The 70,108-nt window shown below is 40.6% G+C and overlaps 7 protein-coding genes across 17 annotated transcripts in view; 5 read left to right on the forward strand and 2 right to left on the reverse strand.

The window, feature by feature from the left end:
* plvapa (plasmalemma vesicle associated protein a) overlaps positions 1-1,847 on the forward strand; it is a 5,265-nt gene extending 3,418 nt beyond the window's left edge. Inside the window, 3 exon segments of the mRNA XM_031854406.1 lie at positions 1-88; positions 395-452; positions 1,150-1,847. The exon segment at positions 1-88 is cut by the window's left edge and continues 301 nt beyond it. Of these exon segments, the coding sequence (XP_031710266.1) occupies positions 1-88; positions 395-452; positions 1,150-1,183 (180 nt within the window). The 3' untranslated portion in view covers positions 1,184-1,847.
* Positions 1,848-9,196: 7,349 nt separating this feature from the next.
* ano8a (anoctamin 8a) lies at positions 9,197-24,429 on the forward strand. 2 transcript variants are annotated; one of them, XM_031854868.1, is made up of 18 exons: positions 9,198-9,558; positions 12,710-12,820; positions 15,039-15,171; positions 16,195-16,333; positions 16,515-16,611; positions 16,791-16,907; positions 17,074-17,201; positions 17,559-17,720; positions 18,496-18,648; positions 19,018-19,144; positions 19,415-19,470; positions 19,574-19,648; positions 20,587-21,084; positions 21,390-21,530; positions 21,675-21,866; positions 21,974-22,105; positions 22,460-22,570; positions 23,106-24,429. In XM_031854868.1, exons 1-18 carry the CDS (start codon positions 9,369-9,371, stop codon positions 23,754-23,756), a joined length of 3,213 nt encoding a protein of 1,070 aa, XP_031710728.1. In that variant the 5' UTR covers positions 9,198-9,368; the 3' UTR covers positions 23,757-24,429. The 2 variants fall into 2 exon arrangements, with proteins under 2 accessions (XP_031710729.1, XP_031710728.1); XM_031854869.1 differs by lacking the exon at positions 22,460-22,570 and having other exon boundaries at positions 9,197-9,558.
* LOC116387610 (DET1- and DDB1-associated protein 1-like) lies at positions 23,966-27,814 on the reverse strand. Its single transcript, XM_031854870.1, has 5 exons — positions 27,483-27,814; positions 27,115-27,195; positions 26,924-26,975; positions 26,620-26,681; positions 23,966-26,491 (listed from the first exon to the last, which is right to left on the reverse strand). The coding sequence occupies exons 1-5, from the start codon at positions 27,489-27,491 to the stop codon at positions 26,387-26,389; spliced, it is 309 nt and encodes a 102-aa protein (XP_031710730.1). The 5' UTR covers positions 27,492-27,814; the 3' UTR covers positions 23,966-26,386.
* An 856-nt stretch (positions 27,815-28,670) lies between these two features.
* On the reverse strand, positions 28,671-29,834 carry mrpl34 (mitochondrial ribosomal protein L34). The gene is made up of 2 exons (XM_031854706.1): positions 29,688-29,834; positions 28,671-29,249 (listed from the first exon to the last, which is right to left on the reverse strand). The coding sequence occupies exons 1-2, from the start codon at positions 29,741-29,743 to the stop codon at positions 28,931-28,933; spliced, it is 375 nt and encodes a 124-aa protein (XP_031710566.1). The 5' UTR covers positions 29,744-29,834; the 3' UTR covers positions 28,671-28,930.
* On the forward strand, positions 29,139-37,642 carry LOC116387517 (protein ABHD8-like). Of its 4 annotated transcripts, none has more exons than XM_031854705.1 (5): positions 29,139-29,209; positions 33,819-34,645; positions 34,759-34,929; positions 35,069-35,285; positions 35,383-37,642. In XM_031854705.1, exons 2-5 carry the CDS (start codon positions 33,828-33,830, stop codon positions 35,581-35,583), a joined length of 1,407 nt encoding a protein of 468 aa, XP_031710565.1. In that variant the 5' UTR covers positions 29,139-29,209; positions 33,819-33,827; the 3' UTR covers positions 35,584-37,642. The 4 variants fall into 4 exon arrangements, with proteins under 4 accessions (XP_031710565.1, XP_031710564.1, XP_031710563.1 ...); XM_031854704.1 differs by lacking the exon at positions 29,139-29,209 and adding an exon at positions 29,910-30,047; XM_031854703.1 differs by lacking the exon at positions 29,139-29,209 and adding an exon at positions 30,081-31,411 and having other exon boundaries at positions 33,810-34,645.
* Positions 37,643-38,337: 695 nt separating this feature from the next.
* LOC116387516 (lysine-specific demethylase 4A-like) lies at positions 38,338-59,169 on the forward strand. Of its 2 annotated transcripts, none has more exons than XM_031854700.1 (23): positions 38,338-38,526; positions 40,095-40,256; positions 40,338-40,513; positions 40,631-40,745; positions 40,911-41,104; positions 41,938-41,987; positions 42,082-42,185; positions 42,293-42,430; positions 42,624-42,841; positions 43,561-43,727; positions 43,875-44,524; positions 45,014-45,121; positions 45,289-45,406; positions 45,628-45,803; positions 45,979-46,192; positions 46,682-46,761; positions 47,909-47,964; positions 48,859-48,967; positions 49,749-49,940; positions 50,664-50,834; positions 51,006-51,125; positions 51,590-51,682; positions 51,835-59,169. In XM_031854700.1, exons 2-23 carry the CDS (start codon positions 40,116-40,118, stop codon positions 51,970-51,972), a joined length of 3,528 nt encoding a protein of 1,175 aa, XP_031710560.1. In that variant the 5' UTR covers positions 38,338-38,526; positions 40,095-40,115; the 3' UTR covers positions 51,973-59,169. The 2 variants fall into 2 exon arrangements, with proteins under 2 accessions (XP_031710560.1, XP_031710561.1); XM_031854701.1 differs by having other exon boundaries at positions 45,292-45,406; positions 51,835-59,168.
* A 3,876-nt stretch (positions 59,170-63,045) lies between these two features.
* The window catches only part of st3gal3b (ST3 beta-galactoside alpha-2,3-sialyltransferase 3b), a 43,690-nt gene continuing 36,627 nt past the window's right edge, over positions 63,046-70,108 (forward strand). For 2 of the 6 annotated variants that reach the window (XM_031854563.1, XM_031854564.1), the window contains exon 1: positions 68,214-68,567. The gene's annotated coding sequence lies outside the window, so the exon portion shown is untranslated. The other 4 variants (XM_031854561.1, XM_031854562.1, XM_031854559.1 and 1 more) reach the window with 4 other exon arrangements.

Raw genomic sequence — 70,108 nt, forward strand, 5'->3', positions numbered from 1 at the left:
ACAGGGAGAGGGCCATCTACTGGGAATAGTGGTGGAATTGGATCGCCATTCGATGCAGGAAGAACGAGTGGACTGGGAGGCGGCTCAAGTAAGAATACATGTCTGCAATTTATCATTTCCATTCAGGGATACATTTTAAGTAAAGGTAGGGTTCATGCAGATTATAAAAAAGTATATTTTCTCACATACCTCATACCCCTGGTGGTATCCAGCAATGCAGATAATAATAATTTTCAGACTTTGATTGAATGGCTCTGATGTTTGTATTCTTTGTAGATCTTAGGAGAGCTCAAACTATTAGATTTTATGTAGTATTGTAAATAAATGAATTACTGCAGCTTGATTGATTACATAATGGCTATGTAATGACACATTTCTTATGTTTAACCAACAGTCAGTGTTGCTCAACACATTAGAGATCTGCAACGAATCATCAACCCCTCTGGCCCAGAGTGAGTATAAAGCATCTTTTAGCTGTAGGTTGAGAGTGAACGGGAAAGTTTTGCTGGTGTTTTAGTTGCCGACTGAACAGTGAATATATTTTTTTATTTTTGTTACTGTCAACAAATCCCATAAAAAAACAAAACCAACAACCTATTAGTCTGTCTCTCCATAGTTGATTTCCCTACTCTGTCTGTGGCACTCAGCCCCAAACCCACTGAAGTTGTAAATATTTAAAAACAGATGTATACACAGTATATATCTTTTAAATGATTTTCTAAAACAGCGGGGCACTGTAGTTTTTAGCAAACGTTACATAACCAGAAGTAAATAGTGCCTTTGTCAGGGACTATTTTCAGCCACGGATTAATACACATTTGGTTCTCTAGTGAGTTTTTACAGCTCGCTGGATGCAGGATTGACTTGATCTATACAACAGTGCCCATGTTCATTGTAATGAAGGAACATAACAGTGTGGCTCATTCATGTGTTGTTAATCGTTTTTGACAAAAGTGGAACGACACAGTACACCGGAATGAACTAAAACAGGCTTTGATTACACCATAATTGTTAGTCATGGGGTTTGTTGACAATAAGAAAAAAAGAAAACATCACCAAACTTATTCATTAAAAAAAGCCGTGATTATTTAAGTTTGATAAACCCACTTAGCATCCTTTCTGTCTTTCTTTCTTTATCTCTTTCTTCAGGGACAAACAAGATCTCTCCAGAATGTTGGGTTAGCCCATCTTGAAGAGAAGAAACGCAACATAAAAGAGATTTATCTTCCACTGCATTATTAAGCACAGCTAAATGCAAGCTTCTGATATTGAGTTCACGTTTTTTATAGAAATAAATGTAACATATATTTTACATTATTTGTGACAGTTTATACGTCAATATGCATTTAATACAGTACTTTGAATATTTTTTGCACTTTTGAATGTAACATGTGAAGTTTGTGTGTTAATGATTTGTATCTACACAGTATGAATAACCACACATTTTATTATTTTTAGACTGTAAATACAGAAATATAAAAGCTATATTTGAATGCACATTAATTGTGCCTGCCTCGTCTTTATAAACAAAACTATTTAAGATATCATCCAATGCAGAGACGGAAGCAACTGTTTGTCCCCATGTGCGTCACCTATTGTGTAGCTAATTATCTACAGAAGGCTCCTGAGCCCCTCCTGTAAGGATTTACTGGCAACGGGTCCTAATCCCTCCAGCATGTTTATGTTTACCTGCCAACCTGTCAGCAGTCCAGCTGAGGCAGACGGGGGAACTTTTTGAAACGCTCTTGTATACATGCTGTTGTTAAAAACAATGTGCCATCACTTAACTGTAGAGAACACGGATATCCATTTTCTAAATAAACTCCTAATATATCTCTTATAAAGAACACACGACGGGGAAAAGATGGAGCTTTTCTTGGTATCGGATGAGGGCTCTAACCTTTCCCAAAACAAGTCTTGAACGGCAAAAGCAGACAGATTGTATGTTTAATCTTTGACTAAGTTTATTAAACAAAGAGACAGAAATGAATATAGAAAAATATAAACAGGGTTGTTAGTGTGTAGAATAAAATACCCCATGTTTGAGCATTTGGGACATATGGATGGCAGTTTAATTTGTACCAGTTCAACCCTACCATGGAGAAGGGAAACGAAGCATCATGAGAACAGACAAACATCCTGTTGGTTGCACTGTGGAAGGATGGGAACGTACTTTTAATTCAAGAACCGAGAATGTGTTGTGGTTGGCGCCAATTAATAGAAACAGCACTTAGACTTGAGCGAAGGGAGAGCTCTTTCCTGTCTAAAGGATATCCTTTGTTTAACATCAAGTGTTTTTCCACATTTGGGATGTGCAGCTTACTGCAGAGGAGCTGCGAGGATATTAAAGGTTAACTGGTTGGATGCTTCTGGGAGTCACTTTATTCGACTGACTGAGACACAGGACGTGTTCCAACTACTTCACTGGAAAATCATCATGATGATGCTGTCAACGTGTTTCCTGACATTTCAATGCATTTTCCTGTCGACTCTAGTCATTTCTTTATTCCCTGTCCACAAATGACACAATTGGCCATTGTTTTTACTGACACTGTGGACAATGATTACCATAACATCATTTGTTTGTATCATTTATTCACCCTATATACAGGAGAACAAACTACTAAATTATAGACAGAACACAGTTCATTCATATGCCTAACTTTAACAGGGTTTAAACAGCAACAATTAATGCACGAAGGGGGAGATTTAACGAGCTGTTTTCAACAACATGGCTCTGATGTTCAACAATGATGTTCCCCTGGTGTTTATTTTATTATTATCTTTAACATTATAATAACGTCAATATTACAACGTCACGGTAACTCAGCCACAAACTAATTTGCTGCAGGCCTCTGTCCCAAATGACAGAATAAGTTCATTAAAACCCTTGTGTTGTCCTCCCGACTGCCATACACCTGTTGTCCTCTGGGGTCAAAAATGACCCCACCTGGTTTGACTGTTTTTATAGCATACAGTATAAATTGTCAATCAATTCTGTTTTACACCTTTAGTCTTACTTCAGTCCAACACATTACCACAAATCGTTCCCTTCATTTTGGAATTTAGGCCCAATAGACCTTGTTTACATAAAAGTATACCCTGTTTATGAGTGAAAATACAATGAAACAATGAATTATTTTGACTTTATATTATTTTTTTACTATTTGACTGATCACAGAGAGGTACATATCAAAGTTTAGTTAGGATGCTGTTCTTGAATCATTTGAATTTTTTCTAATGGCGGCACATAATCACGCCTGTTGTCCTCTGGGGTCAAAAATGACCCCGTCAGGTTTGACTGTTTATAAAGCATACAGTATAAATTATCACCCACCTCTGTGTTTCAACTCCTTAGTCAACTTTATTCCAAGTCATTACCTGACATATAAAACATGTCAACATTCATTTCTGCAACATTTAACCCTCCTGTTACCTTCAAATTTACTAACACCTGTTATCCTGGGGTCATTTTTGACCCCAGCAATTTAAACCTGCAGAGCATTATTGTAATTAAAATTGCTACCCAAGTTTATGTGTCATAAACCCCCCGACACCCAAACCCGTATACATCCAGAATCCCTGTTACGGGACTATGGAGAAATATGCAGATCACCATTAAAATCTCACTGATTGACCTAAAATTGGAAAGAGATATTTTTTGGGTGTTTTAATGGCTTTACATAAAACTTTACATATCAACATGTTGAGTTTGTGTTTACCCAGTTGTCCCCATTAAATTAGGAAAAGTCATTCAATATTAAACCAAAAATATGATGTCTCATTTATTTAGAACATTTTGTGCTATCCTGGGGTCAAAAATGACCCCAGGACAACACAATTAAAAGAAAACAAAAGACAACATAATACCCACGTAAAATAAGGGGAAAATAAGTCTAAATAGGCATCCATTTGTAAATAAGACATTTTTAATAAGTGCTTATGGTTTAACTGTAATCAAACTTAAAATGTGAAGGTTATGATCCTAACACAAAGTGCGATTCAACTCCAAAGTTTAATGTAACTCTAGAAAAGTAAAACTCGTACTGGGTTAAGTACTCTATGAGATGACTCTGGTAAAACATTACACAATGAACACAATACAGATAAGGGAGACATTTCACTTGCCCTGAAGCTGGCAGTTACATTACATTACAGTCATTTAGCAGACACTTTTATCCGAAGCGACTTATAATTCAGATTCTATCACATTCATACACATGCCTACGGGAGCAATTTTGGGGTTAAGTGTCTTGCTGAAGGACACATCGACATGCGACTAGCGAGGCCGGAGCCAGGGATCAAACCGCCGATCCTCTGATTGAAAGACGGCCCTGCTCTCCACTTAGCTACCAGTTGAAATAAATGATGTGTGTGATTGTTGAAAAGAGCCAGGTGTACTATATCAACTTGTGATTGTGTTACACAAAGGTCCAAAGAGGAGGTTTGACATGCATCTCTAACACAATTGGCTTGTAATATTGTTGACACAATCATTAAGATCTGTTATTGACAATAACTTTACAACACTGCCAAAAAATGCTGATGTGTGATTTTAATATATAAGCAAAACAAGTTGAACCAAAACTGGGCACTATCTCTATTAGGCTCTCATCAATCACTTGTTAGTCTGTCTATGCCTGTCCTTATTTTTCAGGTAGGTAAGTATTTAGGCCACATGTACCACTGGGACCAGGATTGTCCAGTACATGATCAGTTTGAGGCTCAATGACAGATTTTTAAAATCATTGCAGGCTGGTTCTTTAGGGATCTTGACACTGAGACAACACTGAGATCGAAGACTTGGGGCCATTGTGTCGCAGACTGCCCAGCCACCTCCCTCCATCTGCTGATGCAGGAAAGGGAACGGGTGCTTATGATAACGTCCTCCTTCCTTACCTGGGGTTACAGAACTGCAAACTCTTTTGTCCATCGCTGCTAATGTTCCCTCTTTACTGTGACTTCTAATTGCATTTCCTATCTGCGTGGCCTCTCTCATGGCTGCCCAGGCTGGAAAAGACATCAGGGGGGCAAAAACCCTTTCTCTTGCAGATACTGTATTGTTCAGGGGGAGGGTTGTAAGCGGAACATGTTCCCGTGCACTGATGTCCTTTTGTGTGGAAGTCCTTCAGCGCAACCCTGACTTTCACCGTGACCTCTTTCTGCAGAGCAGCTATGGAAAGGAAAACACGGGTCTGTTTAATTGCTTAAAGAGAATGTGTGTTGACTTCATGTAACCTGTGATTAATGGAGCCTCGGTTTTAAAGGGGAAACCATGCAGTCCTAGTCGCACACGCAAAGTCAACATGCCATCAATATTACGTGTATTAGTAAGAGCTCTTCTACAGCAGGGATCGACATGAGACTCTCTTGGTTTAATTAAAAGTCCAAAATATTAATAGCTGTGTTACAAAGTATCTGGTTCAGTGGTAAAAGTAGAGGGTACAAGTATACCTGAAAATTCTGGGGGAGAAGTTAACTGCTGAGGTGCATTTTTGCTAGAAACATCCAATCACTGAGCTTAAAATTCTATCGCGTGTGCCGCTAACGTTGGGTGAAAGCTAAGTTACACTGTTGAGAATACAGATTTTTAAATTCACATCTTAAATCTGTTCACCTTTCATTTTGGGCTCAACTTTGGCTGGATTATTCTCCATGGCAAAGGCAGCTTCGGGTCATGGTTATTGTAGTATTTAGAGCCATCAGCCATGAGAGATAAAACGTAATTTCACAGAGATAAAGTTAAATAAATGAAACTAGTGGTCCTAATTCAAACCTATGTGATCATTGTATTACCCAGAGTTTTCTATGTTAAGCAACATTGAGGATATTGTTGACAAAAGAAAAAAAGGGAATACAGAATAGAGAAAAACCCTGCACAAGTAGCCGCTCACACTTCGCAACTCTATTTTGGCATTTTTCTTTCCTGTTTCACAGCTGTCGGGGATTACAAGCATTTTGTTACAAGTGTAGAATAATTTCAAACAAAGTGAACAATTAGGCCTGCAATTAATGGAATGAATGTAATCGCTTTGCTAACATGCTGATGTTTATTGGGTATAGCTATAGTGTTCACTGTCTTAGTTTTGCATTTTAGCGTGCTTATATTTGCATAATTAGCAAATTAGAGCTGACAGGAATATCACTAGTTTTGTTAAATGAAAAATCTGCAAATAAAATCGAAAGTATTGTATAGTATATATATATACTATCACAATAAACTGAAAAAAAAAACTATTTTGCATCCAACTTTAATGTAAGACACAAAACAATACACCGAAGAAGAACTCCAGTAGAAACTCCAGTTCACCAGCACTTTTGCACCAACATGTATTGTGCTGTTATTCCTTGGTCTGGATGTTTAACTGTTCGTGTACCAAAATAAAACTAAACGAAGTCGAAACAAGAGGCTTTACTTAGGACCAAATGCGTTTTCCCTAAAGCGTCAGTTGTTGTAAATATTGTGGAAATCATGAGCTGAGCTCCTGGAAGCCAGGACCAGCGACAACAGTGAACTATTTGTCTATATCATTGATTATCCATCACATAGTGAGCCTTACTGGTGCTACACTGCAGGCAGGGATATCGGGAGGATCACAGATCATCCAGTCTGCTAAGAACGAGCAATGGAGCTAAAGCCACTGCAGTTATTTGGGTTTAATCCCTCACACCTGCTGAGAGACATCAGTCACTGCACAAAGTATATTAAACACGTGTTGACAGCCGTGAGGGGATGGGAGAAACCCTACTCACTGCTCTGACCCTGTGATAATGAATATTTGCTCATAATGAATAACACAATTTTGCATAACACCAAACAATAGTCTGTTTCCTGTTAACAAATCATGGTTATCAGTCCTCTTTTTAGGAGGAACATCCCAAATGCATTTCAAAAGTCAGTGATGATTTCTTAATTGTTAGGGGTCCAACTATAAAAACAAGGTTTAACAGAGGAAGAGGGCTACGCAAAGGCCGACAGTTTTCTCAGAGCGGTCCAGTGATTTGACAAAATGCAACTAGTGGCATGCTTTTGATTTATCCATTCCTCCATTTTTATCAAAACTCGACACTACTAGACATTTATAGGGCCTTTTCTGTCTTTTTGGTGTCTGCATTCTGATGAGCTCTGATCATATTTTTCTATCATTTTATAGACACAATTTCTTTTCTGTTTTCTGCCGTTAAAAGCAATGCTGCAATATGTAAAATACCCATCAATATGACTTTTAACCTTTAAACCTTTCTGTCCCTTACCATTTACCAATAACTCATTTTTTCCCCTGTTAAAAGATTGTTTTGGGGAATTTTTTATGATTTGAATCAAGGCTGTCATAAGTTGTAAATATTGTAAAGCCATCCGAGAGTGAGATTTGTGATCTTGTATCATCTTGGGCAAGAGAGGAGGCATTAGGTTGCACCTTAAGGTCCACTTCTCATGTCAGAACAGACATAACAATGTTTAAGTGTCAGTGTTTGGGTTGTAATAACGTAGTTTAACATTTGAATAATGTGACAGTAGCCTGACGGCTTTAAGCTGTCTGTTACCTCCATCTACTGTCCATAACAGAGTATTGCCATTCTGGAATATGAGGGAAACGAATGTGTCATGATTGTGTAATTGAGTTCCCTTCTTGTTCTACTTCTTTTTACAGATCTAAAGGGTTGGTCATTTGCAACGCATGAAGTTAGTGTCACCCTCAACATTATATAGATAAACTGAATTCATTGGATAACCATAAGCTCTGCTGCTGCAAACAATATCTGAACTGATATTGTGTTTCCATCAAATGTAATCAAATGTATTTGCTTGCAACATGTCACGTAAAGGAAGTCCATCAGCAGTCATCATTTTGAAGGATGTGATTAGTTTATTCTTCTCTAAGACTTCAGGAGTTATAAGAAACTGAAGTAGTATTGTTACAAGGGCCACACCACTTGGACTATTCCACCTCCCCCCTTAAAGTGGCATGCTCCGTCTCCTCTGCGCAGTTCACGAAGACCACAACAAAGTTCCAGTAGTTTAGGCCAATTAAGCCCCAAACGGGTGTTACTGCCTTTGTTTGACTGTTGCGTGCGCCCATTGAACTGTAAAAATATTACATTAGAAGAAGAAGAAACCATTTTTATTGTCATATACATATACACGAAATTTGCCTTCTGCATTTGACCCATCCCTGTATATAGGGAGCAGTGGGCTGCCAATGATAGGTGCCCGGGGAGCCGGGGGTTCAGTGTCTTGCTCTGGGACATCTTGCTTGTGTTTGTTACAACAGTCAATGCGCCTCTGTTTGGTCTTTACTCGTTTGTGTACTCATTGCATTGCTGAATTCATATTTAGTCCAAGTTTAGTACTATGTCCACCGGAGTGTCGTCCTGATAGTTAATTACTGCTAACAGTTATCTATTGGGATGATTTAGTGTAGGTAGATGTCACCATTGTGGCCTCATGGCTCCAACTTGTGGCCGTGTTAAGCATAGCGGTGTCATGTCGTTCTTCACAATGATTAGGTTTAATGGTTTCCTTTTGTTTATTCTTCCTATTTCAGAAACTACACCTATAAACCACAAAGGTATTTCTGTGCACCCTGTCAAGCCAAACTAAGCAATACAGTTTTCTATCTGGAACTGATGGACTATTTGTGATTTGACCAGTCACTTCAGTGGTGATTTATTGGTGGTGAAGCTGCCGTCGGCCAACCTCTTTCTTTTAAGTATGTTTGAAAGACATTCAAGGATGGGTTACCAACCAGATAAAAGCAGACAACTGCCCCCAGGGTCCCCCCAAAATCACATGTTAGCTGCATGCCAGTTGGCTTTGGTATTTTGATTAGTTGCACATTTGTTGAAGAATTGGCACCACTGGGGTGTATTATCAACTGTTTTACTTCAATTCAAAGATTGAGACAGATACTTAGACGAGGAGATTGATACCCGTATCGCATGTATTACGCAAGACTTTCTTCCACACATACAGGCCCTGCAATGTCTGTGTGTTCATACAAGACATTTCCAACACTGTAGGTTGGGCCTACATATTGTTCGACAAACACAAAGGATGGTGCATATAAATAATAGCAAACAGTATAGTGAACCACATGCAGCTCTGCATAGCTAGGACACGTATGTCATTTTTTATAGACCTGTAGCCTGCGAGGTGTTTACCTCGACTCTGTCGTCACGACTAGCGCGCGTGTAGATGCCATGATCATGTTCCTCCTCCACCGCCTCCTCCTCCTCCTCCTCCTCTTCCTCTACCAGATACACTAGAGTTTCGCTTTGCATTTAACGGCCATGCAATAAAAACAAGAGTGCTCCGTGCAGTGCGGTTTTCCAGCCCCCTTCCCCACCCGGAGAATTTATGCATAACCATGCAAGCGGGGGCCACCGAAGCACCTGATACAGACGCTGCTGAAAACAGTAGCAACAGCGGAGCAGACGTCGACGACAGCGACGGGACAGGGGAAAGGATGGAGAGGACGGGACCACAGCCAAGCGAGCAGCAGGACAGGACCAGCAACCAGCAGCAGCACACGTCCTTATCACCATCCGGGGTGCTCGGTGAGTGTCAAAGAAAAACGGTGTTAAGATTGTAGGCTAAGTGTCCTGCGCGCGTGCAGTGGAGATCTGAGGAAGATTTGTGTTCATTTGCGAAAAAAAAAAAAAGATAGGTCTGAAAGACATTAGGCTGTGCATGGGCAATATGGTGCAGTCACTGATGCTTGATAGACTTCACCGAATGACCATTGGTGACTTAAGGGGTCAATTGTCTGTGATTGGGTTTTGATGTCGGTGCGTCTTTCCTTTTCCCGCTACATAGTGCGCATTACGTTTGAGACATCAGGCCCGGGAGGAGTCGGGCTTTCGTGGTCCACAGGTGCATGCAGGAGTCACATGCCGTGGAGGTGCACGTCCCGACGGGCTGTGCCACACTATACTTTGAAGAGAGTAACGATTGTGTTGCAGGCTCACGTATATCAGTGTCCGTTTTGTCTCTGGTGTTGCAGACACCTTGAGGATTTTTACAGGAGAAAATTGTTAGTGGTGAGTAAGCAAATGACTGGTGGTATGATTCATTCTGGAATTGCATTATGAGGATTATTAAGCAGCACTGAAGTTGTGTTATTTTGATAACCTTTATTAGGTTCATCTGGGATTTATGTTCGGAGCTTTGAGATTGGGCCATTTCCAGGGCCCCCTTAAATCTTGAGTTTTATGTCCATCCAGCATTTCTGGAAAGAGGAGAAACTCAGTCAGATGTCTGGCCATCTGGATGTGACCATATAACCTTTACATCCGAGCAATGTCACTGCAGTTATTGCCTTCATTTTAATTTTGATTTGAACTAATGTTAGCTTTTTGGAGAAAATCTCACATGTATATGGATCAGGACAGGTGATGGAGACTTACAAAATATGATATAAAGAACAATTACACTTTCATGCCCTCTTTTACATCTGTATCAACAAAATGAGTGGGATTATAGGCATTGTGATAGCTGAGCTCTTGAGTATGAATGATGATTTTGCTGATGATCACATCAGTGTTGCCTATAAGGCTACCACCGATCACACCTTCCCTCATCTGTAAAAAGCTGTTGATGGAGTTGTTGAAAACTCTTAGAGTTTGCACTCTCTCTGTGTTTATGCCATACACTCCAGTTTATTCCTACAATGCCATTGAGGTGAACTGGACAGTGTATCCACCTGCAGGTCTGAATGTCACGGTCTGCCTGACATGGCTGCACCCAATCCAGGCTGCCTGCCTGCTTTTCATCCATTGCATGCTAAGGCACCAGACCAGCCACCCCGAGCCAAAATCTGTGACTCTGAAACGGATCATGTAGTAAAAAAAAGATTATTCTAAAAAAGATGTTTAAATTTTTAATGGTAAACTTATTTTGAGGAGCCTCCTAACTTCTCACATGGTGTCGTGTGATGAACCCAGTGTGGTTCTGCCAACTGTGAGACATGAAGTGGGATGCACTATGTTAGGTGATATGACCTGTATCAAGATATACCATTTTTACCTTTATCTTGATAAAAGTAAGCCTGATTTTTGTATACAGTACATCCATGCATCACTTCCTTTTTCATGTTGGCTCACTGCTGATATTTTCCCCCTTTATTGCAGTATGACTAGTTAAAGACGGTGGGTTTTTGTTCAGTATAGACATCTATTGAAAATTGTGATATGAGCTAAATTAGGATGTTATAATGTTGATAATTTGATAAATGTAATTAAGTATCAATTTCAATTGAGTGATATTGAAAAAACAATGGGACATGCCTGTAAATATGCTGGGAGAGGTCTGACTTAAAAATAGCTTTGTATCATTAAATACGGAATGTCAATTAATAATACAAATTAAAACAAATTCCATGATGCAATTTAAATGGTAGATGATAAGCAATATACATTTAATGCCTAGCAATGTTAAAAAGCTTCAAAGATGGTGGCCTAGTCTATCGAGCTTACCACAACTGTTTACATCAAAGGGAGAGTGTAAAGAATAGACAGTATACTCTAGTTCTTCAGTCGACACTTACTCTGCTGCAGCTAGATGTTGAATCAATTCATCAAACATGGTCATTTTGCTCCGAATGGATACATTGCTGCTGCCTGGAGGAGATATTTGCTGTCACATATATCTACATGTTGTGTGACAGAGAGACAATCACTTTAAGGTATTCAGAAACATACAGCAAATGCAAGACAAAGAAAAATACAAACAATCAGTGTCGGTGACTTTACATGGATTGCATCATTACACACACACACACACGCACACACAATCAAATACAGTTGAATCAGCTGAATTGCTTAGTGATTTATACATCTCATTTAGATCTGTAAAAAAAATCTCCACATAAAATCGACTGCACACAGACACTTGATTGAATTGTTGTCTGACATGTATTATAGGTACAGTACATCAAGTGTTTGTTACCGTCACTGAGTTGGCATGCTGGTCTAAAAACATAATACTATAACAGAGAGATGACAGCAGCACCAATGGCTCTCGATAATGGGGAGGAGACATGCTGAAAGTAGGTGATGTGATAATGCAGTTAGACTGCATTATGTGAAATCCTGATCACGTACTGAGAGAGCGTCACTGGGCGACTCAGTGAACAATAAAGAGATCGGTCAGTCACTGAGTCTATTGTGCCTGCGTGAGACGGAGCGTGTGACTTTAGAGCAAAAACTTAACGTGTGAAAGACCAAGAAGCAGCAAAAACGATGACTTCAGAGCTCACACTGTATTGTGGGACAGGACTGCCTGGAAGGCCTGCCACTTTGCCGACATTTCATGGTTTTACAGACAGACTTGATAAGCCAGTTTGTTCATGGCTATTTGCACACCAGTTCACAGATCATCTATTTGTTTACAGTATTTGCTAAAGGTCACATGACTAGTGCAGCAAAATCAACCTTCACGCTGGCTGGACAGTTGTTTTGGACATTTCTGTCCTTTTTTGTTATACCTTGAAGTCTCCATGACAGAGCGAAATATTGGAAAATATGGCGAAGAAATAACGTCAGTGATGAGTGGCAGAGCGATTCCAATGACCTGTCATCTGTGTCCTTGATCACCCTGATGAAAAATATCACCATCTGTCTGTCCCACACACTGTAACCCTCTTTATCCTTTATTCTCTGTAATCATTTTTAACTTTATTAGCTCCTGTTGCCCCTCTTTTCCTTTTAGATAAACTGTTTGGGAAGCACCTTCTGCAGGCCAGACACTACATCATGTCTCGTAAGTCCTGGCTGAAGATGGTGCCCACCGAAAACTGTGATATCCTGATGACTTTCCCAGGTACGGTAAGCTTAGCCTGTCCTCCCTGTTTGTCCTGTGATGAATCTCTCACTGTAGAGAGAACAGTGCATCCTCATTAAATGTCTTTGGTGGTCAGCCAGCCACTCGGATGCATGGCTAGGACTTAAAATGATCCCTGAGGACAATTAGATCTCATCCATTTACTGTACCCATTTCTATAGAGCAGCTCTCTCTGCAGCATCTTATGAGGAAGCTGCTGTTGGTCTTCTTTGACTATCTTTGCAATTTGACTCAGAAAAACTTGACAATGCACAAAACACATCTTGTATATTATGTTGCATGCAAACACAAGACTTCAATGGGCTTTATCTGTCTAACTAAACAGAGGGGTCATTGTTTGTATAATTAATATCAGTAGAAATGTAAGTATTGCAAGTGTCAACATATATTCCAGCCTTCAAAATCAGATTTTCACCAGCATTCAAATTTAAAACCAAACCAAAATACCCAGCACAATGTGAGCGCAAACAACAACTCTTGTTTAGACGGTTGTTAAATGAACATGAAAAGGCATGTAAACAACCACATTTCTCGTCCTAGTGGCTATCATGTTTGTTTAGTGCTATTATAATTTCCTATTGAAACAGTTAAATTGCAGCCAAAATGGCATAGTATGTCATATCTGACATTTCGTTTACAGACACTCGCTCCAACTTTGGCACTTCAGCTTCAACTGAAATTTCAGTTGCTTTCATCTCTTACAATACGACTACAAACAGTTAGTGGTGGAAATTAGTCTGAAATTAAGATTGAGAACCAAGTTCTCTTTCAAGAATTATTTACAGAATTTGCAAATTGGCTCAGATCATACAGAGATCAACGGTCTCCACAGAATGAAAGCGCAGTCACATCTGGCTTTTATATCTTTGCTTAGGTGTCATCTGCTCAGAGACAGTTAGGAAAGGAAGTGAAAGGTTAAAGAAAATTGAGAGTTGAAGGGATGGTGAGAGTTAAGAAAAACAAGTCTATTTATGTATTTATCCTGTAGTTAGCAGACTCACAGACGAGCAAAAGGCCACTGTGAAAATGCTTTTAGGGTGCAGAGGGTGTACATAGAGACAGTTATCAAAAACAATTAAGATTTATTTCACAAGTTCAACTGCTTTCATACAAACTGACAATTCAAATGCCTACGTGCCTTAATTTACAATTCTTTCAGCTGAACAGAGACCACTAACTCTTTCAGTACTTCAGGTGAATCATTTTGGTGTGCTTCAACTTATACTTTAACTCTCTCACATTGAAACGTTTACCATTGAAGACTTGCTGTGTAAGCGGTTTACTGTCTGCGCAACGGCAATGTTCAATTTAAGTAAGCACACTTAAATGTAGTCTTTTCTGGTTGTCTATCACTGTAAAACAGTATACATGTGGCTTTAATGATACAGTATGTGTTTGTGATTATTATTAACCAGTTACAAAACTGAAACCGAACAACATACAAAGTACTGATAGCTCTTACAGTGAATAGCTCACTTATGCTACCATTCAGCCATTATAGGACCTATGTATGTAAATTACTCCACAACTAAAGTCTCTTATTTGCTGGATGGATGAAGACACTCAGTAATTTCCAATTTGATTTTCGTTGTTATCAATTAAAAAAATTGTCTCAGTGTAAAGATACAAAAAGGTAAACAAAATAGCAATATGCTGCATGCTGAAATCAGATTGCCATCAGTCTGGGTTGCAGTCCGTCCTCTCAACCTCTAGAAATATATGTGCGATATATGTAGACAGGGATTTGATTGGCGTGACCTTTTACTACCACCACTTTTACTGCTTCCACGGCCTTCTGTCAGGACGGTGAAGGACGGGTTTGTTTCAGCCTCTTTATGCTGCAGCAAACTCGTCATTTCCTCCCTTCTGCAAACATGCCTGCAAACCACCAAACCACCAAAGTGAAACAAGGAAAATGATGTTTCAGAATATTGTCACGACCCGGCTCAAAAGGCCTTAACATGAGGGAGACAAGACGAGTATAAAGTAATAAATAGACATTTATTTAAAGTACCACTAACTAAACCTAAACAATCAAAACAAAGCAGCAGCCAGGTCCTCCAAACAGGAGGTGGGGAGGAGAGAAGAACTGACAGGAAACAGACACAGACCCCTGGTGGAAGGGAGGGGTCGTCACAATATGTATTTTGATGCTCCCGTGTCAAACTTAAGACAAAACAACATTTTCTCCCTCCAGATTCAATGGATGACCACACGCTGCTGTGGCTCCTGAATCAGATTCGTGTTGGAATCCCACAAGTCAGCATTCAGGTTCGACAGCACAAACACACCCAGGCACACGCCTTCTTCATCACGACAACATTTGAGAAGTAAGACTCCGAAACTCACAAATCTGACTTTTTGTTTGAAATGTTTATGGCTAGTCCTTACTTATCCAAGCGGCTGATGAATTGGCAACATTTTACGTCATCATTTAACTGCATATACACGGGGATGCAGCAAAATTGCTGGAATGAGCGAAGTCAGACAGGTTGTAAACAAACCCCCTAGTTTTGCCATTTTATCCGTTCTACATATTGATGATTCAATTTATTACCCAAACTTAGTCTATGTTCTATGTCAGTAACGGTCAATAAATAAAAGCATGTATGTGCTTGTGTGCATGTACTGTATATCTGCATGTCTATGAACAAAGGCAATATAGAATCATTTTTATTGAATTTAGCAGTTAAGATAATCACTGTCAAATGTATATTTGCATCAGTGTCACAAGAGAAACAGACCTTTAACAACAGTTACAGACTTTTAAAGCCAATTTCTCACTCATGCGTGGCCGTTAATGCAAATAGAAACTATATAAAACGACAGAATAACAATGTCAGATGACACATGGTGTAACGTTATGTCACCATAACAGCAGCGGTGCAGAAATTACTCTTAACAGGGGGGCGATGAAGAAGCATTTAGAAGATTCATTTTATGTTACTACTACTAACAAGAGACAGGTTGTGTGTGTTTATAATCCTAATGTACCATGCTTTAGTGGGGACAAGAAGTAAACCGGACACAATTGTGCCGGGCGTAGCCATTCTTTAAATCAATGTATTTCTACGTAGAGAAGCCGCTCCAGCCCTACAAGAGTGCATCTCCCAAAATGTCCAAACTATTCCTTTAAGGACACCTTTGAAAAATTCTGAAATTAAGAGACCACGCTGAGAGATATAACCCGGTTACAGTTCTTTGTGTGTGTGTGTGTGTTAGAGTTTGTTGTGTGCATAGCCTCAATGCACTTAATCTATCAAACATCTGCAGTCCAGCCGCTACACAGTGTTAGTGCTCCATCAGGTCTAATCTGCTGCTCATTTACCACCCCCCCCCCCCCTCACCCTCAGTTTACTGCGAGGAGCAGAGCAGATGGGCATGCACAAGGCTGTCAAACCACAGTTTGGTGGCGGGATGCGACGCTTTTCCTGTGAGGAAGACAACATCTACGAGAACATAGAGAGCGAGCTCTGCTTTTTTACCTCACAGGTTAGAAGTCAAAACTGTGAGCTGTATTTTCAAGTTCGTTGTTAAAGATGTAAAATTGTTACTTTGGGTGTGTTATTCAAGATTATTTTTGTTTGTCTTTTGCTGTTTTATTTCAGGAATTGAATTGCTCTAAATATTATGACTTATCCTTTCTATCTCCCCATAACGGTTTTGTTTTCAGGAGCGTCAGGGCATTATAAAGTATTGGCTGGACAATCTGCGCGCCAAACAGGGGGAGGTGCTCCACAACATTCACTTCCTGGAGGGAAAGCCAATCAGTATGCTGTCATTTGTTATGATTCAACTTTTTTTTGATGCTGTCCTTTTTCTCTCTTCCTTACCTGGATAGCATCAGTACCTTGTGCTGCGGATTTTATATGGAAAGTTACATATGAGTTTTGTCAAACAAATGTCACCTTAGATACCGTGTGAAGGTTTCACGATGTGTCCTCTTTAGTTCCAGAGCTGGAGGCTCGTGGGGTGATCCATCAAATGTTTCCTCTCCATGAACAGAGGATCCTCAACCAGCTGATGACATCTTGGGTTCAGGCTGTGTGTGAAAGGCAGCCACTGGGTGGGAAATATACACTTTTTATTTTGAAGAAAATTTGTCAGGACAGTAACAACAGCCCTGCCTGTTAATATTAAGTCACATTCATTAATACTGTAAAAGCTTGTTATCAATTATTTAAGACAAAATGATTCCTCTTCTCAAAGTGTCAATCTCATGTGCTTTGCAGATGATATCTGTGACTACTTTGGAGTGAAGATCGGCATGTATTTTGCCTGGCTGGGCTTCTACACTAACTCAATGCTTTACCCTGCTGTCATCGGCTTTCTGCTCTGGATACTCGCAGAGGCTGATCAGGTACTTGAAGCCTCTTCTATGTTAAGATCTGTCTTTTCAAGCACTCCGAATATTTCTGAAAATCACCCTTTAACTATCACGATATATGTGTACTGATGCTGTTTTGTAATCCTGTTATTTTAATTTTAATCCAGGCATGTCAGGATCTTACTGAGCTTTTCTATGCTGCTGTCCATCGTCATACATTTTGTTTTATTTCCTTTGCATGCTTTGTAAAGATAAGAGAGGTTTAAAACACAAAAGCCTACACACAGAACAATGTAATGGCACTAGCTTTGGCAGCTGAAAACTGAACGGCATAATCATACTCTCAAAGGTTACATAAGTGTCTTTTGATTCTCTCATGCTCGCTCACAGACGAGTCAGGATATCTGCTGTGTGGTTTTTGCCCTCTTCAATGTTGTGTGGGCGACGTTGTTTCTGGAGCGCTGGAAGAGGCGGGAGGCGGAGCTGGCCTACAGGTGGGGCACCCTGGACACCCCCACCGAGTCCTTGGAGGAGCCCAGGCCCCAGTTCAGGGTGAGGATTGTTACTGAGGTTTGAGCAGGTTGCTGCTGCTGTTTTGTTGTGTTGTATGTGTGAGTCATTTATCAGCGAGCACTTACGCAACACTGCAGTGATGGAATAGCACACAATACCACGAAAATGTGACCGCTATGGTTACAAGAAGAGTGTGTTCTCATACGTGCTCTCGGAGAAGAGGAGGGCAGGCGGCCTCTCTACAACTCCCACCTCTTGTTGTGTGGAATGAGTGGAGAATTTGGGGGAGGGGTTGCAGGTGACCTGTTCGAAAAGGATTGTGGAGATTAGGTAAAATAGGCCCGGTAGAGCATGAGACTCTTAAACTCAGGGTCGTAGGTTCGAGCCCCACGTTGGGTGAATATGCTTTTAGGGATGCACTTCTGGCAATAGCGACATCCTTATTCAGATTAATATGATATAAAATCAAGAATAAAGGATGTAGAATGTGTTACACCACAATCGGATGTATCGAAACATTATCTTCATATATTCTGAATTAATGGCAGCTCTTACTAAAAGTTATAAAAACAGAACAACTTTGATCGAGGTAACACGCACCGGAAAATCTCAACATATAAAGTGGTGTTTCATTTGCAATGTCTGATGTTTTCCACAATAATCTGGCATGCAAACGCAAAAACAGAATTAATGCGACCCGGCAGGCAAGCAGTTAGTATGGAGGACATTTTGCACAAACGTTTCCAATTTATTTTCCAGTGAAGATGATTGCAATCATGCTTTCTTGTTTTCTCTTCCTCTGCTGTCTCTGCAGGGCGTGAAGCGCTGCAGTCCCATAACGGGCTGTGAGGAGTTCTACTACCCGCCCTGGAAGAGAGCTCTGTTCAGATGGCTGGTCAGCCTGCCCATCTGCCTCCTCTGTCTCTGCTTCGTCTTCCTCGCTATGCTCCTCTGCCTGGAACTGCAGGTTTAAACCGATAACACAGCAACCGAGTTCAATGACAAGAAATGGAGTTGATACAGTCTGGGTCTGATAAATGGGGATGATATTGTATCAATGTATTTGCTTGTGAGGAGGTCCAACCCACCCTTACTGGAAATGTCAGCCATAACACAACAGTTAAATAACAGAAAGACATAACAAGTAGAATTACAGTGCATTAACTTAAGATCCATATCAGTCTGGAAATGTGTGAATCATATCATTTTTACAAACAGGTTAAACAAAGCAAGCCTCTTGCCAGTTCATATTCATTTAATAGCCTTTTAAAAATAGCTATGGGAATAGATATGAATGAGTGGGACTGATTAAATATTTATAATACTTATAATGCAGGAGGTGGTGATGGAGATTCAGGAGCTGCCTGGTATCACAAGATTCCTTCCTAAGATACTCCTGGCCATCACTGTGACCATATGTGATGAAGTGTATAAGAAGATTGCCTACTGGCTTAATGACATGGGTAAGAGACACAACATGAACTCTCTGGGCACAACACTGAACATAGTATCTCTGTGATGTATTGTAGAATAATTACTTTTAAGAAATTAAATTAAAATGAGACATGTTTATCCATGACTGTATTATAGGGTAGGCATGTATGAGTATATTTTATAAGAACTGATGTAGGAAGCTTTTGGCTATGAGGTTCCTGTCTTTAAGACTCTCTATAAGAGGTCTATGAACAGCCTTTCTATATTGACTAATGCTCCTCTTTTATTTCTCAATCCAGAGAACTACAGACTTCAGAGTGCCTATGAGAATAATCTCATCATCAAGATGGTTTTTGTAAGTAATGCATCCTCCTCTTCTGTTTGTGGCAGAATAGAGAGGATTCATCTTGGCTGAGTGGGCGTTTGACTTTGTGTAATGTCTTCTGGTTGTGTTACAGTTTGAATTCATCAATTCTTACCTTAGCCTTTTCTACATCGGATTCTACCTCAAGGACATGGAGCGGCTTAAGGAGGTAACAACGACTGTTGGGAGTATCACAAAATGCTGGTCTTACACTGACTATTTTTAAAATAATGTTTAAAGTGGCCATTGGCTGTCTGATAAGCCCCCTTAGTTACAGTTGCTATGTCTGCCTCTCAAGCCTTTCAACAGCACATGGCTCATGTGCTGTTTACAATGATGATGGTGCCAATTTACGACTTGAAATTCTTAGTCACTCTGAAACAATGGGTCCTTGATATCTGAGGCAGACAAAAGCCGACTTCTCAATTTTGGTTTGAATGAAACAAAATTGTTAGCTGTCTCCGGCCGACTTTTGATATTACCATCTGACTCGTTTCAAAACGAGGAATCTTGTAAAAGTGCTCTTAAAAACACACTTGATGGCTACAGACATGATACTGTGCTCAAAGACTGAGGCTGATGCTGCAACTCCAGGACAAAAAGTCAGTATCCTCACCAGTCAATGATCCATGAAGAACGCATGCAAATGAAGAAAATGCATTGATCATCAGGACAGTGTAGAGCTCGTGGGTTCTGGCATATGACAAGGAAAAATGTATAGATCATACTCCTATTTACTCCCTATCGTCATAACCCTGCTTGACTGGTTAGTTTATCTAATTGTTGTGTAGCCTACTCATAATTTCAAACAGTATTTTACTTTAAATGTTCCAAGATTTAAAGGCTTTTTGTAAGGTTGGCTGGAGTCGTCCACAAAAGAGCAGAATAGAGTTGTCGAATGCTGATAGCATCCAGGAACAGCTGCACAGTGGTGAAATGCTGCACTGTACATGCTGCTAATAACATAACCTGTAACATAAAGCTGATGTAGTTACATTGGCTAATGATACCCTTGCTCAGTTACTGCAGTAGGTACAGTAAGCTAGTTAACCAGCTAAGAATTACAGCTTAAAATCATCTTAACAGATGTTTTCCTACTCCACACAGATGCTAGCCACTCTGCTGATCTTCCGCCAGTTCCTACAGAATATCAAAGAGGTCCTCCAGCCTTATCTCTACGAGCAAAACAAGCTGGGCGTCTTCACGCCCAAGGTGCTGTGGGAGCTACTCCAAACCATCACACTCAAGTACGGCCGCCTGGCTCTCGGAAAAGCTCAAGCCTCAATGACAGCCTATTCCTTCCTGGGTCCCAGAGGGATCCCTGTCAGTCACACTGCTAACGGTAACCCAGAGCCAAAGAGAAGAGGAGATCTGAAAGCCGGATTCAGGCTGACGGAAGAAGAGTGGGACATGAATGACAGCAATCTAAAGCAGCGCAAAGTCAGCTTCACCGAGAAGGTCGACTACCAGGATGTCACGACAGAAATGCAGACAGTGGATCGCAGCTTCCTAGAGGACAGTCCCACAATGGTGGAGGAAGGGATGGATCCGTCCAGTATTTTTGACAGTTGTGATGAGGACAGTGATTGTGAATCGCTGGCTCAAGTATGTGGTTTGTTTGTTTTAAATGATTTACTATATTTTGTTCGCTATGTTCCTTTGGCTTTGACTTTTCAGAAATATGTCATTATGTTCAGACAATACCAATTCTTACAGTTCAATTTATCTCATGTAGTTTTACAAATGAAGTTATATCATGTCTGTAGAGACTGATGTCATTCATTCAGGAAGTACACCGAGAGATCAGAATGAAACTATCCAATTTAAAAGCTGCAGAATTTAAGATGTCTTAGGAGTCACTAGAGAAAGTATCGTAGACCAAGGAGTATGTCTCTGTGTCCTCTCCAAAGGAATCGGACTCTCTCTGTCAAAGAAGAAGGAACGTTGGTGAAGGGAAAGAGCATAAGAAGTCATGGATTGATCCACCAGAAGAACCCAAAACCGTCACTCTGACCCAGGCTGAGATTGAGAGCTGTATGCAGACATATGAGGTGGGACTCTTGCTATGAGGCAAAGAAATGCAAATTTTACTTTTTACAAACTATCTTGTATCATATAACATCATCTATATCTGATGTCACCACAGTGTACCCTTTAAAATACCAATATGTTTTCATGATATTTGACCCCAACAGGACACGCTTCAGGACTACCAGGAAATGTTTATCCAGTTTGGGTATGTGGTGCTCTTCTCCTCTGCGTTTCCGCTGGCGGCCATGTGTGCTCTTATCAACAACATCATTGAGATCCGCAGCGACGCCCTGAAGCTCTGTACCGGCCTGCAAAGACCCTTTGGACAGAGGGTGGAGAACATCGGACAATGGCAGGTCAGTGTGTTTTTGTTTTGTCAGAGAAGCCCTCCAGGCTGCATTGTACATAACGGGGGCATCTGATAGCCTGTGAATTTCTCTCTCTCTCTTTCTCTCAACAACAGACTGCAATGGAGGCCATGGGCTTGATAGCAATTATAGTTAACTGTTACCTGATTGGTCAGTGTGGGCAGCTACAGCGCCTGTTCCCCTGGTTGAGTCCTGAGATGACCATCATCTCCATCGTCTTACTGGAGGTATGCACTGCACTGTGTACAGTAAAGGCAGGTTTGTTTTAGAGTTTTGAAAGACTAGTTTTATTCCCCAAAATGACACTTTTTAAAATATTCCAAAAGGAATGCAAATGTGCATGGCCTGCTTTTTTTTTTGTGACTTTGTAAAACTTTCAAAATGTTTTTTTTTGATCCAGGTTTATTAATGAACACAAAACCTCACACGGGTTTTTGGTATGTGTATGACGTGTTGTTTGGTCTGTACAAAAATATATATATATATATATATATTTATACAAGAATAAGAAATATAATGTGTTTGTGCCTTGAGGTAACTGTGTGTTGAGCCTGTCCCTTTGTGGTCTCGGTGGTTTACAGCACTTTGCAATCCTCCTAAAGTACATCATCCATGTTGCCATCCCTGATATCCCTGGCTGGGTAGCAGAAGAGATGGCCAAGCTAGAGTACCGACGAAGGGAAGCTTTCAAGGTATCGTTGTATCATAGCTTGAAAGACCTTCGGGCAACTTAAGGCTTGCTGCTGGCTGCACCCATTTTATAACGTATTTCTGTTTACGTACCCCTTTGTGTCCCTGGGTCTCTTGGTGTGCATTGTCCAAAAATCTACACTAGTGCAGCTTTTTCTGACTGTCCATAAGAAAATGTGTGTGCTTGCCGATGTTTGTCTGTACAGTGTTGTATCACATCAGTGGCACTCGATGGTGTCTTAGATCAGTCTCGTCAGGATAGAAAAGCACATTTAGTGTAAGCAGCTTGTTGTGTTAGCTTACTGCTGGATAAGATGGCAACTTCTTCATCAGTGACTATGCAAAATGAGAGTTAACACAGATCTGAAGAAAGCTGTAATTGCTAGCAATGCTACCTCACATGAATTAATACTAACTTATATTCCTTATGCAGTCTTCTCCTCTCTTTCCTTGTGTAGTTCACTGTCTTTGTTCCTGTGACTCTTTCTCTATCTCCCCTCTTCCGTGTCTCCATTTTTAAAATGCCTCCCTATTTAGAAGCATGAGCAACAGGCCCAGCAGCACTTCCAACAGCAGCTCAGACGCAGGCGTGAAGAGGAGGAGCTTCAGCGTCAGGCTGAGCTGCAGGCCGAGGCCCGCCAGGAGAGCGAGCACAGGGCGGACGCACAGCACCAGCACCACCACGACAAAGCACCGGGGGGCAAGGCAGGGGACAAGCCTAAGAGACCCAGCTCTCTGCTGGGAAACAACAATGTCATGAAGCTGAAGCAGATCATGCCTCTCCAGGGGAAGTTTTCCTCCAGCAGCTTGCGCTCACCTGCCCAGTCCCCAACAGGAGGTGAGGCAAAGCTGCCAGGATTTCTGAAGTTCCTGAAGTCACCTGAGGGGAAAAAAGAGCCGGCAGCAGCAGCTGGAGGGCCCGCCTCAACGGTGACCTCTTCTGTTCCCCCTAGTGGCCAGGAGAGGTCACAGTCCCCCAACAGGACATTCAGTCCTGGGAAGCTGTTCAGTTTCAGCAAATCAGAGGGGACAGTGGTGTGTGTGAACGGGACACAACCAGCGCCACAGCCCGCCAGCACTCAGCCCAACAGGGGAGACGTAAACACAACCCTGGAGGAGTTGCCCTCAAACGAGTCAGATAAAGGAGAATCAAGACAATTGACTGATTTAGAGAACTCAAAGAGTTAATACATGTCCAACCATACCGATGTAATATTATTATGAGGGGAGCAATGTACAAATGTTTAAGAAAACCTTCAGACACACCTGTACCGTAGGAGAACACATTAGTCACAAGGACCAAACGTAAGGTCAGCGTTAGACTTTCATTCTTGATGCAACTTATTTCACACAAAGTATTATACGGTCTCTGTCAACGCTTGATTATCTAGCTTCCATGTAAAATATGTTCAGTGGGTGTAACTCCTTGAATGGGGCTTGAGTGACATTTACTTAAGGTTAAAATACTGCATGAGTGCCTGGTTTTCAATAGCACCAGATTGTTGATGTGAGGGATCTTTTTTTTTTTTTCCAAAAACCAGGACTTGATCACCAATGAGCCCTCTTATCAAAGGACATGAACAGCAGCTCCCCGTTCCAGGTTTGTTTCTCATTCTTATGCCTGTATTGAATGCATGTTGCGTCGTGTGCATGCATGACATGTCCATCATGTCTTTTCAGTTGTGAAGCACTTTTGAAGCCATCATATTCTTCCGCAATAGGTCAAATTATATTCACTGTGACCATAAAAAATACTCTATTTTTCTTAACTTTCATTTTCTATGAATTATTTTACTACATAAATTAGTGAATGTACTTCTATGATGCAAATAAATCCCACTTGAATAAACATCTATCAAGAGATAAGCATTGGCTAATTCTGTTTACAGTAAACATTACTGGATGGGAGATGTTTGCTGGGTTGATATGGTTCCTGGAAAGAGGACATGTAAACTAGATTTTTAAGGAAAATAACACTGTCAACAGAACATTTACACTCTTATCTAGATATGCACCTATTTGCCAGAAGATCATTTTCAATTAAATTTGTACAGCATTTCCTCAAAACCCTCCAATACACGCTAGGTTATTTTCTTCACTTCCACACAAAAAATGTTGCCATTAACTTTGAGTAATAGTCTTTACTGTATATGTCCTACTGTAATCTTTATAAGAACGAGATCTGAAATTGACAATACATTTATACATAAACTCAAAAGCAAAGCATCCAACAATAAACACATTCCAAGCTTAATTAGGTGATAGAATACAAACCGTTTGAGAAGAGTAGAGTTCGCACTCTTCTAGAGAACCAGGACAATAAAACTGCATGTTTCTGGTTTAAACTCATACTTGAGAAACGTATTGTATTCTAACTACGTAAGCAGCCAACCTGCACATATACTCTGTAAATCTTCTAACAGCAAAATGTATCTAAAGTAAAAATGTGCATTAATAGACTCAACTGTCAGTCGTGACAAACATTGCTGAAAATTTGCAGCAGATTTGTCTTTATAGATGCGCAAAAAGTGAGGTTTCTAAAAGTGCAAAGAAAATTAAGCAAAATTGACTGAACTCTGGCTTGTATCCCTCCAATGTCAAGAACAAATTGTCTAAGCAAAGTGAAATAACAGTATGGTTAACCTGGTGAAGACAAAAATCAGAGCGAGTCGTCTTGTTACCTGATAAAAGGGTCGGAACAATCACAATATACATACTGTACAAATATACAAGACTTTACGATGAGCTTCACCGACTGTGTGAACCGCAAACAGACTTTATTTAGTCCTGCTGTCCAAAGCTTGTAAAGCCACACACATTTCCCCATTGACAGCAGTCCTACCCAGCAATACGGCTACATTTTAAATTTACACATACCTGCAGTCCTCAGCTCTTCCATAAAATATTGTGCAAACGTTGTAATTACAAAGATACACACACTGCTTATAAAGTGGTGATCTCAAACTACTGAGCATCAAACTTAGAACATGGCTACACAATCTGTAGGTCTTCCTGTACAAAAACAGTTTGCATCCTCCGGTATGACTCTATTGGCTTGAATGTGTCTCAATAGACACGCTAACATCCATTCAGCTCACTTGTGGTTCACTTCTTCAACTGAAACAACGACATGAACCAAGGGGGTTACTCTAAGACGTAGTTATAATACACTTACTTCCATTCAAGGCAATAAATCAATATTCATCAGGAGAAAACAAGAACATTTCTTTCGGCACCCGTCCATAACAAACCCTGAATGGATGATTAAATCTAACGAACGATGCCAGTAATCATAAAGGATGAGCCAAAATAACATTTTATAGACCACCGTAGTTACGTAGTTCAAAACTAAAAGATTATACTGGAGTAGGAGCAACAACAGAGGGCATGCCACTTAACCAATAGACTTAAATTAATATGTGCATATCTCAGAGAAGCTATGAATAACTACAGCTGTAAACCCTCCCCAAAGGACCTACACGTTTAAAAGAAACAGTGTGAGCTTAAGTGAAGGAAAATCAGAGAGAATGAGGAATCAGGAGGTAGGTGTTATTTTCAAACCACAAAAGACTGAAATTTGAGGCAGAGGTGCCTTGGAACAAAAGAAAATAAATTGTGGAAAAAAGGTTTTGGTTGAAGAGGAATTCTGAAGTAAAACATGAATACCAATGTTTTATGACATTAATATCATGCCGGCTATGGTCTGAAATGGATCAATCCCTGTGTGCGTCAGTGTCAAGGCCTGGGTTTGCAAACATATGTTCAGCATCTGTGTAATAGGTCAGTCTCTGCTGGGTGCGCGTCAACAGCACAGCAATTCACGAATCCTCATTCTGCTCCCGACTGTCTGTTCTGGCAATTTTCCGTGGAGGCGCCGTGTTCTCCACCTCTCCTTCTTCCTGCTCTCGTTTCTTTGCTGTATTCTGATAAAGTAAGAAGAAGAAAAAACTTTTAACAAACCACGACCACTAAACACAGGATATTTTATGGTCATACAAAATGAGCACCAACTTTCTCCTAAATGACATTAACTATCTTTAAAAATGTGTACCTTTTTATCCCACTGTTGATGAAGATATCGCAATAGGATGTTTGTCTTCTCTGTGACAATGACTGAGGAGATAAAACACAAACACCGATTACATCAAGAGAGACAAGAGTGTAGTTGAAATCAGCTGTTCCCTTAGAGAATAATAACCTAAACAAGTTGAGTAATGACTCCACTGTCGACCTGGAACTGAAGGTGATTTCCCCTAATGGAAGACAGAAACTGATGCAACTACTGATATAACTAATATATTATATTTCATCAATGTAGACTGTGGGCTCTGTAAGCATATGTTTAATGCACTTACTCTGCTCTGATGGATATTCCCGTGTTGGAAGATACACAGATGGTCGACGGTTCTAAAACAACAGTTCAATGCTGGTTAGATTGATCTCAGACAAAGTATTACCACGTGACAAGATATTTATGAATTCACAAGACACTGACAACATGATTTTATCTCAGCATTTTTTGGGGGGGGAAAAAAAGTTGACTCACTGACGCTTTACATAGAGAGTCTGCGTGGAACCTGCTGAAGTTATTTTTGTTGTAGACAGGTAGTCCTTTCAGGAAATCTGACTGTGAGCAGAACATCACAAGAAAATGTGAACAGACCACTTCCGGGTAGTGAGACCAACTAACGTTACCGAAGCTATAGCTAGGTAGTAGAGAACCGTTTACTCCTTAACGTTAGCTGGTACATGTAACTAGATAATGTTGACAGCGAGTAAGGTAACATACAGCCTGCTTTCAACAACGCAATGTTAACGCAACATGTCTATCGAAGCCGAAAGGAACCAGCTATTTAACATCTATACATACATAATTAGAACTAAGAAAAGAACAAGCTGTAAACCAAACGTTACCTTCTCCATTTCTGTCGTGTTCACGCTCTTTGCTTGTTAGTTAGCTGGAGTGAAAACGAGCAGACGTTACTTAGCTAACCTAGGTAGCTACTAAGCCTTGTTGTCTTTGTCGTAGCTAAGATACCTGTATGTTTACCCGTCTGACAGCTTCTATAAAACCTCAACTATGTATGACTTCGATATGACCGCATCACGCCACTTCAATCAGCTGGTAACTTCCACTCTTTTAACGGTAATTACACACAAACTGAAATTGAACGTCATCTGGAAGCTAACTTGCTACTAGTTCACAACTCCATCTTTGTTGTTTAGTCTGCTCGTGGGCGGTTACTTTAGATTCAACGCACCTCATTGGTTGAACAGTGGTGGATGCGTGAAGTGACAGAAGAAGCAATGCGCTGATAGGCTAGAAAGAGATTATGTAACAGACCAATCCCCCAGTACAAGCTGGTAATGGCCTGAAGCTCTGAAGAGAACAACACAAGTACTTTCTACAGCATGCCCTCCATGTTCATTATGTATTTATCTCTCTACATGCTGTTGCTTCTCGCAGTTTTGAGTTGAGCAGATGGACGTGCGTCGGTAAAAATACTGATTCAATAGAATCTGAACAATAGCAAAACAACCCATACTCTAGAACTTTTATTGTCGATATTTAAGTGTTCATATACAATGCAGAAATGAGTATCTGGACATCAAGGGTACAGATACAACTTGAAGCAGTTAATTCTTTAAAATCTGCTCATACCAAAAACTGTAAAGTGTATGGGCTAAATCAGCTGTCTGCTAATTAATTACTTGCAAATTTCCAAAAAAGGGAAATGCTGTTAAAGTGGGAATCCGAGAGAATGTCATTTTTTTCCCTTACCGTGTGTTATTCTGGCATGTGACATGATCAATTAATGCCTCCATTTCTATCCTTGTCTGGTTTTTAGCTGTCATAGCTTCTCATTTTCAACAATATTTGGGCTTGAAAATGAAATGCAACTAATGGAGTGCTGGGTCACTCTGCCTGATGTGAGAGAGGACCACAAGGACCTGCTCTCTGGAAGTATACTTCCACCCAGCAAGTAACTCTTCCTGTATACTGCCTTCAGTTGAATAAACATACAACTTAACCACCACAAAAAGTAGATGGCAGCTCACTCATTTTGTCTTTGAATCAAATAACTTCACACAAGCAAAAAAGACTTCTGACAACATTTAATAATGATATGAACAAAACTTTATGGATAAAGAATAACTGGGTGAAACTACAAGGCTTCTTTTTGCTCAAGGCAAATGTTGTTGAAGGCCCGTTTTCCCCCTCCCGCCCACTAATAATGCAGGAAAGCCAACCCAACCCACACCCAGTATCACCAGTTAACCCAATACACAACGTTTGCTGAGCAATGGCAGCATTTCTGAACCAATGTCTGCTTTCTGAAAGTCTTTTCCATCAAGGTCCTTCAGTGCGAGAGTGATTTCCGTCCCTTTAACATGCGGCGCAGAATCACCTCGATGCCACCTTGTGAGCTCATCCTCTTGATCCAGCCGTGGGTCCTCTTGCGCTTGATGTTCTTGGGCTGATACTCTGTGCCTCTCTTCCTTGTCCGCACCTGCTGGTATTGCCACGGAAGCTGCCTGAACACGCCTGAACCCTCAGCTTGTGAAGAAAGTGGCCCACATCTGGAAATCTGAGGTCCTGCAGCTGCTCGGGGCACAATCCAGTTGCTGAACAATCTAAGGTGAGAGTTGCCAGTTACTGCAAGGTTCCCTGCAAGGAAGCTGTTGACAGATCACAGATGTTATAAACAAATGTTATTCTTTAATATCAACATTACGCCACAATTAAAACAAGTTGTAATACATTTATGATGCTGCTGCTTATGTGTGGAGTATCCTCATGCTCGGATCCCATGCCTCGGTTATCGACACAGTGATGAAATGTACAGATTGAAAACACATTTTAACTACCAGATTATTAATGAAACAATTGCAGCAAAATACAGATGTAAATCAATACCGTCGTCCATGATATGTTGATATTAACTTTATTAGCCATCACTAAGCTATAATTGAATTAGCCATGACCTAACTTAATACAATTCTGATTAAGTAGCCATGCTGCTAACGCACTGCTTAGCTAGCTTGCTGGTGTTAGCATCGTAAACAAACATTAGCTTTTACCGTTCGACTAGCATGAAAATACACAAACTCAGTTACCTGGTGGAATTGCGTAGTCCACACAGTCGGGAAACAGACGACCGTATGATGTTCATCTTTAGATATTTATACAGTTGACACAGACATGGGAACGGTGAAAGTCACAGGTCTGTCAGCTCCCTGCGAATATGAAGCAAGATGATTGGCCCAGATTTTTCAGCCAATTGAAAGGCTTGTTGCTGGAACTATTGTGTTTTAATGCCCTGAATAGCGTTTTTCAGGTTAAACTTTCGAGAAGTTTACCGATGGACACACACCATGTTTACCAATAAAACTGTTTATTGGCCAGGATAAAGGCTCTCGCTTTAACAGGCATGGTTTGAGATTATAGTGTCTGCCAGACGGGGGATACTAAACTCGGTAAGCAATGGGATTTGTATACAGCCTGATCGGACTTACTGCCTGAGAAGTTGAACATAAAGTAGGTTACTAACAAATGTTTGAAAGGTTATGTTTGGATACATTATTTCAACACACAATGAGCATGCGTATAAGAGACAATTGGTATGCAGATCACTGGGCAGGTTGAACATATTTATATTTTATTTCTTCATGACAAATATGAGATTGTATGAGAGGATCGGTTTTAGGAATAATGATTGTCTTTCGAGGATCAGGTCAAACCACAAAAGAGAAAACTTTAAGTTCTGGTCTAAGTACAAATACAATTCAACACACATATTGTGTATTGTAAATTGTACGAGTTGCACATTGAGTGTCGTTGGGTCTCAATAAGGAATATGCCCTTTCTTTGCCTAATTTGTTCACTGATGTTGGATGCAATACTTCCCTGTAGTGCTGTCTGGCATGTTAATATGCCTAATTGTTTTTCAGCCTCATTAAGATAAACATAAAGTAGTTATTGTTATTCATATCGAGCACTAAACAATAACAGAAACCGTTGTTTGCTCAGGCTCTCCGCCCCATAAACTGTCACGGCTGGTACTTCCGTGGCAGGCACAGGCCTGTCCCACTTGTACCAGAGTGTTGATGTGAGTTCAAGGGAAACGGAGAGACTCGGCACATCTTCATCTAAAAGGTCATTTCTCCCTTCAGTGACGCAGCATCTGCCGTAACATGGATTTTAAGGTGTCAGTGTATTTTGATGCAGTGAAGACGGTTTGAACGCAGGTGTAGGAAATTGACATGTTGGATCACACATGCGGGTCTGGTCGTGGTCATGTGTCCTTCTATGTAGATAATTAGCTGGACTATCATTTTGACATTTCTGTCACTCTGCCTGACCGAAAGCGCGCGCGCGCGTTCACACGCAATTCGCTGTTCTGTGTCAGCCTTGGCAACAAGGAAACAACCCTCTCCCATTGGCCCCCTCTCAGTGTTGAGCTGTTTGCTATTCGCCCTCCTCACTGCCACTCAGAAGCCCAAAAAAACATGCCCAAAGACTGCTGCAGATACAAGGGCGGCGGGGCTGGTCTGAGTGCGCAGTGGATGCTGAGGGAGAAAAACGTCGTTTGTTATCGTTATGAGGGTCTTATTGCGATGCAAACACCACGCTTTTATGGATTCATGCTTTATCGTCAATTCAAGCACCGCCGTGTTCTGTGATAGTCTCACGAGACCAATAAGAAGTGTTTATTATTTTGCAGCATCTCTAGCGCAGACAAATTGTTGCACTAAATGCAACGTTTTCTCAGTTCAGTTTCGTCGGCCCTCTTCTTTCGTTGCAGAACTCTAATCACCCTAAATCATCAGTAATTCTGCAGGTAAGGAATCGATTTGTATTGCATTGTGTTGTCTAATTGGATAATGTGTATGGCACAAATGCATGCTTAATTAATGATGTTGATAGTCATCAACATCATTAAATAGCTGCACAATGACTGCATGCATCTGTTTTGTGACAGAGTAAATATAATAGACCTATCAATAATATACACGCAGCAATTATGACCCTCTTCACCAGACTGCCACTGGATTTTTAATATGTTTAATTTTGTGATGCGACGTTGTGCATGTATTAATTATTGAGAATAGCCCACAAACAATACACAATTGTGCACGTCAAATTGTTGAAATATAGTACCTACTACTGCTGTTTCTGGCTTGTTATTTATTGGCTTGATATATCTATTTCATAGGCTTGCAGAACAAGCTAAGCTAAAAGACATTGTTGCATTAGGCATTTTAAACAGAAAGTAGGGGATAATGGTCTATCTTTTGCAAATATACGCATTAAATGTGCAGCGATCATGTCTGAGTGCGCCATTGGCTACTGTACTGTGTGTTGTGGAATTAGAGCAGCACACTGTGTACCAAATGTGTGTTACTGTAAGACTTGGCAGACATATCAACCTACATATTCTGCAATGCAGACAAAAAAAATCACATGGATGAGTAACCTTCAGCTTCTTTGACTTTGGAGGGTTTGTGGATCTGAGAAACTGGTCCACTTGCGCCCCTCAGGCATATTCAAATCATGTTGATCGATATCGGTCAGGAGGAGAATCCCTGGGTTAGATGACGGGGCTGTTTTGTCAGTGCTGATGTAGTTTTGTGTTGATGAGGTGTAGTGGCACCTCTAAGGTAGGGTCATCCAAACTGCTAAACATGGTCAGGTGACGTCCTGCTACATTGTCAAAATAGTCGCCCATGTACCACTTGTATGTATGTATGTATGTATGTATGTATGTATGTATGTATATATATATATATATATATATATATATCATAATGAGGACACGATGCAGAATTGATACTTTTGGATGTTTGTGGATAGACAGGCCTCCCAGTCAACATTCACTTGGTCCGGGTGAACCTGGATAGTACTTGATGTTCTGACCTTCAGACCACCCTGCCACCAAAAACAACACCACACATGCGCGCGCAGACCCATGCACACATGAACTCCCCTCAGGTATAGGCTTAGGTAAACCAGCTCCATTTCCCCCTCACTGTAGTGCCAGACATCTAAAGCACCAAGCTTTACAAGACTGTTTCATTATGATGATATATATTCAACCCATTAAGGTAAAAATAATTATGTATTCAAAGTATTTATTATCTGAAGAGACCTAGATGTTATGCATTCTTATTAAGAAGGAAGACTGGAGCCATGATCTAAACTACATGTCTTATAATATGCTAAGAGCAGTAATGTGAAATATGCCCTGAAGGCAGTAATCTGCAGTAACTGGGCTCTGTTTCACTCTGTTTTAACCGGGACACAAGGACACCTTGGGCTTCCATATAGATGTAAATCATCCCACTCTGTTTCCTAGAGATAACCCTCACAGGCTGGTTATGTATGAAAAATGAAGACTAATAATGCTTTACTTGCACAACTGCCAAAATGCAGTTTAAAAAACAAAAATGGTTTTCCACTCATCTCCATTGGAAGCAGTATAGCTTGGAAAACTGCCATCATGCTGTTATGAGACATACAGTTCACTGGCATGTACAGGGTCATGCCATATGACTGGTGTTTTCTATTTATATATCCTGCTTCTGACCATGTGAAAAGGAGGGGTTATTAATAGCAAACGTCTAAGTCCGTATGTAAATACTCCGTCGTTACTGACATTGAAACTGTAGCACAGTACAAGTATTGTTTTTATGTTGTCTGTTCATGAACTTGGAATCCTTGAACACTGCTTTGTCACCCAGGTGAGTGAGTTAGTCCAACTCTGCAACGGCTGTTGGAGCTGCACTTACACTTGCTACGGTAGTTTGAATTTGCAAAGCAGTGTTGAGTCCATTCAACTGAAACTGTCCGTGCTCTTGGTGTGTTTCATTTCGCTCAACGCTGGCTGTGGTCTGATGATAGGATAAAGAAGACCGTTTCATTGTAACTGCGTTGCTAGGAAACAGCTTGGGTCCAATTTTGTGACAACCAAGCTGGGACCCAATGTCTTCCTGTTGAGCTGTTGACATTCTCAAACACTGCGACAGGGAAATAAACCTGAAAACATTCATAATGCATATGTTTGAAACTGTGAAAAAAAAATCTGTTGTGAAAAGCTGAAGAAGGTTAACACGCTTCCGACACATTGTCTATTTTTCCCTTTTGTCGTTTTCATAAACCTACGTAATCTTTTTTTTATTTTTTAATCTCAAATGAAGCATCTGAGTAATGAGCTGCTTTATTGTGTCTGTGTGATGTTGTTTGTGCAGGGAAGCATCATGCTGACCAGTATCACTGAAGGGATACTGTGTTGCCTGACTGGGAAGGTTGCCAGTCTGGTCTTGCCCCTCGAGTCGACAGAACCCTCCGATGGTTTTGAGTTTGTGGAGGTGAAACCTGGTAGAATCCTGCGAGTGCGGCACATCATCCCTGAGCGTCATCCGGTAGTAACCGAAGAGCAAGTTGCAAGCAAGGAAAAGAAGGATGGCGATGATGATGACAGCTCTCCTGAGGATTGTAACGAGAGCAACACTGGCAGCAGTGTCCACTGCAAGAGGAAGATCACAGTCTACCGCAACGGCCAGCTGGTGATTGAGAATCTCGGTGATGCTTTGCATTCTGAGATCCTGCAGTGTCAGAATGGAGATCTGGAGCCTTGCAGCACCGTAGAGGTGGAGCTGGCTGACTACAAAGAAATGCCCTCTTCCCCAGACCCCAATCTTGTTCCTCCTCCAGTTCCTCCATCTCTTGGAGAACAGAAACCTGCTCCACCTCCTCGCCGCCGCCGTCGCAAGCCCAAGCGCACGGTGCAAATCGACTCAAAGAGGGTGATCTCAAGCTGCAAAGGGACGCACTCGGACGTAGCGCTGTTCTTCGTGCACGGTGTGGGAGGTTCTCTGGACATTTGGGGCAGCCAACTGGACTTCTTCTCTCGGCTGGGCTATGAGGTCATCGCGCCCGACCTGGCGGGGCACGGAGCCAGCACTGCCCCACACATTGCAGCAGCTTATACTTTTTATGCTCTTGCAGAGGACCTTCGTGCCATCTTTAAGAGATATGCTCGTAAACGCAACATTCTCATTGGCCACTCATATGGGTGAGGATTTGTGGCATGCCTTTGTTATAAATCATTCACCATATCGATCTATTTAGTAAAGATTAACATGCTGCTGTTAACATACTGTACCAATCTCATTCTATCTCTTCCAGAGTTTCATTTTGCACCTTCCTGGCACACGAATATCCTGATCTGGTCCATAAGGTGGTGATGATCAATGGAGGGGGTCCCACGGCTCTGGAGCCCAGCCTGTGTTCCATTTTCCAGCTGCCATCGTGTGTCCTTCACTGTCTGTCACCTTGTCTGGCCTGGAGCTTCCTCAAGTAAGATCTGCATTTGTGTGGTGCCAAAATTGACAACCGGAGACAATGACACACCACAGTCACTTCTCTCGTTGCTGAAAGAAATGACATAGAACAGCCTAAAATTAACTTCCCTCTCTTCTATTATCCTGAACTTCAGGGCTGGATTTGCCCGTCAGGGTGCCAAAGAAAAGCAGCTGTTGAAGCAGGGCAATGCCTTCAATGTGTCTCCGTTTGTCCTGCGAGCCATGATGAGTGGCCAGTACTGGCCTGAGGGGGATGAGGTCTACCATGCCGAGCTCACTGTGCCTATCCTTCTGGTTCATGGCATGTGTGACAAGTTTGTGCCCATGGATGAGGACCAGCGCATGGCAGAGGTAAAGCACATCTTGATTCGTCACGTAAAGTTTCCGTTGTTTGCTCTGCAGTGTTACCTGTTGTAATGTTCTGCCTTCATTTTGGCTCCCTTTCTAGATCCTTCTGTTTGCATTCCTAAAAGTCATTGAGGAGGGAAGTCACATGGTCATGATGGAGTGCCCTGACACTGTCAACACCCTCCTCCACGAGTTCTTTCTATGGGAGCCAGACATGTCCAGAAAAGACCGCATCAAGACAGACACAGCTCTCAGTGACACTCTCCACACACTGAAAATCAATAAGCCTATGGACAAATAACCCACAAGGAGTCTAGTTTTATTACACAACCAAGCAGAAGGCCTTTTGTGGCTTGTATTCTTAAGACTGCTACCAGGCTGAGTGCTGTTATAAACAGGGCCACATCTTAAGGATGCAGACGGCCACTGGTGCTCCAAGATAAAGCAGGACTTATAGGCATAGCGCCGACCAGAGAACGGTGGAACGAACATAAAGATGAGAGGAATGGATGCAAATACACAGTCAGTTTCCGCTTCGCTTTTTGATACCAGTTTGTGGTCAATTGTGTCACGTTTGCAAAATGACACAATACCTGGAGGACTATGTCAATTTGTGATTTGTGTTTGAAATATATCTGGCGAAGAACTGACTACTGCAAGATGCAGAAAGCATAAAATACATGAAATGGTGAGTGACTTCCCTCACGTTAAAAATATTCTGTAAAGTACAGCAGAGCTTCTGTTCAACCTTTACAAAATGTTTATTAACTTATCGTTGGGCCCGTCTTGCATTTGCTTTCAGTGGGAAACTTGCAAAATGATGTGTTTTAAATTGAGGATTTACAGATCTGACTGCTGGTTTGCCAGTAGAGTGAAGGACCGCTGATCGTAAAACTCGGAACTGTTGATAATAATAGTTTATTATCAAATACTGACTGGATAACAGTGGGACATGGGTCAAAGTCATTAAATATATTCCGATATACATGCTAAATATAATGAATAATTTCACCACATGCATATACAAATTACGTCATGAACAAAAAATATATATATATATATATAATTGTTCACCTGCAATCCAGCCATCTGTTGACCACGTACAATGTGAAGTGTACACCGTTTCAAACATAAAGACTCACAATCACAGCTATTGTCAATAAAATGTTCCAAATTACAATATATTTTCCATATATTGAACTCTAATATAAAATCTAACTCCAGAAAGCTATGTGTGCCTATGTTATCAATTCACAGTTGCATGAAAATTAAGTAATATTTAATGAGGAATTTATGTGAACTGGTTGCCAAAACAGATGTAAACAAACATGGATGCCAAAAGGTTCTTCTCCTTCATTCTAGCAGCCATTTCTGCAATAGTATATAATATCCTAAGGATACAAAGTACCGAGGCCCTGTATGAGTTCAGAATATGAAAAGGTGAGAGGGTTGTGTCAGTTGCAATATATTCTTATATTGAAAAAATTCCCTCTGCACTCATCTCTAGTCAAATGACTGTCCCTTTTAATGTGTAAGTATTATTTTTGCCTTTTATTTAAAAAAAATAGCAACTGCCATAACAAATTGTGGTTGTATTGACCGCTTTAAGCTGCCGAGTGTGTTCCCCTACTCCTCTTCAGTCTATCCTATTTATCTCATAGTATCAGACAGAAAGAATGAGCTAAACATTATGCTCACTAAAAGACATTCATTGATGGGTGCTGCTTTGTCTCATACTGGGACAGTCAGGTGTGAGTAAAAGCACAGTCTGATATCGTATCTATTGACTGGAGAGTTTATACTGTTTTAAGAAGTTGAGACTGGGATGTCCAAAGCTTAAAATCAAAAATGAGTTAGCCAAAGGAGAAAGTCAGTGTACAGACCATGCTGATCTGTTATATATGCATTTTTGACATGATGCTGATGCAACATGACTGGTCTTATGCAACTGGAATAAAATAGAGAGAAATAGAATAGAAATAAACTGACTTGGCACTGACATCTCAAAAACATTATATATTCTCTGTGGACTTTCCAAAAACCAACAAGTGCTGCTGATGCAATGTACTGTAGGTTTCTTTTGATGTAAAAGCTCAGTAAATCTGTATGGACAACAGGGTGCACATGTACTTCCTCTTATGCTAAAAGTGTGCATATACAAATTGTCAGTGCTCATATGTGCTATATCTTTTTGTGGTAAGCAAAATGTGTTAATGTTATTGTTGCATTTATTCATGGAAATCATAATAAATGCACTGCCTGAATGTGGATGCATATAACATTATATCTATCAATAAAGTTGGATTCAGTGTATGAATGTGCATTTCCTGGCATTAAATAAAACCGATGTTCACAGTCTACAGGTGATTTTGCTTGTTTATTTGCAGTAGTATAGTCTCTTTTTCTTTAGAGGGTGTTGGATGTAACAAAATTACAGTAATTTCATTAATGCAAAGTACACAAAAAATTTACCACATCAGTATTTTCAGATTTTCTTTCCTAATTACTTTTAATAAATACAATGTCTTTGCCTATCCTCATAGCAGTATACCTAATTTATTAATTCCCCCAAAGTTGTGAGCGCTATTATCCAATATTATTATTTTTTTAAAGCTTTTATCTCTTTTTTAAGTTTGTTATGTCATTTAATGTGATGTTATTTAATATTTAGCAGCTTAAATTTTGTTTGTCAATGCCAGAGATACTAACAAACTAAATGGTAAACTGATTGCCTTGTAATCAGTGAGAATAGATGGGTGAGCTGAAACATTACCAACACATTAAACTAATGTGTTTGAAAACAAACAAACAAATATCAATTATTAATTGCCTGGACAACTTTTTGTTGAACCATATCATTTTCTTAATATTACAAAATCGCTCTTCCCATATACCATTTAAATCCAAAATGCAGAAACATAACACAATAGCTTGGTTGATCAAGTTAATATTTACAATCGTTACAAAATTATGAGATTTAAACTACTGTTTTAATCCACTGAGAGACCCACGAGATAGCGTAGCAGCCCTCCGATTGGCTGAGCGTGTCCCAAGCGTGTTGTGGTAAACAAAATCCGAGATCCGTGTACATGCGTAGACGTGGTAATGGAGGATAGTGATCTATTCACTGGGGGCTTAGTTAGCAAGCTCTCTTCTTTCTCGTATGCCACGAACTGCTCTATCTAGTGATTACGAGATATTTGCAACGCAAAGGAATAACGTATCAATCAACTGAGAGGAGGTGGTAAGTTGTTGCATGTCGAGTTGCATTACGACTGCCTCAGAATGTTAGTTTAACTCACAATGCTAATCTGATGGCTAAACTGCTCGACAGCTAATGTCGATGCTAGGGGTCGGGTGTAGACTATTTCCTGGAATTGCTATCACTGACTTGGCAACTGGTACTTTTACTTTTTGTATTGCAAGTAAAGTCAAACACTTGTTGAAATTTGTTTATATAAAGTAGATAGCTCCGTTTTATAACCTACGAGAACGTTGACGCTAGCTGTATCCAAGTTTGCTAAAGGGACACTAGCTACACGAATGAGTTTGGAAGGATGTAACGCAGCTGTGGTGTGTTCTGCAATACAGGAAGTAGTCTTGCCCAATCACGGTGCTAACGTGAACTGGCTAACTAGTTGTTTTATGATTATCACTCTCCCTTTTAGACACCGTGAGAGCAAGACGGCAAGTTCACTCCAAGTAGTGACGTTATACGTTAATTTTGGCTATCGTGTAATTTACGATACGTGACAAGAACCAATGTTAACTTGAATACTAGTGAAAACATTATGCTATCAGATTAGCTCATGCTAGGCTATATGCGATGCATTTTTGTTCTACGAATTAGCCCATGTTTCTTTAGCAAGTTAGCAAATAAGCTAATGTCACTGGCTGGGCTTCCACTGTGGGGCAGAATTAAAGAGACGCAGTTTTAACCAATCAGGGACTGTTTCAGTTGTTCCCTGCGCTGTGCAGCCTCCAGGCTAGGTATGCTAACACGTAACATACGACAGTGAACCATTCAAATTAAGTTATGATCTCTCTACTATTCAGAACCAGAGATAGCCTATTAACAATACAACATATTAGGAGTAATTTGCAATGTCAGTAATTTATAGCTTATATACTTGTGACAGTGGCAAGCGTGCTGAGCAGGTAGGGCCACAGTCCCCTGAGCCCCCCGGTCTCTTCATACATCCTTAGAGCAACCACGTTGTACTTGTTTCTAATTCATTTGATTTAATAATAATTTTGCTAACTTTGAAACAAAAAAGGAACATGATACAGTCTTAAAAAAGATTTACTTTTACAGTAATTTACAACAATGGGCTATAATAATGAAAAGAAAATTTAATACAAAAGTCTGAAAAAAGTTGCTTTATTTGTGTGTTATTTTTTTTTAACGTTTTCATGGCATCTAAACATCAGCAGACATAGTTAAGTGGTTATGCCTGAATGTTAAAATATTGAATCCAACAATACAAGTCTGCAAATATCTTCGCTCTTCCTCTGCTTAGATATAGGTGTCAGTAGGTGCCACAAGTTGGTTGAGGAGTACAACAAGTTGGTTGAGGAGTGCCACACGTTGGCTGAGGAGTGTCACTAGCTGCCACAGAGTAATATTGTTGTAATCATTGAACTGTAGATAGCAGTTTTCAATTATTCAATTTAGTTATAACGTTAGGGGCTAAGGCCAAATAAGGCAGGATCCAGTTAAAGATACCTGTCTGTGGTAAAAAACGGATAATGGAATAACTGATTCAAGATATATTTAATCGTGATATTACAACATTTATTCACAATTTGCAGGAGCTGCCATTGAGTTTTGGGATGGCGTCAGAGGTGATTTCCCAAAACCATGGCTCCAAGGGGATCATGACTTTTTACCCCACTCCTGAGGAATTCAAGAACTTCAGCCGCTACATTGCATATGTGGAGTCCCAAGGAGCACACAAAGCAGGCCTGGCTAAAGTAAGTAGTGATGCACTGCATGTGTTCACACAGGTGCACACATTCTAGTGTCTAACGCACTGTCCACTTTCCTCCTCCAAGATTGTCCCACCAAAGGAATGGAAACCCAGAAGCTCTTATGACGATATAGACGATTTGGTGATCCCTGCGCCCATTCAGCAGGTGGTGACGGGCCAGTCGGGCCTTTTCACACAATACAACATTCAGAAGAAGTCCATCACCGTGAGAGAGTTTCGCAAGATTGCCAACAGTGACAAGTGAGAATTAGAAAATCTGTTAAATCTGCAATTGAAATCTACCAACTACATTTTTAACCTTTTGATGGTAGAAGTTAGTTAATGGTGTTGGTATTAATTAGCTATTTCCTTTTATAGGTTCTGTAGTCCACATTATGATGACTTTGAGGAGCTGGAAAGGAAGTACTGGAAGAACGTGACCTTTAACCCTCCCATATACGGGGCTGATGTTAATGGATCTCTATATGACCCTGTGAGTTGACATTTCTTGGATGTCTTTGCTCTAGAGAATATTCTTCAATGTTGATGGGTTTTCCGATTGCTGACTGTGTACCTGAAACATTACTGAACATAGTGGTGTTCGTCACCACTTCAAGTCTCTTCTGCTGATTTTATATTGTCTGCTCCACTTCTGCAGGACGTCAAAGAATGGAACATTTCCCATCTTGACACTATTTTGGATACTGTGGAATGTGAAAGCGGCATCACTATTGAGGGTGTGAATACACCCTACTTGTATTTTGGCATGTGGAAGACCACCTTTGCATGGCACACTGAGGACATGGACCTTTACAGTATCAACTACTTGCACTTTGGAGAACCCAAATCATGGTAAGGACACAAACTTCTTTTCTTGATCAGATGCAGAAATAATGGAGAAGAATCCCCGGAAGTAGTTACATTTGTGGGAGTGTAGGAATGGGAGGGATTGTCCATAGGTTTGAGAAGTTTATTTATTGTGGAGAACAGGACCTTGGTGTTGCTGGAACCGGAGTGGATGATGCCAGAGCAGTAGGTGGAGCGAGCAGTATTGAGGGGTGCAAATCCTTGGCAATAAAAGTTGCAATCTACTTTGTGATTTGCTTCGCCCTTCCAGATTTTGGCGGAAGAAGAAGCAAAATGCTTCCATACGTTAGCTTTAAAGCCAGGGGGTGCCGGTCAGATTGAATCCATATTCAGTTGCTGAAGCTCAGCCGCCCTCAGCAAAAACTCTGCTAGTATTTAGCCAAGCTTAGAATGTAAACAAGACGCACGTGTATTACGTCTGTTGCGTTCAGGGGCAGCGGTAAGAAACGGACAGCCCGGTGTCGACGACTGGTTACAGGCGATCATAACGTTGAGAATTGAGTTTTAAATTTCCGATCATTGAGTTTTCTGCATCGAGTCATAATCTTTCAAGAGAGAATCGCGATGCGTCTAAGAATCGATGGTGAGGTGGTTGATGGTGATTCCAGTGAACAGACCAGGTCCAGGATGTGACTGTGCTTATGGGTGGGGAAGGTGATGTGTTGAGTGAGGGCCCGGGGCCTCTTTCTGTGAGGCGACAGTGCTAGCCACCACACCACCGTGCATATCCTAGAATCTGACACCACACTGTATAGTATATACATAAATCCATTATATCAGTTTACTGTGACTAAGAAGACTAATTTGAATCTGTGCAGGTACTGTGTTCCTCCAGAGCATGGGAAGAGATTGGAGCGGTTGGCTAAAGGTAAGAGACCCAACACTATTATCTGTCGATGTTTATCTTATCAGGCTGTTCACTATCATGGACTTAAACATCTGTGTGCTCTCGCTCCTTCTAGGGTTCTTTCCCGGTAGTTCCCAAAATTGTGAGGCTTTTTTAAGGCACAAGATGACTCTCATCTCTCCCTCGATACTAAAGAAGTATGGCATTCCGTTTGAAAAGGTACAAAGGAGATTATGTGTTTGTTTGAGGGCCTTTTCTTCATACCCACTGAACAAGCCAAATGTATAAACTGCAGTTACTAAAGAAATGTTTTACTTCTCCTGAAGATCACTCAGGAGGCTGGTGAGTTCATGGTAACGTTCCCCTATGCCTATCATGCTGGTTTCAACCACGGTTTCAACTGTGCAGAATCCACCAACTTCGCCACAGAGAGATGGATTGAGTACGGCAAGCAAGCTGTTTTGGTGAGGACCGCCAAGTGACTGCATAGAAAACCATAGCTAACCTAATTTGAATCAGATGTTATCTTGCTAGTAAGACTGTAAACATATACATTCATACAGTATTATCAACTATACGTTTATAGATTACATGCAACATCATCACCTGTAACACTCGCCATTTGAATCACTGTCTTTTTGCTCTTCTTCCCTTTAGTGCTCATGCCGTAGAGACATGGTGAAGATTTCTATGGATGTATTTGTGAAGAAATTCCAGCCAGATCGCTATGAACAGTGGCTGGCAGGGCGGGATGTGTTACCCATTGACCACACACGGCCCACCCCAGAGGCCAAGGAGTTCCTGGGGGAGTCCTTTAATGACATCAGTACCAGTAACTGCACTGAGAGCTGTGGGGATGATGGGGAGCGAAAGAGGTGGGTCATTTACTACAGAAATGAATGCTCTTGACTATATGTATATTTGTTTAAGTGGTTGATACAGTTACATGTTTTACTACATAGGTGATTTGTTAGTCCTGGTTATTTTGTGCTCTCTGTTGGGAACACCCAGCGGCGTGTCTGCCATGGAAAGTCTTGTAAACAATCATCCCTGTGACCTTGTCTGTCTGAGCTTTGTAAAGCGATGGTGAAGAAAGCTAGATATTCTACAAAGGGAGCTGTAAACCCTGTTAGACTGTACTTACTCTAGAATATACAATATATCATTTCTTAATGCCAGTTAATCTTAGCTTAAAGACCCAGTGACAGCAGAGGAAATCAATGCTAATTAGTCTAGACAAAACAAATCACGGCTTTCATTTATTAATAATCAGCGAGAATTACTGGGACATGCTAATGCCCTCTTTCTAGGAATGCCCTGCTCCACATCTCGCATACAGCTTTACCCTTTTCCTGCCAAAATTAGCTCGTATATTGTTTTTTCATACACAGGAAACACCTAGTAAAGATGGCCGATACACTCCAGGGTGGTTTCTTTATTCATAAAGCTGTAGTTTTTGCGTTGAATTCTAGTATTAACATTTTTGTTGTAAGAGGTATTTGACGAGGTTTCATTTCAAAGCAGCAGAAAAAAACAAATGTTTTTTTGTTCCCTGCAGTTTATAGTCCTCTGTCCCTTTTTGTTTGGTTCTCAGCGCTACACAGAGGATAGAGACCAAGAGACACAGAGTCTGTCTGGAGGTGCCTGAGGAGGTTGTTCCCAAGGATGAAGATGAGGACGATGTGGAGCAGTATGGGAAGCGTCCCAGGCTAAGCCTTATACCTCCACGTATTATGTCACAAGATGGCAAGAGAAATAAAGGTATCACTTTTTCACTACCCTTTAGTTTCCTGAAGGGCAGCTAAGCCTGAAATAGCACATTTTATATGGTGAAAGAAAATGAAGTGTAATGACAGTGCATTTTTCACCATCACGTCCTAAACGAGATATCTCTAATTCAATTTACAGGCCCACCAAAGTTGGTTGTCACACCAACCAAGCTCACTTTATTGGATCCATTTCACAGGAGCCTGACCCAAAGTAACAGTGATGTAGGCCGCCCCCCACATTACACTAAGACTCGAGCACCTGCGATCTCATCTCAGTCCCAGCCCAGAAATGGATATTTGTCAGTTTCAGCAGCACCTTCGTGGACAGAAACCAGCACTCAACCTGCCCGCAAAATGGGGGTAGCCAGCCTGCTCTTCCATAGAACTCTGAGTCCAAAAGACACTCTTCAGGTGCACAGCTACGCTATAGAAAAGCAGCGGCAGACTCGCACGCAGCTGCAGGTTCACAGCTATGCTAGAGAGCATCAACCCCGTCATCTCCAGCACAAAGCCTGTACATTATCACACACGCAGGTTCAGTCCTCGCCACAGCCAGAATCCAAGATTATTCTCACCAGCGCAGCACTGAATCAATCGGAAGCAGAGAGTCTTGTAGAGCTGGTCCAAAAGGAGGACAAACCTGAAATACCGATGCCTGCTGAGGCTCAAGCTGAAGTGAAGAAGCCTGAAGTTGAGCCCACCTGCAAATCTGCTGCCACTTGGACACAAATGCATCCCACAGAGATGAGCAAAACAGTGATGGAGGCCTCCAAGAACAACAAGCGAAAGGTCCGTTTGTTTTTGTTTTTGACTATTTATTTATTTTTCTAATACAACATTTGTTGACGGAACACTTCTACCAAAGATGCAAGAAGTGAAATGTAATTTTAAATTGTTGCCTCTGTGTGCCACGTGCTTGTTTGAGCGCAGGTTATGTTCTATGAAGCATGCATTGTCTTTTCTGTCAACTTAACACAAAATCATCCCAAATAGCGTGTAGTCACTCCTGAACATATAAGATGTAAAGTTTGTATTCGGAGCTCTTAAATGCGTGTCTTTGCTTCATAATACTATTTTGCATGTAGTTACTAAAGAAAATGACTTTTAGTGGCACTTTAATGGGGCATTTTCTTTGCCTAATTATCTCTTAGAGCACCGTTTTATTACTGATTCTACCAACACAACAGTTCTTTGTGATCTCTGTGGTGACAGAATGCACTTTATCAGTTATTATTCCTGCCTGAATGTTCAATGTCATTTATGCTGTTCAATCTACAGAGTAACCAATCCCCCCTTGTGGATAGTGGCGTTGTCATCCTGAATGACACCATTCCTGTCAACAAACCAATCTGTGATGAGGTGAAGGTGATCCCTCAGATTCATCACGTAAGTAGTTACCAGCTGGGACCAAATTCTCAAAGGCATCTATGCATACCAGTACAGAGTCTCCTAAATGTCTAAAAATCAATCCAACTGATGTTATGTTCGTTGCTACAGGTACAGTATCATCCCTGTTTTTTAAGTTTTGTCTTGCTATACACGTCTTGCTCCAGCAGGTGTCAGAAGAGCAGTCGTACTGCAAGTCAGTTGTGAAGAAGCAACAGCAGCAGGCCCAGCTCTGCAAGCTGCCCCGCCATCACCCACTAATCAGGGAGGTGAACAGTGACAATGGTACGCAGTTGTTCATCTGCATAATGTAGAAATATGTTGTGTGGAGTCGATTTACTGAACATCATATTTACAGTAATAATATAATGTCTTGTCTTAATTATAATTTCTACCCATTTCATTCTATTTCCATTTTTTCTTCTCATGGCTTGAATTCTTATGCTTCCACCACCATCTTCCTCCTCCATTCACACATGTGTCACTGTTCTTCATCCCATCTGTAGAGGAGTTCGTTAACGAGGAGTTTGAGCAAGAGGAGAAGGAGGAGTGGGCAAAGCCGTTAACCCAGCTGTGGCAGTGTCGCCCGTACAACCCCGAGGCAGAGCGAGAGTACAACAAGAGCGCGGGCCAGCAGGCCCCCTACTGCTCCATCTGCCTACTCTTCTACACTTACCATCAGGTGACACTATCAGCATGTATTTATCAAGTTAGTGTTTTTATTAATGTTTCTTTGGCCATGGTAATATTTGAATTTTCACATAGCTGTGCGTTGAGTCAACATTTGATAATAGGTTTTCAGTGAGGATGGGATCTATCGGATTATCATATAACAATCCTCTTCTTCTCCCCTCCAGTCTGAATCCAATAGTGGGAGTTCCAACGTGATGTTGGTGAACCGTCCAGGGGGCCGCCAGTGGTCCAAGCCGCTCATCCCCGAAATGTGTTTCAACACCCAATCTGGCAAGACCAATGATAACGGGGAGGGACAGCTGTTTAACCCTCATGTAGCAGAGGACGGGACCAGCCGGCTGGTCAGCTGTGCTCAGTGCTGCGTCCGCGTACACACAAGTAAGCCCCTTCACTGCGATGAACAGGTATCCATTAAAGTGTGCATCGGTAGGAACACTTCAGGGATTGGTAAATTAAATTTATCTTGCATACTATACATTCAGATATTTTGTTATTCTTCAGCTTAAAACTACTGTTAGACACTTATTTAAAAACAGCCATGACTTAAGACCATAAATGGATTATGCATAAACACATGCGCCACACTAAATAATTCAGCCAGTAGCACCAGGAGCTTTTACACAGTGTTGACATACAGTGAGATTCCTTAACTTGCTGAATTAAATGCTATTAGTTAAGTTTAATAAAATGTTATTATCTTAGTTAATTTATGTATTCCTCAATACTGTTTTACTTTGGTGCAGCCTGGCGCCTGACCACTTATTTTTTTCACCCTCCCAATTATCTTAAATAAAAAGCCAAATATGACTACTGACCATGCTGTGGGATGAAGCTTGTGAATGTGTGACATGTTCTTGTTTTGTCCAGGTTGCTATGGTGTGTCTGGGGACGACGCAGAACTAGACGACTGGCTGTGCGCCCGTTGTGAGGCTGATGCCACCACAGAGGTCGGTTCATTTGGCTATCTTTAGTAGATAATCATTATTTCTGTTCAAAGTATTTGAATTGCTCATTGAACTAGTTATAGACAAACTTCAAAACTTCAGCCACAGAGTTGCTGTGTCCCTGCCCCAGCTTGCCTTGCATTGTACATCATTTAGTGACTGTTTAATAAAATCAGCAAGGCATCGTGTGGCCTTACATGTGTAATGTCTGCAGGTGTTAAGGTTAGGAATACATTTAAGTGAATTACAGCTGCTGCAGCTGAATCTATGTAGCTTTTTTTTATAGTGTAATACAATTAACAACCACAGCGGCTTCTGTGGCACTTACAAAGTTGTCTCTCTACGCTACCGCTTCCTGTGTTCTGAGACAGTGAGAGTGTCCCTTTGTGTCTTATTGTTTTGGGGAATTTGTTTCCCCAACTTTGTTTGTAAAATGTATCTTTAAATTTCTGTTGCTTTCATCATTCATGCCTGCTCAGAACAATGGGTTGTTGGGAATGTGAGGAATGTGGCCCTACTGTGGCACAAACACCTTTGACCACTAGTTGGCAATGCTTCACTTTATATTTGTTTGTGACACCTCCAATGGCCCCTGGCTTCACACTGTTCCTGTTTTTAGTAGGATCTAAGATATTCCTTGTATAGTGAGAATCAGTCATTTATTTATTTTAAATATTAAGACATCAAATGCTGTGTATTTTTACTAAAGAGTTCCTTGTGTTATTAACTTGGCTAAGAACGACCCCCGATTACCGTACTCAGCCAATTGATTTCTTTTAACGGTTTCCTGTAATATGTTTGTGTAATATCTGTGGAGAAAGGTGTGTCAGACTAGAACTGTTGTGGCAGGAAAGATTGATCAGAATTTAGATACAACAGATGGAAGTTGTCAGTTAACAGCAGCACTTTTTTACAGGCTTTAAGAAAGTACAGTACAGTGCGTTCCTGACAGCTGCTATACCAGGTGCACAGTACCTACCATGTGATCCACTAGAGCTGACTGGGCTATCGCCAGTTTAAGCTCTAAGTAACATAGAGTAGAACATCGTATATCCAGACATCAGGATTTAGCTGTGACGAAGATAAAGGAGTCAGTTAGTCAGAGTTTGTATTTTTAACAATACATTGTTTTGTGTTTGTCTTCCTCCAGGACTGCTGTCTGTGTTCCTTGAGAGGCGGCGCTCTGCAGAGAGCCAACGATGACAAGTAAGAAATACGAGCAGACCATAGTGCTGCCACTAAAGAGCATGAATGTGTAAACCAGAAGCTGTAGTACAGAAGCCACCAACCTTTGAAGTTGTATGACACATGTGAAGCAGTCCTGGTAATCTGAGCTGGTCCCTAATCTAGAACCACAGATAAGAATACTTGTTTAAATGTGCAATGTCACAAATTTCCTTTTGAAATATGATTTACTGGATTTCTTTGTCAAACTACTATTTCCAATGCAATAAATTCTTTCATGCTCAAGTTTAAACCTTGTTTGTTCAGATAACTGTAGTTTAATGTGGGGATACTCTCTGTCATATTTATTAATTCTTTAACTGAACACAATCTTAATAATTAAATATAATATAACAGTTTTGACGGCTCGTTCTATTCTCTGAAGTCATATGAATATGGACACGTGCAAGCTGGTCAGCTTTGAGTGTTGTTATCACGAAGTATACAATAATTACATTAAACATAATTTGATATGCTACATATAGTGTTTTATGTTTATTCTAATGAATTTAGGCTAGTAGGAAGAGGGCACTTAGTGGACTGTGGTTGATTTAGTTAATCTAGACTCGAGAGAACCTGCAGATTATTTTCCACCATCAACCAATCGAATGGTTGAAGAGTAGGTAGAATGTCTTACAGCAGCCTTAAGAAGTAGTTGTACAAGTTGTTGTGATAGAAGTTGTAGTTGTTTTCTTACATATCATATGTAGACATTAACATGTAGTTGGGACTCCAAATTGATGTCTACACATCATGTTTACTTGTTTCATTGTGTAACTACATTGTTTAATACGTGCTCTAACATTTCTAGAAACATTGCTTCGCAGACATGGAATTGTTTGTCCTAAATCTCCCTCATGTTTGCCTTTCACACAGGTGGGTCCATGTGCTGTGTGCCATCACTGTGCTGGAAGCTCGCTTTGTCAACATCACTGAGCGAGGCCCCATTGACCTCTCTGCAATCCCACTGCCACGGTTCAAACTGGTAAGACTCACTACAGTTAATGTGGGTTGCATCTTTTCTATCTCACTATTATCACAATGCCCATCTACTTGCAGTATTTATGGCAATATGAGTTGGGTCTAGTTTTCCACTGCCAAGTAGTTTAGACCCCTACACAGATACACAGATTGGATTCTTGGTAAACGGAGTTGTGCTCTGATGGCATCTGTTTGTGGTTCTCACTGAGGACATGCATTTCACAACAGTGAAACTGCTGTGGTGCCTGCTTGGCTGTTCTTACCCACTTTCACTTCTCAATCAGACCCCTGCAGGTTTCCGAATAATGTATGCTGTTGCGTAATGGAGCAGTGACAGTCTGACCATATTTGGTATATATATTTATTGTTAAAGACGTAACACGCAGACAGTGTATGCTGTGCATTAGTCACGGTCAGTCTGGAAATAACGCGGGACTTTGTTCTAACAATGGTTGGCCTTGTCTCCATTGTTATAGGTTGTCATCTCAATGGATTTACTTCTAAATAAGTACCTATGATGTCAGAACCCTGTTAAATTCCCAAAAGGAAGTTGTGTAATATCTCTCTTAACATGTCTGTGTTCCAGTTCATGTCAGGGTCTGCCTGCCTTGTACTTCCTTTGATAACTTAAAAAAAATATCTTTCTTCCTCTTATCCTCCCCACTTGGCTTGTTTCCTTTCTCCTCCTTTCCTTCCCCTGTATTTCCTTTGCTTTAACCCGCCACCCGTAACTTTTCCTCTCGGCCGCTATGCCTCATCCGCGCTTGTCTTTGTCACTCTGGTAGAAGTGTTCGTACTGTAGGAAACGGATGAAGAGGGAGGTGAATGGCTGCTGTGTCCAGTGCTCCCACGGGCGCTGCTCGACGGCGTTTCACCCCACCTGCGCTCAGGCAGCTGGAATGATCATGCACCCGGATGACTGGCCGTTCATAGTGTTCATCACCTGCCACAGACACAAAGCGCCCAGCATACCAGAGGTAACCTAGTGGAACACAATCAGGCCAATAGTAATGAGTTGAATGCAAACGGTTACATAATTTATACATACTTCATCATGCGAAGCTGTGTTTCGATTCTGTTTTTTTTTTTTTTTTTTTTTCTTTTGAGGAAAAGTGGGTTAGTTGATGCACACTAACCCACTTTTCTGATATTCTGATACTGACACGTTTTATTCAGCAATGTAAAAACAGCACTTTTAGCTTTTTGAAGTGTGAATGCAATTGCCACAAGTAACTGATTTATGGATTATAGTTACATCAGCTCCCGTATGTATGTATGTATGTCTATATATACATGTATGTACAGTTGTGTGAAAAAGTGTTTGCCCCCTTCCTGATTTCTTATTTTTTTGCATGTTTGTCACACTTAAATGTTTCAGATCATCAAACAAATTTAAATATTAGACAAAGATAACACAAGTAAACACAAAATGCAGTTTTTAAATGAAGGTTTTTATTATTAAGGGGGGAAAAAAAATCCAAACCTACATGGCCCTGTGCTCTGACTCACTAATTGGGCGGAGAGAGACGTCTTTTTCTTTCTGTCAAGAGATAAGCGGCAACAAAACTGAGTCACTGAATGAATGAATCTTTATAGACTCTTGCTGTTTTGTTTTGCACTACTACCACTTCTCTCTCCTGTGACTCACAGCGCTGTGGAGTGATAAGCTTTCAAGATTAACGCTCTCTGTCCTTCCCCAGCGCAACAAGGCTTCCATGCGTGAGCTGGCAGTCAGGCAGAGGGTGATCTGTAAACACAAAAACGGCCGTTACTACCACAGCGAGGTGGTGGAACTGACCACAGCCACCTTCTACGAGGTGGTGTTCGACGACGGCTCCTACAGTGACAACCTCTTCCCAGAGGACATCGAGGTTAATGGAGTTGCTTCCAATCATATACCCTGTCAAGTGCAAAGATGTTTGGGGATGACACTTAGTGAGACTTTAACAACATTGATCAGCTGATAACATTTAAGTTCCCCGTTTTAGAGAAGTTTTCTAAACGAATGAGTTTAGAAAACTCACCTTTCGCTCACTTTTCAGAACCGTGACTGCGTCCGGCTCGGTCCACCTGCCGAAGGAGATGCTGTTCAAGTGCGATGGACAGATGGGTTGATATATGGAGCCAAATTCATGGCCGCGCACTCCATCCCTATGTACCTGGTAAACCCGCCTTCATGTCTCCCTTTCTGCCTTACTAGCACCGACTTGCATAGACTGTATCCAACAGGCTTACTCGGTTTCTTCAAACCACATCACAGTTGGGTTTCTCAACCCTGAAATATGGGTGGTCTTGTGTGGTGAAGAGTCAAAATGACTAAATATGCTCATCATGTGATATGTTAAAGGGAAGTGCTTTTCACACAGTTTCACCTCTTATCTCTGGTGGTCTATTAGAGAGAAATGATGATGTGACACAACAGCCTGCATGTTTTTGTCTTTTTGCAAACCAGTTAAACAGTTATGTAAAATGTACATTGATTGCTGCATGTGAGAAAAAATGTAATAACGAAACTATTCATAAAAATGGTGGTGAAAATAATTTTCATCCACGTGATATGTATATTAGTGGTTTCACTTAGAGTGTGTGTGTGTGTGTGTGTGTGTGTGTGTGTGTGTGCATTCAGGTGGAGTTTGAGGATGGATCACAAACCACTGTCAAGCGAGAAGACATCTACACTCTGGATGAGAATCTTCCCAAACGAGTCAAGTCACGACTGGTAACGTACAATCTCCCATTTTATCAGAATGTCTCTGAACCTTTTACGCTCAAACGAACGTGTTATGAAGTGTGCAAGGTGTGGCTTACAACACTTATTCTATGTTTGAGATCTGCAAGCACTAACTTCTATTTCTGATGCTTGCTCCTCAGTCGGTGGCGTCAGACATGCGCTTTGAGCTCTTCTCACAGGGCGACGTCAAACAGAACTCCAAAAGGCAAAGGGTCATCAACTCTCGATACAGAGAGGACTACATCGAGCCCGTCATTTACCGAGCCATCATGGAGTGACATCCATATCCGTTTCCCTCTCTCTCGCCTCCTCGGCCTTATCGACTCACCGCAGAGAGAAGCAGCTCCAGATCTTTGTTTCTTCGTCTGGCCTCTCTGTTTCTGGCTACTGCTGATAGGAATGATCCTCCTCCTCCTCCTCTGCTTCCACTGCCTGTCAGGCTACATATTTATAAACTACGGCTGGGACTTTAAATTACTTCTGTGTGCATTAAATAATATTCTTTCACTTGTTTCCCATCACGCTCTGTAGATTATTTTTTCTTCCTCCATTTCATTTAGTTTTTTTCTTTTCTTATCTGGAAGCCATCAATTATTAAATTAGTTCAATTATTAAAAATGGAAAAGGTTGGACTATCTAATTGGGGAAAGATATTTTTTTCTCGACCACCACATTTAGCAGCTGTAAAGGAAACTTTACACGTTCTGCAATCGGCAGTTAATCTAATTTTGTGACATTTTTTTCTATAAATGACCGTTTGCTCTTGACTTACCGGCTTATGTTATTTTCATAATAATTCATCATATTTTGCAGTGATGAGAAGTTATGCTTGTGAAGGTTTTAAATGAAGCATCATTTTTGTTCAATGTTTTCACTCGTGAATTTTAACAAAGGCTAAACTATGAGCCAATCAGCTGTTGATCACAAAAACTATTTCATTCATCTAGAGTTAAGTTAAGTTGTTACCCCAAAGAAACTAAATAATATCTCACGGTCACCTTTTGACACATCTTTAGGTCGTGCTTATGAGTCATGTGATGCGTTGCATAGAGGGATGCGTATTGCTTCTCATTGGTGTGTCAACGTGCTTCTACTGTGGAGATGGAAGGAAAGTCCACATCTGTCAAAGGCCCACGCCTTACATTTCAAAGGGCCAAGCATACTTATAACTATTACTATTACTCATCACACTTTTATTTATGCGAGTGCATTAAGTTTAAGAACAAAGATATTTTTGTCATGTCCTTTTCACAATCTGTAGAAAACCTAAGATGTGTATATATTTATTATATTGATAGGTTTTCAGACATCCTGTTTAAATTGTGAGACTTCCTGAATTGGGATTGAAGGCTGTGATTGCTAATCTGGTTTAAATCCCCCTCTAAACAAAAAGCACTTATTTTCACCTCCTGCCTCAGGAGGTTAACATTTTGTCGACCCATGGCCTCCACTAAGATTACTTTTTTTTTTTTTTTGTGTTTTTGATAAAAAGCTAGCTCTATAGCTCTAGAGGTGAACATTGTAACCAGGTTCTAGTTTGATCACAAATAAATGAAAAGGCGGTAAGTGGGTCAGTATAAGAAGATTTCTGAGTATTTTCTATCTGCCATGTGAGGTTGCAGCGTTCTCAGGAAGACGTTATGTTCAGACACATTTTATCTACACTTCAAACTGCCTTATTGGTTTCCTCACGGGCCCATGTGCAAGGCCGCATTAAATCTGTACACTCTGTCATCAACTGTTTTGAGTAAAGTTTGGATTAAGAAAAAAACCCTGCAATTTACTTTCTACATGTACCACACAGAAATGAGCAGATCTGAGTGCTGAGATCCAGGCAGTCTTTCTATTAGAACTCGTACACAGTTTTTCATTAGGCTGTCGTCTGCCTTTCTTTCCTTGCTTGTGTTTTTGAACTAGTGTTGGATGTCTCAGCCAGAGGGCTTGCAGCTGTGCCAAAGCTGAGTTGAGTGACTACATTCCACTAAAGACAGACCAAATGTTCACGTGTGGCGGACGAGTCATCGCAAGAAAAAAAGTCTCAGAGCAGGTGTGCACTACCATCGCCATCATTTCAGTTCTTTAGAGATCTGATCTCTTATCACGTGTACTTGTTCCATTCTTCTTATCATGGTTTAAAACGTCTTGATCAGAAAGGCTTAGATACGTGCTGCTGAAGTGCTTTCGTATAGTTTAACAATGCAAATGTTCAGATTTTCAGATAAGGCCTTTGATTACATTTTTGAATAGTCACCTGTCTACATTTCCACTTTTCCAACTGTCACTTGGACAATCTATTTTTCCTCTAAATCTCTACTTCAGCCTTTATTTAGAGTCAGCCCAGAGAAGTAAGTCGGTTCCTTACGCCCTCTTATGTTATGCTTGTACGACATTGATTATCTGTTACAGATGCTTCAGTTATAGGTTGTTGACAAATGCATGAATGATGATAATTACAACTACATCATAAATAAGGGGGTAACTTTAAAAATATATATTTTGTGTATATATAGACATATACACCCATATGTTCAAAATTGGACAGGAGGTTAGCTAAATTCAAAATTGAACATTTGAGATGTACTGTAATCCCCTCCCTCTCCTGCTCTTCAAAGTAAAAGAGGAATCGTCTTCTCTCCTTACAGTCACAGGAGCTGGTGACAAAGGGGGGACTTTACCCCTGGGCACAGGGTTGACAGCTGAGTTCTTTAGTAATGTGTGTGCCCTGAGGAAGTAAATAGTTCTCCAAAAATCTATTGAGGGATTCAGGTTGCTGTCCTGAACTTGATGACATTTCAATTAAATGCCTCCAGGGAATTTTTGTACCGACCGAGCTTCAATTTAAGGAAGTGCCCCGAGAGTGCCATTTCAGTTTCCTATGACGTAAACTCCATTAGTGTAACCTCAAAATTCTGCTTAAGGTTTGATAAATGTGTGTCTGTTTGATGTTGTCATTCACTTGTGGGCTGGTATAGTGAGAAATGAGAACTAACATCCTGCCATCTTCACTTTCATGCAGTGCTTTTGCCCTCAATGTTAGTTCCTCCAAATCACTTGTGACGGGAAAGAAACGCCTCTGTAGAGCAGTGATTCCCCTGCTTTGGTTTCCAACCTTTGTTGGTTTAATAGTGGCATTGGTCAGCAATGTTGGTTGGTCTATTGGTCGTCAGTCGATGGATTGACATAACATTTTAGAAATACTTTGGTGACCCCCGACTTTTCCTTTAGTGCCACCATGAGATTATTTTTTTGTTAAGATTGAAAAATCTTTAGCAACCACTGGATGGATTGCCATTAAATTTGGTAGAGGTTTACGTCTCAGATTAATTGTCAGGGTGAACACCTGATAAATCAAACAGTGACACAATCAGGTCAAACTTTTAATTTGTCCTTTATTACCAAATACTTTTACCCCATCAGCCTCAGCTGTACTTTGTGTTTAATGCCAATTACCAAATGTTAGCATGCTAATGTGCTAAGTTAAGACGGTGAACAGTATACCCTCTAAACATCAGCATGTTGGCATCGTCATTGTGAGGGTGTTAGCATGCTAAAGTTAGCATTTAGCTCAAAGCTCCACTGTGCCTAATTACAGCTTCACATAGCCGCTAGCTTCTTGTTTTTGACTTATTTGTGACTTTAAAAATATGTGTGACATCAAAATGATGGGCTGCAAGGTGGTGGAGTGACTAGCGGCTAGCCTCGCAGCAAGAGTGGCCCTGGTTCGGTTCCTGGGCTGGAAGGCCCCTCTGTGTTTGCATGTTCTTTCAGGCTTCCTCCCAAAGTCCAAAGACATGTTGCTTCGGTTAATAGGTTACTTTAAATTGCCCGTAGTCTTGCATGTATGCATGAATGGTTGTCTGTCTTAATGTGTTAGCCCTGTAATAGTCTGTCAACAAGACCAGGCTGTACTCTGCCTTCGCCCAATGTCAAGCTTATTATTTTTATGGTCTTCCATAGTATTTAGGATGATTTAATCAATGTATGTACTGTATCTAAGATGGGAAGGCAGGGTCCATCACCACACATGTGGCAGGAAAGCACAAACCTGTTGTTAGAGAGATGGATGTGTATCTCACTCATGCACACACACAAGAACAAAGACTGTCAGTAAATTGCCTGCAGCCAGATTCCCCATCCACCACGTCAACACAGGGTCATAACAGCTGTTGACGGACGGGTGATGGTGCCAGTTCGCGCTTCTTTGTTTGCCTTCATCTCCTCTGCCAGGTGTGGGGAGGTCAAAGCTACCGTGTAGGCCTACTAAAATGACAATATTATAAAAGTAACATCAAGTTAATAAATATGGAAATGTTAGCAAAAACATTTCCATATGGACCAAATAGAAAATCTTCCATAACTTCTACGAAAATTAAAGACGTGAAATACCATGATTGCCAATGATACAACTGAACACATACACTTCTTTGGAGGTTGGAGAAAAGGCTCAACCATCTTTCTGTTATCAGCAGCTTGAATTTGAATTAAAAGGAAGTGCTACTGTGTGGTCAATGATTCAACAAAGTGATAGGGCTAATAGAGAAGGGTGCATCTTCAACTGTCCATTTTCCTGTTGCTTATTACTAGATTTGGGCATTTAGTGTAAAAATAAAGCCATACTGCTATCAACAGAAGTCATCTCAAATGTAAGATATTTCTTTAACCTTTGCTGTAATATATTTTAGGGTTGGAGAAACACAATTTATTCATTATTAATTTCTGCATAAAGATTGTTATTGTTGTCTGACATGCCCTGAATATTCTGTGTTCACCAAATCTTTGTATATATTTACCTCATATTTGCGCTCTCTTTCTTGCTTTCTGATTCTTCCTCATCTGCATCAGGCCTTTTGTTGATTCCGTGATTCTCTGTCTTGATAACAATGGATCGAATGATGAATTTGTAGGTATTCCTTGTAGTGAAAAACCTACAGAGACTTGCAGTTCTCTTCAGCCCTGCAGATTATTTTAGCGTCTTTCAGCTCATTGTTTTGCTTCAATGTACGGCCTCTGTGCTGTTTTGGTTTACTCTCCCAGCTGTCATCAATGTTGATGTTTGCACCAGGCAAAACCTTCTGTATGCCGCTATCTTCCCAGCATCAAACTGCAGACAACGTTAGCAACTAGATAATGACCCCAGTGGAACACCTAGCTCAAGAGGCAGATATTTGCCGTAGGAGTTGGTGGAGACCAAAACAGAGCTAAAAGTAGAGGGCATATTGGGTTTGCATTCATTAAGTGGCCAGAAATACAACTCTAAATGAATGCTAATGTTTTGTATCTACTTGATGTGTAAAAAACGTAGAAACGTAGAAAAAGAAGTGGACGTAGTCGTCCCATGATTGTGGACTGCGGTTTTGAAGCATCGATTTCGACCTTTTGGCCATTGCCATTTTGGATTATGGTTGTCGCCATCTTGGTTTTTTGCAACCAGTGAACGGAAGTAACTTCAATATCGTTGAACTTATTTTTGCAACCAGAGGAGTCGCCCTGTGATGGCCAGAAGAGAGAATGCAAGTTTAAGGCACTTCTGCAGTCTTCAATTTTCAGAACTGAACTGTCTGTAACATGTTCACCATTTCAACTTAAAACGTTATATTATGTCACTGTGGGTCAGCTTGTTTTGTGGCCAAAAATAGTGTTGAATACAGGCATTAACAACATGCAAGCAAATGGGTATAGCTTATTGTTTTTACACCAGTGCTCTATCTCTGCACGCCTCCATATTTAAACTCTCACACAATCTTTCACTCCCATCTGTGACCCGGCAGCTGTGGCTCCCTCAAATCTCTGTTAGTCGGGTACTTTTGTCTGCAATAACTGTCTGCCTCAGACCAGTCACATGGTAGTCAAGTGACAGGGCTCAGGTTGCTTTGTGCTATTGATGTCTGATTTTCAGACACTGGTGTTAATCAATAATTTGAAGAGCTTGATTCCTTCAAACAGCAGTAAATATAGTGGTGTCTTTGTCTTTTTCTTGGCATACACACAGCTTGTGGAGTTCCACTAAGTGTTTAATCGGCAAATAACCAAAAGCTTTGACTTGTTCCACACTAAGCAGTATACAGCAACATACTGATTACGCTTAAAAAATGGTTTATAATACATCTTAATGTAGAAACACAAATAAGAACACTGTATAATTGTTATATTTAGTGTTTCATTAATTAAAATGAATTAAAATTGTTTTATAAAGCATTCACTAACCGCCATGTTTATAACAAAATGCATGTTGAGCTTGAAAAATGTGTCTTTATATTTTACATGATTATAACTGTTGCATATCTTGTCAATTATTCATTGTCCGTTTTATGACTCATTATCACTTATGGATACTTGTTTATACAAGACTTAAATAAGCTAAATAGGGAAGTTAAACTAAAATGTTGCCACCAACTCAGTTTAGTTGTTAAAAAGCTCTAGTGGTGCAAAGATGCAACGAACATTGTGTGTTTTTGCTCATGTCTTCACACAAGGATTCATTGCTTGTAAGACTGAGGCAATAATTACATTTAGCTGGTAATATTAATTGCATGTGAAGCGGCCTTGTGTTCTTTTGTCCATTGATAAGACAAATGATTGGTGTAGCTTTTATCTGTTGGTTTGCAACCATCATGAGACCACAGAGTTTGTATCCGTTCTAAATATTTGAGCAGCCTCTCTGTAAAAACACTTCTTCACATTGTTCATGAAAGGCCGTGCTGCATGAGGTTAGAGCAAACAACCGCACGCATTGTTTCCTCAGGGAGGTACATTTTTAATAACTGCCAACAGTCCCACTTTTATCTTATTCATTGTCACATTGGAAAGTCAAACTACACTGTGTCGTCACATTAAGACAGTAGTAAAACCATTATAGTTTATCACCTGGAGAGGATTCTGATAATTTCCTGTCTCTTATCAGGAAAGCTGTTTATTGCTTTTCTGTCCACACTGTATGACTCCCAGTCAACTATAAAAAGTCATAAAATATAACGGAGCACACCCATAAATACTGTTAGTTAAATTATTCAAATGGAATGTAAAAAGAAATGTAAAGCCCTACTTTTCCTTTAACCTCCACCTGTGTGGCTATACCTGATACATCTAACCTTCCTCTTGTGTTAGGGACGGCACCGACCCGTTTTAGGTTTTAAATGCATAAAAGAACCACATAAATTTGTTTATTGCATCAAGGCTTTTTGACTTTGTCAGGAACCTCTATTTCAACAAAATAAAAACAAAACATTTTTTTTCACTAAATTATAAAATGCTTTGGTTGAAATTATGCCCTTTGTGTTTTTAGGGTTGGTTTCGACCCAGTCATAACAATAAGATTATAAAGCAATAATTAGAGCCAAAACTGAAATCACAAGTGCATCATCAGCCAACACACTGACAGCCAGCTCCTCTCCCAATCATGAGCTTTAGGGGATTCTCATTTTGCCTTGTTATCCAGTATACCTGCACAAAACCAAAACAAACAAAGACGGGCATGTCCAGACATGTGAGGTCAATTCAGTATAGAGTTGGTGAGTGCACATCTCCAATTTGCAGCATGCAAAAATGAAAAGAAGATTTTCAGTGAGACAAGTTCTGGATCATATTTTTGATTTCGAAATTTTTTTTATTGAAATTGAGGGGTATACTGACAAAGAAAAGGCCCAGAGGCCCACACCAAAAATATTAAAACCAATATTTTCATGGATAAGGAAGCCCAACAAGGTAACCAAGAGATGAGAAACAAATTGGATTATAGATAATTGTCTTTAGTGTATTTTACAGCTGATTTAAGACATGGGTCAAAACCGATCCGTTAACATAAGAGATGGTAACAGAAAGCTAACACGAGAGGAAGGACAAAATACATTTAGTTGTAATCATTTTTAATTATTGCATTTCCTTTTAATGTTTTTATGAAGCCTAAAAACCTTTTTTTTTTTTTCTTTTTTTTTAACTGTAGCCTATACGGATATTCTTTAGGCCTATTTCAGATATGACAGGAAGGTGTTGTCTCATGTGGGTATTTCCTGTAATGAACATACAAATGTCAAACTATGTTGGTGAGATTAAGCACTCTTGACACAAATGATACTTTCAGGTTTATAAAATTTCTGCTGGTGTCTGACATGAAGATAACTCAGCTAGTTAATTACAACTGCTGGGGGAAGATACTGTATTTGTACCAATCTTTCTTAAAGAGATAAGGCCTTTTATTACCACATGAATAGGGGATTTTTGTACTGATGCTAAAGCTCTGTCATGGTGTGTTGCTTGCAAAAAAGTAAACATCCTTCCTCAGTGAAACTCATTTTAATGAGAGATGCATTTTATGATGATAGACATTTAGAATCCACTCAAACAATCATTTTGTATGTCTGTCATCTGTGATTACGGAGGACCAGAAAACTGACTGTAAATGACATGTTTTACTCAGAACTGGGTACGATACTGGGAACTACTTTACATCTAAAAGGTAAAGGAGTTCCCAGTGTAATTTGCTTTACTTTTAAAATACATTTCTCTCCCTGCTTCCCCTGGTGAATGTTCCTCTATTGTAGATATTTGTTCATCTTTCAAGTTTCCGATCTGTTATCTGTGCTTGTAAAAGCTACTTCCACATCAGAGACAGTGGACTTTTCTTAGTCCTTCATGAGATGAAAGATAATTTGTCTATTAACAGGGGCAAACAGTGGTTCATGCCTGACAAATTCAGGCTGTTGACAGCTGAGCTACAAGCCACTGTCATGGTTACATAGCTCTAAACTCTGCAGGTCAGAGCAAACGGGGATTACCGTCAACCTTGTTCACTCCATTTCTTCATTCCTTCCCAGGCTGATAATGGTTGCTTTTTTTCTGGCTCAAATTGTATTAATGCTGCATTAATCAACAAAGCAAATGGTATTAAAAGGTCAGTGACCAGGGATTGAGAACCTGAGAGGTTCCTTATGTCTTGCAATCTTTTATAATTGAAGACTCATGCAGACTCACTTCTCAGTTTTGAAATTTCCACAGGAACAAACAAGTGGCTTTAAGTGAATTTGCCAAGCCCAATAACAGACGCAGGATCTATAACGACAGCTCTATAAGACAGATATGAGAAATCTGTTAGAATGTATGAAATCAGACCACATGTGATACTGAATTGCTGTTGGCAGAGACCATAACCTTACCGTAGGCTGATCTCTTGTATTTTCTACAGACATCAAATATGTGCTTGTGCATGTGCACACAGGATGTGAAAGAGTGTGTGTGCTTGTGTGTGTATATGCATGGCAGAGACAGAAAGTCTAGATGTGTCAGAGTGGGAAAGTGTGAGTTCATATATAGATTGACACATCATGAGAAAACCTGGGTGACAACCAGTTTCGTATTGTTTCCCTTTTAGACTTTGCTGTTTATGGAACCTGTACTTTATATTTCAAATATATTCTGGCGTGTAACTTATTTTTCTGGCGTCATTATTAACATATTTTTTTCCTACAAATACTCACTGCTTATGATGCCGATACCAGGGCAAATGAAGGAATGATCTCCTGTCTGTTGGAATAAAAACAGTGCTGTGCCATTAAGATACTGTACAGCAGTATTCTTATTTCTTTCTAATGGGACATCCTGTTTCTACCACATTAAGCAGCAGATTGCAGCAATGTAAACCTGTAGGTTTCCCCCAGGCTCTACTTTATCACATGATGGATCGAGCCCATAATCGTCTTAGCAATCTTTTGTCTGCAAACACGCAGTCTTTCCCGGCTGGAAATATATTGTGTGACACTGATCCTTCCACAAATGAAGACTATGGCAGTTTGAGAAAGAGAGGCTGTTAAAATAAGTTTTCATACAGCAATTCTAAAGTGATAATGAAACCCAATCTGGTTAGCATGTGGTCTGTATAAGCCAGTTTTTTGGCCTCATGCTTGCTGTTCTGCCAACTGCTTTTTAATCATAGCCTTTACCTTAAGTCGTTTTATTACCAACACCACTTAGATCAATATCATACTCTTCTGCAATCTTGAAGAGCTGATCTCTAGTGCAATGATCCAGAAACTCCTCACCTGGAGCATCAACAAAGTCCTGTACCCCTGCCATACTAGACCAGGTCAAAGGCCACCCAAAACCAGACCGTTTTCTAGGTCAACTAGTGCCGTAAAAGAGACAATGATGTCGCCCAAACTAATGTGGAATTTCCTCTACCTAAACTGCCTATACCAAACTAATCTACCTCACTGAACCCTAGTCTTCATGCAGATTAGTGGGAGGCTTTTTAAACACGTAAACCAGTAGCCTGGTTAAGCCCCCAGCAAGCTGGTTACTCACTTGACAGCTACGGATGTGTCCCCGAGACAACTGCTCTGACCGCACACCACACAAAAATAACAAATAAAAAAAACAAACCAACGCAGCCACACGGACCGCGTTGCTTCACCTATCCAGGGACACTCCACAAAAGTCAACGAACACACTAGAAGACCACGTACTCACTGCTGCCAAAAAATGCATCTCCCAAACACAGAACCAAATATCAGCCTCAAACCAATCAATTTGGATGGACGAGCCCCCACTTGTCACAAACCGGGCCGAACGGTTGGCCTCAGGTGCTTCCACTCTGCCTGACGACCCTCTGCCACACCCACCTCCACACCTGCAAGGAAGGCAGCCAAACGAACAGGCAGAGAGGGTCGTCACATTTGTGGGTTGTGGAGTTATGGCCGGGGGGTAAATGATTGAACATTTTGGAAATGTCATGATAACCAAAATGCTATTTTTGCTGCAACAAACACATAACTCTTATGTCTCATGCTCCTTTTTATAAAAGAATAAGTAATATGACTGGTGTGTATTAATTTATTTTTGAACAGTCACATTTGGTTGATAGTAAAATGCATGTTCAGCTTTACGCATTTACATTATCATTTAAGAGACTGATTTGTTAAGTTTTGCACAGAATCTTGTTACTTAGACAAATATGCCAGTGTTTGTTCAAAGGATCCAAATCCCACAACATATCTGTCACAATATACAAATTTGATTTACAAAAGTGTGTAGTATGCTTGCAGTATACCTCTAGTACAAAGGTCACATCAAAGTCCTCCATTTGTCTCTGGGTTTTCTGCTACATCCCCAGACCTGTTATGAAATGAAACTGGATAACCAGACATCAGTTATTTTCTTCATGTTTGAAAGCGTAATAGGCTAAATAGAGGTTCCTATCTTATCATTGGTTTACAATTGTTTGTCTGTGCTGCTTGTGGTTAATTGGGATCATGTAGCAGAGTTTTCTGTTCTTCAAATCCTCCCTGTTATTGGTTAACTAATGTTTGCAGGGAGTGCTAAAAGGACAGTGACCACATCCTATTGCCTTCTCGGCTTTCCTCTCTCTTTTGGAGAGACTGCTCTATGTGATCATTTCTTCCAGTGGACGAATACTCTGGATTAAGGACCTGACAGCCACAGCCGAAAAAGTAATTTGTTTTTCTACCTTTTGGGAAATTTTAGGTCATAAACCGCAGGCACATATATCATAAGTCATTTGAATAATAGTAATCGAATGTGTCACACAAATTCATATTTAAAGCAGGATAATCAGTTTTAAAGGAAGAGCCTAAAAGTCACATCCTCAGCCCAGAAGCATCGCTTAGCTGATCATATGGCGATAGAGTCTTACACTATCAGACATGACAAGGGTGAAAACATTTTAAAGGCCCAAATAATGCACATTATATCGTCCCAAAAAAATATATCCAGCATTGGAGATGTAATGTTTGTTTTTCTGTTTGTGTGGGAATGTTTTTTTCCTTGTAATCTGTCGCCTAAAATACAGTATCTGCATGAACATTGATAGAGGCTTGAAACAAAAACAGGAATTACTTGTTTGCCAGGAATGAATCCATGACCTTGGTCGTGTGGGGCTGTAAATAAGCTCCACGGTGAACTCTAGGAGGGTAGAAAGTGGCTCGATAAGCAGAGTTTTAGCAAATAGGAGCTGGGAGGCTCCTGGTTGTAGCTTCATATTCAACAGATAAGACAACATTTTAGGTGATCAACTCACTTGTTTTCTTGCAGAGAGCTGGTTGAGAAGATTGCTTTCTTGTGTTTACTTTAATTGGAGTCTTGAATAGACACATTACTTGTGTTTAATGAAGTCATGCATGGGCGAGAGATTGGATGTAATTGTTTAAACATGAGGACGGTAAACAGAGAGGGAAGAAAGAATGTGAACGAGATCTCTGCCAGGTTTTATACTTCTTTAAGTGTAAAAACTCTTGACTTGAAAGGTGACCACTGCTTTGCACATCACCTCACAAGCTCATCTTGTTGACTACAAGAGTGCTTTTGGTTATATTATAAGGTGGGTATCATTAGTCCAGTGAAAGCCGGACACACTCACTGTTTCGTCTTTTATTACCTTGTGTATGAGATACTGCTGACTCAACCAATACCATTAAATGAATGCCTCTTTAGCAACGTCTCTTATGGTGCTATTTAGCCATCTTGCTCTTTCATTCCACTTTGGTAAATGACTCTCATGTCTGTATGCTAAATATGAGACTACAGTAGAGCTAGCTTAGTTTAGCTAGCCTGGCTCTGTGTGCACGTAACAAAATCTGTTTCCTCCTGCTTCAAGTCTTTATGTTAAACTACGCTACAAAGCTGCTAAGCTAACCGGCTCTAGCTTCATATTTAGCATACGGATATGAGTCAGTCCTCTCTTTTAACTTTTGGCAAGAGAGCTAATGAGTGTATTTCACAAAATCTCAAAGTATTCCATCACTACACAGCAGCAGTTACATTTTGACTTAGTAGTTAATTATATTATAGTTGTGTGAGAACAGTTCAAGTGTCTGGACATGTTGATCACTGAGTAGCAATAAGTGTGTTGATGGGAATAGCAGAAGTTGATGGGAATAGCAGAAGTCGTCTTTTCTTTCTCTGAAAGCCATGACCCCAAATTATTGCAAAAGGATTTTTTGTTCCATCTGATAAAGGAGGAATGACAATAAGCCAATCTTAGACAATATTCTATCTTGGCTGTGGTCAAGATGTGACCCAACTCGGTACTTATATTGAAAAATTGAGAAGTGAAAGTGTTGTTCATTCAGATGCCCTCATCTGCCTTTGTATGGGCTCTATTAGTATCCCATTAGCACTTGTTTATTTCCTGCTGCCTGCCCGCCAGAGCAAAAGCTACCTTATTGAGCAGATACTTCTGCTATGATTCAGATGACAACAATCAATTATTTATTTTGCCAGAATAATATCTGGCTCTGGTCAGATGATGGGGATCAAACATGGAAAATCTGCTTCAAGATATCAGTCATTCTGTTCAGCAGTTTGACGTACTGCAGGCTACTGGGGATAAGGATACACTTGTTAATGCCATGGCTCAATAGAATTTCTCTGCATGCTAAATTAGATGATGTGATCGCTTGCAACAGGTGAAAGACACACATTTAGATTAAGTTCCATTAAAGTGGGATTCATGACTCAGCTTTCATGGATAGTAGGGTTAGAAGCTATAGGCGCAGCACAGGTTTTATCCTGCGGTTTACAATCTCTGGTGAGCTACTTTTGTACAATTGAGTCTTTGCTGTCTCCCGGTATTGTCACTTACATGTGAAATATGAAGTTTTATTAAAGCCTGAAGTACAGAAATTGCCCTTCTGTCACAATTAATACAAGCACATGATATTGTTTCCCTTGTATCCATCACCCACTGATCTATTGTACCTTTAAGCTCCTGGAGTGGACTTTAGTAGGAGCTTGTGCACAGCACAAACTGTCTGACTATACACTCGAAGATCAAATGCCAATTCCAGTAACGGACTTGATGGTGTTGCTGCTCGTGGCACTGATTACACAACCCATACAAATGAAGGAAATCATTTTCATTGGAGCATGTCTTTCTGTTATCATGACAGACCTGCCACTCAATACACTTATTTGCCAGTTTGATGGTTAATTACAGCATTAGAAGAATGGGGCCTGACCAAGAAAAAGCAGGAAAACCCCAATCATAAAATGAATGAGTCACGTTTCAAACCCAAAAGGATCAAATTCATTTGGGTGTTGCTTCATCTTGGCAACTAGACTTGGGATGTACAGTGAAGCGAATGCTTGGACGTGTGCGGGCGTGCACATTTAAATGGGGTCTTTTCCCTTCAGGAACTCGGCTCTTTACTGGTTGACAAACTGTGTGCTTCCCAGACAGGGTTAGAGAATGGAACATTTCAGATCCTTGCGTTGTTTTCTGTGGCTACTGATCATTCCATCTCGTAAGTGTAATGTAAACGAATGATCTGTGGCCCAAGGGCCATGAAGTGCTGCCAACTCACCAGGAATCCCACACAAGCTTAGAAAAAGCAACTATGATCCTTAGACACTTTATTTAGCATGTGTGTGTGTGTGTGTGTGTGTGTGTGTGCGTGCGTGTGCGCGCATATCTTGGTGATTGCTTGTGTATGTATTTTATTCTCCTGGCCCCAGATGGAGAACAGTGGGAGAGCAGATTGTATTTCCTGCTTGATTCAATATTAATAGATCGGTATGCTACTCTGCCACTATCTCTGCAGGGCAAAAATGAAAGACTGCCTCCCCTTAACCCCCCCCCCCCCATCCACCCTCTCTTACATTGGCTCTCAGCCCAACAACTGATTATGTTGGCTACAAGGCCCTGTGAATATCAGGGCGCAAATAAAAGGTAAGATCCGAGAGGAAAACTAAATTAGCAATGTAACCTGAGCAAGAAGGGCAGGACTATGGATCTGCTGCCACACAACAGTTTCCTGTGAGAAGCCACGTCATATGTCCAAACTGGTATTGAGGATAACATACAGGACTCATGTTTATTAAGTTCCTTATCAGAGTATAAGTTATGCACCTATTGAAATAGGAACTTCTTTTCTTAGAAGCTTGAACCACCTCATTCATTTGTAGGAACACCAGTGTGTGAATCTCTTATGCCACCTCTCTACGCTGCTCTTGTTATTAGTGCTCTTGGGTTTACAATGAGATTGACAGCGAGCAGTTTGAGGATTACATTCAACAATTGAATCTACTTATACATGGCCTTGGCTGTACATGTGTGCACAGGAACATGAGGTGACAACTCCTATTTCCTGTGCAGCAATGCATCGCAATGGCTAACAGAATGACTCATCAGTCTCCTTAAAATGATTTTAGTGATGGCGGTTTTACTTGGTCACTGACACAAGAATATTAATAAAATGGTAGGTCTTATTAATAACTGACAATTAGAGGAGTTAAATTAAGGTGACAACCAGGTATTACGGTATTTATATGTTATCACAAAATAATATTGGTTAAAGTGTCTGAAAACTTGAACTGTTGTCTCTGTTGAGATCATGTTTGAAACACCTATCACATGGCATTTGAAGTGCATGATTTATGGAGAGAGCGAGTTTTGTTTACTTCATATACACATGAAAGTGTTCATTGCTTCTCTATGTATGCATGCATGAGCCTGGCTGATGAGTAGTTTTCCAGTAGACATTAGTGTCAATTGCTCCAGTAGGTGTGTGATGCTTTTCCAACATGATCTTGGACCAATCACAATAGACATACAATGTTATTTATTTATATCTTTCATACCTACAAAATATTAATTCATCCAATTGATTTCCAATGGCAGGAGTGTCCAAACCCATCCTGAACCTTTACTCATTCATCATTTAAGAAAGAAACTCAATTAAAATGTTTAACGGACGACTGCTTTTGGTTCTTTATCAGCTTAGTTCATCTTTTTTTGCTCCTTTCCATAAATTCCTTTGTAAGTTGTATGCATTTCTTTCTCTGCAGCCAGGTTTCAGGAGTGATTATGTTTGACCACCGGGGTTTTCTGACTTCATGATGGCCGAAACTGTAGAAACCGCCTCATTGGATACAAGTAATCTATATACACTCAACAAGAGTCCAAATTACAGCTTGTGACAAACAGTTTACGGCTTGAGTGGATATGAACATTATCATCCTGGAAGGTATCAGAATGAATCAAGGAGCAAAGGGGCTTACACTTAAGTAATGTTTATCTGTAGTCCTCCAAGGCATACTGAGAGCTGAACATTTCAGAAAAAAGCAACAGAGCCACCAAAGACAGTCACTTGATGGTGGTGTTTTCTATATTTAGACTATATACCGACTTGCAAAACTATTTAAGGTCTGTGGGATAATGATTTGCAGTCTATTTTTTACACCACTTATAGTTAGGTCTTTGGATTTCAGCAAACTCTAAAGACTATACCACTAAAAACAAGCCTCTCACCTTTACAGCCAATCAATACATAGTGCTGGAGGATCACAAACCATTATGGTTGTTGTGCAGGTGGGTCCATGGCGGTGTACACATTACTGCATCTCTACTATTGCTTCTGAACATGGACTGTTACAGTTGGGTGGAGGGTTGACGTGTCTGCAATAAATGCAGAAGCAATGCCAGCTACAATGCGATGTTTAACAGCTGACGTGTAGAGAGGGAGCACCACGTGAAGGACCAGATGAAAAGGTGCATTCATTTAAACGCTGTAAAATCGGGGGGGGGGATTCACAGAGATATCCCATGTGACTGTGGCTGGAAAACTGTGTTGCTGTAGAACAGAAAGCTGCGGCTGCTGCCACCGCTAATAATGATACCGTTAATGGAGGGGAAGGCTGTATTTTGTTCTGCCAGTCTTGATGTGAACTAGAGCTGGTGAGACAGAAGGGGAAACACGCAGTCAGACTGGAGATCTTGAGCTTAACGTTACAGATCCAGGACACTTCCACGGATTTCATCACGATGGCTTGGAGAGGAGGGAGAACACGGTCGTTCTATCGACCAGTCCTTTATTTAAACTAAGGCTGATTGTTGTTTCTGACCCGAGGTCTCGGAAGAGAAGAAAAGGTAACATCTATGATCCCACCAATCAATTGGAAGCGACAATGAGACGCCGCTGCGCCGTGTTTTAGTCGACAGTGCTTGTGGTGGTTAATGTTGGCGAACCGGTGGTCCATGATTCTCCTAACCTCCGCCGGATTACCTCTGCATTGTTCTTGTCAGCCTTTGGTACACTCTGTGTGGTTTCATATTATTATTTATCTTACGTGTGTGGACTGTTTAGGCCACGGGTAGCGCTTGTACCTAAGCTCGCCTCTGGCCACACATTTTCCCAACCAGAGGTGTTCTTTTACGCGGTGGGCCTGTCGACCGGATCAAGGCAAACATCCCGCTATGCCAACGTAGCGTTGTTAGCATAGCGACCGGCTAAGCTAACATAACGGTTAGCGGCTTTAAATTCGCTGTTCTTTTCTCTACGTTGATGGTAAGTAGCCAGTATCCAGCAGTTGTCATACATTCGCGTTACAACGGCAGCGTAAACAGAGTTTACGACGAACCCGCCCGGTAATCTCACGTAGACATTGGAGAGACTGAGGTAACCTAACTTTTAGCGTTGTGTTGTTGAACCTCAAAGTTCCGTTATGTTTGTAATGCTAGCGGCTAAACTATGTTTTGCCGTTACCGTAGCTCGCTCGGTGAACTAACGTTAGTAACACGTGGAAAGTAACGTTAGATACACGGCCTGAAATGCAAAAGCTTTTGCAACTGTGCATAAGAAAGGAGATGTTTGGAGCAGAAAGGCGCTGCTGCCACTGAAACCCGTGACACACTTGATGTTGTGATTAAAGCGCTACGTTTTAAGTTACTCTGGGACCATTACAGGCGTTTTTTTCTGCTGCTAAATCACATGTTCTAGTCTTTTCCTGACACGGATATATATATGTTGTGTTTTCCATTTAACGCTAGTTGCGTAAAGTTACCGTTAGTGTTGATGTTATGTCTCAAGAAGGCTAGTGAATCCAGAAATTCAATATCCGTAGGAGGAAATAACCCACTGCTTGATCTCAGCCGCATGCTTATGTGCATTTGGATAAATTATACTTAACAGTAAATACTGTTCAATGTACTCCACAGGTGTCTATTTTTCCATGCCTAGTCAGTCATTTCCGGTAATTTTTTAGGGTATAAACAATTTGCAGTTTATAGTCAACCTATATAATTATTGGTTGTTGAGTTGTATTATTTTATGTTTTATGTGTGGGGATAAGTAGAGTATTAACGAGTTTCATTTGAACCTGGTGGATTGCATCTGCTGGATTATGAGCTGCATAGTGCATGATTTGGCAGAGGTTTTACAGTGTTCTCTGAGCTCCTTGTACACTCCTTGTACTAAAGCTTTACGTTCCTCACTTGGCTGTGTTCGTTCTCACAATGACACAACAAATGTATGTCTTTATGCAACATCTGAGAAATTCTGCACTGCATGTTGGGTTTCAACATTTTTAATGCAAGATGTAGATTATGCTGAAATACAAAGCATCTGGGATTGACAGCAGTTGCACAGTGCTGGGTTGCGGTTCATACGACTGTAGATGACTCAAGCTAAT

This window comes from Anarrhichthys ocellatus, unplaced genomic scaffold (genome assembly GCF_004355925.1).
Source record: "Anarrhichthys ocellatus isolate YVR2014 unplaced genomic scaffold, GSC_Weel_1.0 scaffold15, whole genome shotgun sequence".
Taxonomy (NCBI): Eukaryota; Metazoa; Chordata; class Actinopteri; order Perciformes; family Anarhichadidae; genus Anarrhichthys; species Anarrhichthys ocellatus.

What these genes read in the sequence shown, in the direction of transcription:
- ano8a (XM_031854868.1), top strand. Translation starts at nt 9,369, where the DNA reads ATGCAAGCGGGGGCCACCGAAGCACCTGATACAGACGCTGCTGAAAAC. An exon ending in GTGTGAAAGGCAGCCACTGG is followed by an intron (nt 16,908 to 17,073) that starts GTGGGAAATATA and finishes TGTGCTTTGCAG; the next exon opens with ATGATATCTGTGACTACTTT. An exon ending in AGAACATCGGACAATGGCAG is followed by an intron (nt 21,867 to 21,973) that starts GTCAGTGTGTTT and finishes TCTCAACAACAG; the next exon opens with ACTGCAATGGAGGCCATGGG.
- LOC116387610 (XM_031854870.1), bottom strand. An exon ending in ACTCTCTATGTAAAGCGTCA is followed by an intron (nt 26,976 to 27,114) that starts GTGAGTCAACTT and finishes CTGTTGTTTTAG; the next exon opens with AACCGTCGACCATCTGTGTA. An exon ending in GGAATATCCATCAGAGCAGA is followed by an intron (nt 26,682 to 26,923) that starts GTAAGTGCATTA and finishes TTATCTCCTCAG; the next exon opens with TCATTGTCACAGAGAAGACA.
- mrpl34 (XM_031854706.1), bottom strand. Translation starts at nt 29,743, where the DNA reads ATGAACATCATACGGTCGTCTGTTTCCCGACTGTGTGGACTACGCAAT. An exon ending in GGACTACGCAATTCCACCAG is followed by an intron (nt 29,250 to 29,687) that starts GTAACTGAGTTT and finishes ATCTGTCAACAG; the next exon opens with CTTCCTTGCAGGGAACCTTG.
- LOC116387517 (XM_031854705.1), top strand. Translation starts at nt 33,828, where the DNA reads ATGCTGACCAGTATCACTGAAGGGATACTGTGTTGCCTGACTGGGAAG. An exon ending in CTCATTGGCCACTCATATGG is followed by an intron (nt 34,646 to 34,758) that starts GTGAGGATTTGT and finishes TATCTCTTCCAG; the next exon opens with AGTTTCATTTTGCACCTTCC. An exon ending in AGGACCAGCGCATGGCAGAG is followed by an intron (nt 35,286 to 35,382) that starts GTAAAGCACATC and finishes CTCCCTTTCTAG; the next exon opens with ATCCTTCTGTTTGCATTCCT.
- LOC116387516 (XM_031854700.1), top strand. Translation starts at nt 40,116, where the DNA reads ATGGCGTCAGAGGTGATTTCCCAAAACCATGGCTCCAAGGGGATCATG. An exon ending in ACAAAGCAGGCCTGGCTAAA is followed by an intron (nt 40,257 to 40,337) that starts GTAAGTAGTGAT and finishes TCCTCCTCCAAG; the next exon opens with ATTGTCCCACCAAAGGAATG. An exon ending in AGGCTGATGCCACCACAGAG is followed by an intron (nt 46,762 to 47,908) that starts GTCGGTTCATTT and finishes GTCTTCCTCCAG; the next exon opens with GACTGCTGTCTGTGTTCCTT.